This window comes from Pinus tabuliformis, chromosome J (genome assembly GCF_031772625.1).
Source record: "Pinus tabuliformis cultivar Carrire ecotype Pingquan chromosome J, CPIR1, whole genome shotgun sequence".
NCBI lineage: Eukaryota > Viridiplantae > Streptophyta > Pinopsida > Pinales > Pinaceae > Pinus > Pinus tabuliformis.
The window spans coordinates 1,107,139,780-1,107,211,868 of record NC_142295.1 but is presented as its reverse complement, the minus strand read 5'-3'; the positions used below and the strand labels follow the sequence as shown (position 1 = coordinate 1,107,211,868).

Below are 72,089 nucleotides of genomic sequence, written 5' to 3'. Positions count from 1 at the left end.
GCTAGAGAATGAGGAAGTCAGTAGGATACTCCCAAGAGTCAATGGAGACCATAACATCTTCAACAACTCCCTCAGGAGCTAGTATGGATATTTCTGCAAGCAACAACACCGTGGTCGTCTTTCTAAAATCTCCTTTGAGGTTTAGCTTTAGCATGGTTTCCTTAGTCATCACATTGATGGCAACTACAAGATCAATCAGTGCGTTAGGGACTATAAGGCCATCAATGTGCACATCTACTACATGGATTACAGGGTCTAGATATTTCGGGAACATCAACCTCTCAAAAATCAAATTAGATAATTTCCAAACAACATTTATGGTGGAGGTGTCTCTTTTTCTTCTCCTAGGATGTTTGAAACATTTATCCTTGATGAGATTCTTATAGATGGGAACATCTTTAATAGCTTGGAGAAGTGGTATTTTAACATAGAAATTCCTCAATTCTCCCAAAATTTAAACCTCTTAGGAGGTGTGCTGGCTAGGGTGGATCAACCTCTCAGGAAAAGGAGGTGAATTGACTTGAGGAACACTCTCTTAATTTTCTCCTTCAAGCTCTTCAAGTGGAGAAGGTGGGTGCTTATCTAGAAGTACTCTCCTAGACCAGAGGTTGATCTCCTAGATTTCCACTGCATAAGCAGGGTAAGATGTCTCTCCACTATAGACCTTCTTGGCTTGCTTGTTGTTCGGTTTCAGATTTGGTTGAGAAATAATATGAGGTTTCTTAGGTGGAGTAGGATGAGTGATTTGTGGCTGCGTTTGGGGTGGAGGGAGTAAAGCAAGAGGTTGGATAACTTGAGGTCTCCATCCTTATGATGGGTTACCCCACTAAGAAGATTGGCGTGTATATGGCTGAAAAGGATGGTTGAGAGGTTGACGAGGATATGGAGGAGCATAAGGAAAAGAAGGGGGTGTGGAACAATATGGGTGAGTGGAAGACTACCAAGGTTGAAAGGGTGTAGTATGCTTTGGATTATAAAAAGACTAGTGTGCACCTTCCATGCCTTGTTGATATGGCCTAGGTCCTTGAGGTCTTCTTTAATTGATAAAACAAATTTTCTCTGACCCTCCTTCTTCTCCCTGATATCCAACTCTTAGTCCTGGAAAAGAAGCACACTTTTCTGTTGCATGATTTTCTTCGTAGACTAGGTAGACATCTATGACATTTATGGGGCACTTGGATGGAAAATAGCTAGTGCCCTCTAGGCTTCCTCCTGTTTTCTCTTGATTTGCACGTATCCATTTACAGTGCAAAGGTATGCAACATTTCACTCTTGAAATACTCAAACATGTTTCCTATCTCATTCTTAGTGGAAATTGTGGAGGGAGAGGAACTGGCCAAGCCTTGACTAGCCCTACCTTTCTTTCTAGCAGCCCTAGAGTGATTCTTGAACACATTTTTAATGTCATCATAGCATAAATGATATATAAATCCCCCAGACAACCTGTTGAGGGTCTTGAACATGTCCTTCCTGATCCCTTGGAGAAGAACTAGTTTGAGTGATTTAGGATCAAGGCTGCAGCTGGCCCTCCTATATCTGAGTTGAAATCTCTCCTCATTTTCTTCTAAAGACTCATCAAGTCCAAGAGTCATCTAAAGATTTATTCCTTGGTTTCGTGGGACCTATAGTAGTCCCTGCACTTGTTATTAAAGTCTTGTTGCATTTGGGCCCAAGTAGTGATGCTACCCATAGGCAGACCCATAAACCAATGCAAGGTTGCATCCTTAAGGGTAGAGGGGAATAACTTTGGCTTCTTTTCATCAGAGGGATAGTCATAGGTCCTACAAACAACAAAAAATTCAAACATGAAGGTATCAGGATCCTCAAGGGTTAAGCCATGGAACGTGTGGAAGGGAAGTAGGGCTTATATTCTTCATTCTAGCCTCTCCATTGGTATATTTTATAGGGAAAGTCTCAATGTCCCTGTTTTCATCCATAGTTTGGGTAGGTGAATTAGGTTCTTCTTCTAGCCGAATAGGTTCTTCAATAAATTTAGGTTACTCACCTAGAGGATCTTCTAACTCCCCTGTAGTCAGAGAGGGAAGATGACAGTGACCAAAGAAGAGTGAAGGTTGACTACTTCAGGGTGTGGGGGATTTTGGTAAGAATTTTCTGTGAGTATCTCTACTCATACAAGGCATGAAAGAATTTTTTAATATTTTTCTTTTACGTTACTTCTACAAAACTATATGGAAAAAAAATAACAATGATTAAGCAAAAAGAACATCTACCTAGACACTTCCGCGACAATGGTTCAAAAAAGTGGCGAGCCCTAGTATTCAACCAAGAACATTGCAACTCCCAAGGGCTCCTCAACTCAAATTATCAACCCAAGGTTCGTACAAACTTCAAGGTGACAGTGCTATATGCAGAACAAATAGGGTTCCTCTCATGACACCCTTAGTTATGACATTAGATCAAAAAGTGCTCAAAGACCCTTCCTTCTACTGAATTAGAATGAAATCTTGATAAATGACAAATTGGAAATTTCTTCTAAGTATGACAATATAAATTCCATTGACTCAACTTGTAAAACCCTAATTACTCAAATCATGAAAAGATAAAGGCTAACCTACCTGCAAAATTGAAGCTATGTTATCTTGCAGAATTCATCACACTACCTCATATACTTGCATAAAAGAAACTAATTTATCTTTCATAATTCATTGAACTACCAATCGAAATCACAAGTACTATCTACCTAATTAATACTTTCTCATAAATCACAAACCTATTTTCATGATAAAGAAACTGACACTACTCTATTTTTGTAGAGAAGGAAAGGAAGGTTACGAGTGGCCTAGGAGCTTTTACTAATCATATTATCATATTGGGATGTCATTATACATCTATGATAGGTCAAATTTAGTGTGGGTTGAAACTCATGAAGAAAAAGGCTGTGACAGGTTATCTATAGGTGATTGCTACAAGCAGGCATGTAATGCTACAGGCAGACCTGTAATGCTACATGATGGCATCTGAGTGGTTTTTGAAGGTCAAAACATTGTCTTGAGGGTATATATAGGTGAATAGTAGTTGAAGCAAATGAAAGAAGGTTGATTTGAGCCCCTAGCCGGGCTCAGGATCTCTCATAGGCATGTCTTGCATTAGCATGAGTGCTCTTGGTGAAGGAGAAGAATTTATTCCCTGCAAAGCCATCTAGGACTTCATCAATGAAGGGTAAGGGAAAATATTCCTTCTTTGTGGCCTTGTGGATCTCCCTGTAATCCACACAGATCCTCCACTTCCCATTCTTCTTGGGAACTAACATAAGAGGTAATACCCACTCACTATCTAAAATAGGGTATACAAACCCTACATCTAGTACATTTTGTAGTTCTTCCTTCATAATATCCTTAAGAGCTGGGTCCATCCTCCTCTTGGTTTTGTGCATAGGCTTTCATCCCTCCTTGATGTAAATATGGTGGGTACATATCGAGGGATGCACACCTTTCAATTCATTATAGTCCCAAGAAAACACATCCAGGTGTTGCCTCAGTACTTTGCACAATTGCTCTTCCTATTTGGTCGAGAGAGAAGGGTTGATATTTAAGGTTTTGGATTGGCCAAACTATATGGTATTGACATGGTCTAGACATGATTCAATAGGGCATAATTTAGCCCAAGGATTCCTCTCAGATCCTTCCATCAACTCATCAATGGGTATGGGATTGGGAGGTTCTTTCTAAAGGATGTGATCAATGAGATAATCTTCATCAGGTTTCCCCCCTCCTGTAATGATGTCCAAAATACATATTGGGTAGGGGGTGGTGTGATATAGTTCATATTATTCCTCCTCTTCTAGCCACAAGGGTAAGTCATGCTCAATGGATGGCTGAGCACAAAGATACAATACCAATTGTATAGAAAAATCTCCATTCTTAATGGTCATGTTCTGAGCCCTACAACTAATGTAAGCATCAACAGTGGCTAACCATGGCCTTCCAAAGATCAGAGGATATCCATTGAACTTGGTTTTGGGTTGGAGAACCAGGAAGTCAATAGGATACTCCCAAGAGTCAATGGAGACCATAACATCTTCAACAACTCCCTTAGGAGCTAGTATGGATCTTTTTGCAAGCACCAACACTGTGGTCGTCTTTCTCAAAGCTCCTTTGAGGTTTAGCTTTAGCATGGTTTCCTTAGTCATCACATTGATGGGAGCCACAAGATAGATTAGTGCATTAGGGACTATAAGTCCATTGATGTGCACATCTACTACATGGATTACAGGGTCTAGATATTTCAGGAACATCAACCTCCCAAGAATCAAATTAGATAATTTCCAAACAACATTTATGGTGGGGGTGTCTCTTTTTCTTCTCCTAGGATGTTTGAAACATTTATCCTTGATGAGCTTATTATATATGGAAACATCTTTAATAGCTTGGAGAAGGGGTATTTTAACATAGAAATTCTTCAATTCTCCCAAAATTTAAACCTCTTAGGGGTGTGCTGGCTAGGGTGGATCAACCTCTCAGGAAAAGGAGGTGGATTGACTTGAGGAACAATCTATTAATTCTCACCTTCAAGCTCTTCAGGCGGAGAAGGTGGGTGCTTATCTAGAAGCACTCTCCTAGACCAGAGGTTGATCTCCTAGATTTCCATTACATAAGCAGGGTAAGATGTCTCTCCACTATAGACCTTCTTGGCTTTCTTGTTGTTTGTGTTCGGATTTGGTTGAGCAAGAATTTGAGGTTGCTTAGGTGGAGTAGGATGAGTGATTTTTCACTGAGGTTGGGGTGGAAGGAGTAAAGTAAGAGGTTGGATAACTTGAGGCCTCCATCCTTATGATGGGTTACCCCATTAAGAAGATTGGGGTGGATATGGCTGAAAAGGATGGTTGAGATGTTGACGAGGATATGGAGGAGCATAAGGAAAATAAGGGGGTGTGGACCAATATGGGTGAGTGGAAGAGTACCATGGTTGCAAGGGTGTAGTAAGATTTGGATTATAAAAAGAGTAGTGTGCACCTTGCATGCCTTGTTGATATGGCCTAGGTCCTTGAGGTCTTCTTGAATTGATGAAACAAATTTTCTCTAACCCTCCTTCTTCTCCATGATATACAACTTTTAGTCCTGGAAAAGAAGGGCACTTTTCTATTGCATTATTTTCTTCATAGACTAGGCAGACCTCTATGACATTTGTGGGGCACTCATTCCTAGGATGTCTTTTGGTGCATCTTGGATGGAAAATAGCTAGTTCCCTTTAGGCTTCCATTTGTTTTCTCTTGATTTGCACGTATTCATTTGTAGTGCAAAAGTATGCAACATTTCACTCTTGGAATCCTCAAACATGTTTCCTATCTCATTCTTAGTGGAAATTGTGGAGGGAGAGGAACTGGCCAAGCCTTTACTAGCCCTACCTTTCTTTCTAGCAGCCCTAGAGTGATTCTTGAACACATTTTTAATGTCATCATAGGATAAATGATATATATATATCCCCCAGAAAACATGTTAAGGGTCTCAAACATGTCCTTCCTGATCCCTTGGAGAAGAACTAGTTTGAGTGATTCAGGATCAAGGGTGCAGCTGGCTCTCCTATATCTAAGTTGAAATCTCTCCTCATATTCTTCTAGGGATTAATTAAGTCCAAGAGTCATCCTAAAGATTTATGGTTTATTTGGACCTACAATAGTCCCTACACTTCTTATTAAAGGCTTGTTGCATTTGGTCCCAAGTAGTGATGCTACCCACAGGTAGACCCATAAACTAGTGCAAGGTTGCATCCTTAAGGTTAGAGGGGAATAACTTCGGCTTCTTTTCATCAGAGGCATAGTCATAGGTCCTACAGACAACAAAAAATTCAAACATGAAGGTATTAGGATCCTCAAGGGTTAAGCCATGGAACATGTGGAAGGGAAGTAGGGCTTATATTCTTCATTCTAGCCTCTCCATTGTTATCTTTAATAGGGAAAGCCTCAATGTCATTGTTTTCATCCATAGTTTGGGTAGGTGAACTAGGTTCTTCTTCTTCCCGAATAGGTTCTTCAAAAAATTTAGGTTACTCACCTAGAGGATCTTCTAACTCCCCTGTAGTTAGAGAGGGAAGATGACAGTCACTGAAGAAGAGTGAAGGTTGACTGCTTCAGGGTGTGGGGGATTTTAGTAAGAATTTTCCTTGAGTATGTCTACTCGTACAAGGCATGAAAGAGTTTTTTTATCTTTTTCTTTTATGTTACTTCTACAAAACTATAAGGAAAACATATAACAATGATTAAGTAGAAAGAACATCTACCTAGACACTTCCCCGAAAATGGCACCAAAAAGTGGCGTGCCCTAGTATTCAACCAAGAATGTTGTAATTCCCAAGGGCTCCTCAACTCAAATTATCAACGCAGGGTTCGTACAAACTTCAAGGTGGCAGTGCTATATGCACAACAAATAGGGTTCCTCTCATGATGCCCTTAGTTATGACATTAGATCAAAAAGTTCTCAAAGACCCTTCCTTCTACTGAATTAGAATGAAATATTGATAAAAGGACAAATTGAAAATTGCTTCTAAGTATGAAAATATAAATTCCATTGACTCAACTTGTAAAACCCTAATTACTCAAATCATGAAAAGATAAAGGCTATGTTATCTTGCAAAATTCATCACACTACCTCATATACTTGCATAAAAGAAACCAATTTATCGTGCATAATTCATTAAACTACCAATCAAAATCACAGGTACTATCTACCTAATTAATACTTTCTCATAAATCACTAACCTATTTTCATGATAAAGAAACTAACTCTACTATATTTTTGCAGTGAAGGCAAGGAAGGTTGGGAGTGGCCTAGGAGTTTTTACTGATCATATTATCATATTTGGATGTCATTATACATCTATGTTAGGTCAAATTTAGTGTGGGTCGAAACTCATGAATAAAAAGGCTGCGACAGGTTTTCTACAGGTGATTTCTACAGGCAGGCATGTAATGCTACAGGCAAACCTGTAATGCTACATGATGGCATCTGAGTGGTTTTTAAAGGTCAAAACATTGTCTTGAGGGTATATATAGGCGAATAGTAGTTGAAGCAAATGAAAGAAGGTTGGTTTGAGCCCTTAGCCATGCTCAGGATCTCTCAGAGGCATGTCTTGCACTAGGATGAGTGCTCTCAGTGACCTAGACAAAATAGCTTATAAAACAAGGTTTTTGGGACAAAGCTTGGAAGTGGAAGGAGAAGGTGAAAGAGCTCAACATGGAGGTGCCCTTCCCTGCAAATTAATCGGCTATGCAATCAATCACATGCATTCATCCATTTATCATTTCCAAAATGAGATAACTTGTGATGGAAAATATTAATTTAATTTAAATGACATATAATTCATGCAAACCACTAATCTAATTACTGAACTAACTTCTAAACTACAAAAAGAAAATGTAAAATAGGACAACCAATACTAATCTATTTCTAAGAAATCATAAGAACAATCTTTTTAGGTTGTGGTTGTGAATCCTTCCACTCATTCTCCCACAAGAAAGGTGATATAGACGCTGCAACCACATGATTTTATAGGTTAACTTCTACTAAAATGTAGGAAAATATGAACTACATTGAATCAATAAGAAACGTAAGTACAAGAATAGGGACCAAAGGCTATGGGTTGCACCCAAACCCAAGGGTCTCAGCTCTCTAAAAATAACTCATATGCAGCTTAAAATGCAACTTCTCATTATTAGAAAGAGGAGGTCTAATACATCACATAAAAGTTGAAAATGACAATTTCAATGCTTGGAGCTCAATAGCTACACCTAGCTGAACAAAAGCTTTGAATCCTAATGATCTCTTGCTCTAGTTTATTTATACAAAAGGGCAGTTGAAGTAGCTCCCTTGAATATAGGAATGGTTCCCTCCTTGATCTTGAAAATGGTGGATCTTGTCCTCCCCGATCTTCACTTGGACTAGGAGTCACTCAGTTGCAAATGAACTCGAATTGATGAGAGAGGATATGGTGATCCCAATCCAAGTTTAGGGATTTAAGGAGGTGGAAAAAATCCCTAAATTATCTCCTAGTTGTCTCCATTGAGCCCCTACATAATAATAGCCTAAAAAATTCCTCATTTTCCTGCAATTTAACCACAATAGGCCACATACTATGACAGACACATTCTACTCCTCTTACTAAGCATAATATAACAAAAAATGTGAATTAATACAAGAGAATGGTAGTTTTAAGGCTGGAGGATGGCATATTAATCTTAAAAATGTACCTATTGATGGGACTCATCACACTGTGCAACCTCAGTAACCATCTAGGGTTTGCCACGTGTACGGCCCATTTATGACCAACCACCACCCTCTGCCCACTCACTAACCAATCAGTGATCACCACATCTATGGTTTACCTCTCCGAGTACTGTAAGTTATACCCAATCCACACTATAAATTTATACCACTCCTATCTCTGCCACATCGAACTAGATCTCTATCCTTACCATGAATCGAGTAAGGGATCGCTTCATTCCTATCTCCAATGCATTAGAGCTATCCCTTCATGGATACCATGGAAACATGTCTTAGCTCTACATTGATCATGTCAAGATTCTCTCATCGACCATGGCTCTGCCTGAGAGGTTTCGCAGACCCCCCAAATCAACATCGTTGCTTCGCACCAACAACTTTAGCTATTTGAGACATTCTCCAGTATTACCCCTCTTGATCTTGGGTGCTAGATTCCTCTATGTGTTCAAACCACTCTTTCTTTCCCTAAACTTGGACTATGACTCCCAAGTATGGCGGCTTCAATGCTCCAACGACCATTATTCCCTAAGAGTTTTGCATGAACTCCTAAAGGGGTTACACTTCTCCTAGAACACATCGTTAATGTTTGGACCCTTCTAAAGTCTGAGAGAAACTCCATGCTACTCTGCAGAACCTTCCACTGGCCCACTGCCAAGGCAAGCACACTGGCGATAGGTACCCAGTCTACTTAAAATCCAAGGATAGTTAAGCCTTCCTACAAGGGCCTCAAGCTACCCTCACACTTTGAAGAAAAAATAACTTCATCAACATTGACACACCATTCTTTGTACACTAACACAGCTTAGAAGTGGAGACATCAAGAGTTGACAAGAACACTCACACCCTTCCCATACAAGTGGTCTACATGTAACCTTTTACATTAATAAATGGGTCTCTGAGACCTTTCTTTTCTTTTAAGGCCTCATTCACACTCTTGCGACCTTCACTATGGCCCATAAGGTGACCTAATACTTTTTTATATTTAATTATGTGTTTCTTTTCACTCTTGGTCTACATGTAACCTTTTACATTAATAAATGGGTCTCTAAGACCTCTATTTTCTTTTAAGGTTTCATCCACACTCTTGTGGCCTTCACTACGACCCATAAGGTGACCTGCTACTTCTCTGTATTTAATTATGTGTTACTTTTCACTCTTGCGATCTACATGTAAACTTTTACATTAATAAATGGGTCTTTGAGACCTCTGTTTTATTTTAAGGTTGGCCTTTACTGCAGCCCATAAGCCCACTTACTACTTCTTTGTATTTAATTATTTGTTACTTTTCACTAAATTTAAGCACGCCATTCAGAATGACATTAATCTCAAAGTTAATGCTTTGCCTTTATTATCCTATGCTTCATTATATCTTGTGTGCATAAATACTTTTCCATAAACACCATAAAATCATTGAGAGATCACTCTGCTTCCAACTCAGAAGCTCGTGCTGACTTGCTTACTCGTCACTTTAATGAAAAATTAACACCTTCCATTCAGATTTATTGTTGGTCATCCCCAGGGTTTAAACAAAATTCTTCGACTTTCATTCTTTCCGATTTTTATATTGCAATTTGTTTTTCACACCCTCTTTACATTGCTTGTCTGAAATTTCAATTTTCAATCTTGCATCTCTTGTTACATCTTCAACAACTTGTACTCTTTATGCTCGCTGACTCACTCTATTGTAATACAAGTGAAAATGTAGTTGACATATTTACCAAGCCTCTTGCAAAGATGAACTTTGAAGTATGTAGAAAAGTAGCTAGGCATTGTAGAAAAACCATTTTCCTATTGGGGGGGATGTTATAATAATGTAGAAATGTACAATTCTATAATTGGGAGCTACCTACTTAATGAGTTGTCCTATGATGAGTTGTACATGTACATTGTTAAGCTAGTTTCACATTCTTCCACCAGGTAACAAAGTTCATATACATAGTAATTGAAACATAAAGTTTGGTAAATTCATTAGTGATATTTATTAGCTTATATTTTGGAGTTTTTTTGGTATATTTTCTAGTCAAATTTACTTAGAATTCTATAAACATTTGTTGGAATCAGAAATTTGACTTATGAATTCTCCATAATCTAAATACTTCACAAATAAAATATTGAATATATATAATAAAAATATATTTTATATAACAAAATACTCTATACAATCCACAGATACATAACAAAAATTCACATTTAATTGCATTGTTTGACCTACAAAATAACAAATCAATACAAATCATCTCCAACAAAAAAATGAAATTTTGACATCGCTATCTTTTCATTAATCAGTCCAAATTAATATGACATTCATCTCCAAAATTAAACAAACATGACATCTTCAATAATGTCCATCAAAAAACTTCTTCAACCCTCAAAGCCTAAATTGGGTTATCCACAGGTAGTAGTGGTACATCGCCAATAGAATCTGTATTTGGAGAAAGTGAGAAAAAATTTCCATTTTCAATAACATAATTGAAGCCTTCAACCAACTACACATGGAACCTATATCTTTCTAAGAGGGAGACACCATCGTCAATTATCGTTGTGCATAATCCAGTCACCATATCATATACCTTTACTTGGACTTCCATAATAGCTAACATAAGTACTTTTCCTTCAACTACACGAAAATGTACGTAACATGGGAATTTACTATTATATCCATTGAGATAGTATCAAGAAATCTCCAACTGAACCCCCACTCATCTTCAAACTATTATAACCTTCGTCCAATTGAGACTTGGCCAAACTCAAAATTTTCTACCTCTTCAAGTGACCAAACAAACATTGAACTATTGTTTACAATACAAACCTGCTGGTCTTCGTACAATCCTAATTTCATACATAGTATTTCATGGATATGAACAAATGAAAAACCAAATTAGTTTTTCATAACATCCAACCAATATATAGTGTAACCATAGGAAAGATAATCATCATAATCTTTGTCTAAATATAACTAGAAAAATGTTTCTTTGTGAAAGAAAACCTCCGTTAGGGGCGTTACACCACCAAAACGAGGTTTCATCCTTATCTAAACCATGTCTACACTCGTCCAAATAAAAAAATGTGATTCCCTGTTTTTGCACACATGTTTTACCATAACCCAATCATATTTCTACAAACTAAATTTCTCCAACAAAGAGAAGAATCCCTAGTATCCAAGAATAACACTACTAAGATTTCTAAATTTATTTGTAAAATGGTTTACCATGAAATAATTCTTTGAATGCAAAGAGCTTCAAGGCGTAGTGAACAGAATCATCAATCCAACCATACGTTAATTATGTATCCAGAGTCCATAAAAGGAAAAACAAATTGAGAGATTTGTCCTTTGTCAGTAAGGTAAGATCCAACAAAGCAACTTTCCTCAATAACAGCTGACAAAGAAACAAATCCAAATTCTTTGTCAGTACATTGATCGCAAGAAGTAAGAAAATTCAGGTATTCCAACAAAATACGCAATTCTTTACAAACCAACCGAAATTTTATCAGAACCGATAAAGGAAGCCAATAAAATATAAGCTCGGGAATCTCAAATGGAAAAAAAATTTCCAAATTCTTGGATCCATCGGAAAATGAACTTTCTTGAAACCAAACCAAATATTACACGTTACATTGTAAAGGATAAAATCCTTAAAAAAAACTCATCCTATTCAACATGAAAATTATCATATTTAAAATACGAAAAAATTAATATTTTTTCTAAATGCAAAACAAAAGTATGGTTTATTCATTTAGTTCACTTTATTTTGAAACCTTTGTATAAAAAAACAGGAAAATAAGAGATTATGTAAACAAATTTATAGCTGCTTATTTTTTTGTGACTTTATAAATTATAAAATAAATTTGAAAACATATATTAAAAAATAAATAAATAAAATTGAAAATAACATTATTTGAAGAGAATTTCAAAAACATTTGCATTCTTGAAAAAAATATCATTTTTCTTTTAAAACATCATTTCAACTAACAATCCTTGGAAAGTAACATTATTGAAAAAAATAAAAAAATAAAAAAATAAGATTTTATGAGTACGCTCAGTATGTTGTACATTGGGGTCGGCCTCCCCTCCAATACACTTCAACGCAACACCATCCTCGATTCTGACTACTCGACTCTTTTAAGCTTCGACCACCAATAAAATAATGTTTTTATTGAATTTCATGCCAGCAGTCACTTTCTCTTGCTTTCATCTTATTCAACATGCAAATTATCATATTAAACATGCTAAAAAATATCCTTTGCAAAAATTTGTTAAAAAAAAACACAATTAAAAAAAACATTATATTAAGACATTTTCAAAAGAATTTGCATTTTTGAAAAAAAAATCTCATTTTTCTTTTAAAACATATTTTCAACTAACAACACTTGGAAAATAACATTACTGATTATATATATATATATATGAGAGTACACCGACTACGTTGTACATCGAGGTCGACGTCCCCCTCTAACTAAATTTTATGAAATAGCTTCCCGCCTTCCGACTTCCCAACTAACTTCACCTCTGACAACCAATACAATTCCGCTTTTATGAATTTTCATGCCACTAATCACTTTCTATTACTTTCCTTTTATTCGACCTTCCCACTCTAGACATTCTCCCTATGCGCAAGACCTTCTATGTCGAAGTCGAGTTCACCACTGCAACTAAATCATATGCTTTTCCATCCCACCTTCCGACTACCTAACTAACGTTATCTATATATATATATATATATATATATATATATATATAGAGAGAGAGAGAGAGAGAGAGATATGTGAGTACACCGACTACATTGTACGTCGGGGTCAACGTCCCCCTAACTAAATTTTATGAAATATCTTCCTACCTTCTAACTTCCCAACTGACTTCACCTCCAACCACCAATACAATTCTGCTTTTATGAATTTTCGTGCCGCTAATCACTTTATATTACTTTCCTTTTACTCGACCTTCCCACTCTAGACATTCTCCCTATGTGTGGGACCTTCTATGTCGGGGTCGAGTTCACGACTGCAACTAACTCATATGCTTTTCCATCCCACCTTCTGACTACCTGACTAACTTTAGCTCTGATTGCAGTTAAAATATTGTTTATGTGTTATTTGTGTCTCAATAATCATTTTCTTCTACTTTCCTTCTATTTCTTCAGATAATAAATCGCTTCTTGCAATCGTGTATATTTTAGTTAAGCCCTCCCCAAAGTCACTTCATCTAACCTCACCTCCATGTGCATATATTGTTTCTCATCTGCATCCTTTCAACAAAATTTTCTTGCTTTCCTCCTTTCCCATTTATGTTTCGTAATCTCTCCTTCGTGCCCTCTTTACACTGCTTCTCTCAAAGTTCCATCCAATTACAAAGAAATAAATTTCATTTCATGTTGCAACTCGTAGTTTCTGCTTAACATGCATCTCCTAAAAAATAGACTTACCCAACTTCATATTTGTTTAACAAACCTAAATTATTTTTATTTCTTTTTACAAGACATTACATGTGAAACAAAGCTAAATCTTCTAAAAAATTCATAACAAATTTTATATCAAAACATATAGACAATGCATTCTCTTACTTGGTACCTGACAGACGACCCCAAATTTCGATGAGAAGATTCACTACAAATTTCACAAGATCGTCAATGTGTTTTTACATCCAATCACTGCAACAAAAAAATGGGAATGATTAGCAATAGAATTAATGACTTTACCGATTTCAAGAACAATTTTATGCTATCAATATAATAAGTTGAGACAACCAGAAAGTAATTTATTTTTAAATAAAACTAGAATCATAAGTTGCATACAGATATCGAACAACCAAAAATATCTTACCACTCACTTCTTTGTATGTTTGCACGCAGTCGCCTCCTCTTTCTACATACATCTCACCATGATATCTGATCCAAACACATAGATCATTCTGGAAAAAATATGTCCCCCCACTTCAATCACAAATCCAAAAAATCGTAGTCGAACAATACTGATCCAGTCCAACAACACACAATGGAACAAAGCTATGAAACACCACAAACTGTTGTTCTCTTTGATCTTTAAAATGCCATTCTTGTATTCGGTGTTGAAATGTTTCATTTCGTAACATGGCATTCGCTCTCGACACGTCATGATCACCACCTTTCCCACCCTTCGGTTTCAGACGACGCTTCAATCCTTCAGTGCCACATTTCCACGACTTTTTTCTCTCCCTATCACCACAGTCATCCATCAGGATCTTAGATGAAGAATATTCGAGAAATAATCGATCATGGCCTTTGATAAATCTAAAAAATGAAAGTTCCATCAATATACTTCCACCAGAGGTTGAAACATATATGCCTATCAACGAAATATATTCCCCCCAAGGAAAAATCACAATTTTATTCATGAAAAAAGAACAAAATTACATGTAGCAGATCTTGTCAACCATATGCATAATGGCGAATCATGTTGATCAAGATCAATAATAAATCATGAAAGACTTACCCTATACTATTCTTTCCTACCTTTCTTTTTTTCCACTTTCTGCCAACCACTAGAGTTGGGGGTGGATGATACAATGGTCCTTTGAGACTCATTTATATTTGGCGGGATTTCTTTGTCAGAATTCAAGTCATTCGAAACGTTATTTCGTTTGATGTTAATTGCTTCTTTGGTGGAGGAAATCATCTCATTCTACTATTGTTGTGCAATAGACATTGGAACTAAAGCTTATTTGGGTATTGTTTCGTCCTGATGCATAGTAGCCTGAGGATCATTGTTATTTGTGGTAGTATTTGTGGTTTCTTCATCTTCTGTTGCAGTTGTCTTTGATGCAGAAAACTTCCAACCTTTTGGCTTTTGTGTCTGTTTCTTTTTTTTTTATTTTGAGGACAAGTACTTTGAAGATGGCTAGTTTGTAGACATGTACGACATCTGAAGGTTGTATTCTCATAGTCTAGGGGCTAGGACCACTATTGATTGTTGTGGTACATCAAAATGTGATCTGCTAAACCATTGTTGAGGTCTACCTCCACACAAATTCTGGCAAAGGTGAAGATTCCCTTTGAGACACGATCTGCATCTATTTTTAAGAATTTCCCCAAGGTATTTCCAATTCCTGTTAATACTTTAGGATGCCAAAAATGTAAGGGTAGATTATGTAACCTTACCCACACTTGAATTTTAGAAAGCACCATAGTATTTGCATCAAATTCTCAAAGCCATGGTATCATGAATAGATTGAAATTTCCCAAAAACCATGGTCCCTCATGCAAAGCATATTCCTTATCTGAAGTTGTGTCAAATTTGACAATGAAGAAACCTTTAGAACATAAATGAATGTCACAGTTTGTTGTCCATGTGGAAAAAATCCATTGATGAAGTGCCTCAGATTTGGGCCAGAACCCATTAAACCTACAAATCACTGCTTTAGAAAAGAATTCATCATGCATCTCATTTACCTCAGGTACATTAATTGTCAATGTTGGGACCTAGGTCATCTACTCCACGATGTAGGGACCAAGTGAAGTGGGAGTCAAATTTGGTGGTTGCTGCGATTCAATCTTTATTTTGACTGCGTCTTTGAAGGAAGCTAGCTTTTTTAGCTTGATCCAGGGCTTCCTCCTAGGAGTCTTGTGTTGAAAAAAATGGTTGAATCATGTCCAATAGTATAATCCTGTAGATTGTAATCGTCCTGTAAAACATTCCCTTCATAGATTAGGGTTTTTATTTTGGCTAGTATACCCATGTTTTCTTGTACCATTTGTTTGATGGATTTTATCCACTCCCAAACCCCTATCTTCAAACAAACTGATTTCCCTTCCAATGATCTAATAAAGAGATGAATCATGGGTCCTTTTGGTAGATCTAGTGCTTGATCTTCAAGATCCATCCTTGGAGTTCTCTCTATTGGACTGCTCTCTTGGTCGGCCTATGTTGGTGGCTGCAAGTTCTGAACTGATCTCCTTGGTTGGAAGATCTGTAAGCACAAACCTTGATTTATGTCATGAGATAAAGCTGAGATGTTTATCAGGGATTGCAGTGACATGGGTGTTAGGTGGGTCGAGACTTTCCTCTGATCTACTATTATAGAGTATCGATGCATCAAAATAATGTTCGAACAACTTAGGTCCATGTTCGATCCGCTATCTTAACAAAATATTTTCCTCAGCGAGGGTATAGGTACCCAATCCACCATATTCAACCATGATTTGACTGCTGAAACCTTGTTGTAGGAGTAGATCTTAGTGGCAGTCATGAATGGGTTGTCCGATCTGTACCATACCTCTCCTGCGGCAGATGGCAGAATTTGTAATATCATCATATCTAAATCCGTTCCAGATCCATGCATTTCCCAGTACTGCATATCCCTAGCCTCTATCAATGATTCTGGCTTCTCCCCAGAGGGATAGCTCCAAACTGTCGCCACTAACCAACTCCTCGATCTGAGCAAACCAACTCCAGCATCGTTGCGGAGACATGGAAATGATCTCAAATTAGAAAAAAATTTCGATCTTGACATAGCCCGACCCAGCCCAAAGTATCAATGCCCTAGATCTCTGATCGTTTCGTCCAGGGCCAACGAATTTAGAATCTCTGTAATTTCGCACACCAAAACCCTTGTTCCTTCCATCGTCTCTCTCCTCAAAAACTCCCCATATAACCTTTTCAACTACTTAGTTAATATCAACGAAATATATTATATACCCTATAATTTATAAATCCTTGGATTATAAATCCTGAAATTAATCTTAAATCCCAAATTTAATATTATAAACTTTAAGATTAATATCTTATTATAAAATATTGCGTATGGAACTAATATATTGGTGAATATTTTATCATTTTTATTATTTACGTAAATATTATAAAAAATCAATTTATTATTCTAATTAATAATTTAAATTATTAAGATAACAAGATATTGTTCTAACTAATAAGTTAAATACATTTGGTATGATATTTCTATTGTCTAAACCTCCTAGTATCATGAAAACCATGATATAATGTAATTTCTTTACTATATGTACGTACTTGTCAATCTATTCTTTATTCAAGTATACATATTGCTCTGTTTTTGCACTAATGCTATATACTAATCCTCTAATGTTCCAAAATTTGTGAATAAAACAAACATGGTAAATGCTCTCATCTCCCATACTAAGAAGCCCTTATATATAAAGTATGTTAGAAAACTGGAAAGAAAATAAATGAATTGAATTAATAAGCAACTCACAGGTGAGCAAGCAACACCTAGAGACTGCACAAACTGGAGTGTACACTCTTATTCAATTAATCAAAAATGATTCAATAAATACATCACAACAGAATAGGGAGGTGAGAACAAACTCCTACAACCTAGGAACTAATCCTAACATAAGGAGTTATGTTACAACCACGTAACCATTTCTCCATTAACACAATAGAATATTAATTATTTTCAACTCTCCCCATCAATGGAGAAAGGATTATCCTGAAGTCATAACATCCCCCTAAATAGTTCAAACTTCACTTTCCCAAGAGGCTTTGTAAAAATATCAGCCATATTGTCACATGTTTTATAGTATTCAATAAAAATTTCTTTTGATTGGACCTTTTCTCTAACAAAGTGAAACTAAGTATCTATGTGTTTCGTGTTCTTATGAAACACTAGGTTGTTCGCCAGCTTAATGGAACTCTAGTTGTCACATTTGATGACGGTCGCTTCTTTCTGCTCTTCTCTTGGATCATGGAGAAGCCTCCTCAACCGGATAGCTTCACATGTCGCTACGCATACTGCTTGATACTCGGCTTCAGCTGAAGATAAAGACACAGTGATCTTCTTTCTACTACCCCATGCTATGACCCCAGATCCAACACTAAATGCATAACTCGTGATAGATCGTCGATCATCCAGCTTACTTGCCCAATCAGAGTCTGAAAAACCTAACATCAGATGTATCAGTGCATAAAATACCATAATCACAAGTACGATGAAGATACCTCAGTACACCTTTTGCTGCTACCCAATGACTTTCAATAGTTTTAGACATAAACTGGCTAAACACACTAACAGATTATGCTAACTCTGGTCTAACTATAGTCAGATATATCAGACTACCAACTAGTTGCCTGTACAAATTTGCATCCACCTCCTTAGAGCCATCGTCTCTGCACAATTTCAAGTTTTGTTGCAAAGGTATTGATGTTGTCTTACATTGTTCCATTCTAACCTTTTTAAGAAGCCCTCTGACATACTTCCCTTGAGTAAGGAAATTCTGCCCAGAATCTCTCCACACTTCTAGACCTATACAGTAATGTAACCTTTTGAGGTCTTTCATTTCAAAAACCTATGACATCTGCAATTTGATTTCTTTGATTAATGTATCTACATTACCTATTATAATCATGTCATCCACATAATAGGAAATCAAAATAATCTTCCTCTGTTCATCATACATGGTATATAGATTTGGATCATTCTTACTCCTATGAAAACCATGTTGTAAGAAAAATGAATCAATCTTCTCGTACCAAGACCTGGCTGCCTGTTTTAAACCATAAAGGGAATTTTGCAATATACAAACTAAATGCTCCTTCCCTTGTTTAACAAACACTTCAGTCTGCATTAAATTAACCTCTTCCTTTAAATCACCATTTAAAAATGCAGACTTAACATCTAACTGGTGTAGCTTCTACTGCAATTAACATTCTCATAGTATTCAGTTTGGCTACAGGAGAAAAGGTTTCTTCATAGTCAATTCCCTCTTTCTATGAATAACACTTTGCTACCAGTCTAGCTTTAAACTTTTCTATACTCCAATCTACATTAAATTTAGGTTTGTAAAGCCACTTGCAACCTATGGGTATTTTTCCTTCAGGAAATTCAACTAGTTCCCAAGTATTATTTCTAATAATAAATTCAAATTCTTCATTCATTGCAGCCCTCCACTTATGAGATTGACTAGATTATTTATAATTTGTGGGCTCTATAGCATTTAAAATGTTTGACATTAAAGCATAGTCTTTCAATCTGGCTGGTAGTTGAGTATGCCTACCTAACCTTCTTGGTAAGGGATTGTCCTCAAATCTTTCTACTTCAGACCTTGGTGGGCTTGACTTACTGATTACATCGCCTGCCTCTTCCTCTTTCTGATGTTGTTGTTTTTGTTGTTGTTGTTGATTGTCCTCACTGTTTTCTTCCATCAACAATGGAATGTGCCACTCTTCAAGTTTGTTCTCCTTATTTCCTTCCTCAACCTGATCATGAAATAGCACATCTCGACTCACAACAACTTTATGATTCAAAGGATTAAACAACTTATAATCTTTAAACTTAGTGCAGTATCCTACACATATGCATTTCATGGCCTTAGGGTCTAACTTATTCCTATCATCCTTGGGAATATAGGCAAAGGCTTTTGACCCAAAAACCCTTAAATGATTCACTGCAGGGTTATATCCATAAAATACTTCAAAAGGAGTTTTAAAGTTAAGACGTCTAGTTGGACTCTTATTTTTCAAGTAGTTTTGATGGCTTCAACCCAAAAACCATTGGATAGACCGTTACCTTGAAGCATACTTCATGTGCACTCCACAACGGTTATGTTCTTTTGTTCGACAACTCCATTCTGCTGTGGAGTGTGAGGTACTGTGAACTGTTGAATAATCCCATGATTCCTAAAAAATTTCATGAACTCTCCCAACTTGTATTCTCCCCCTTGATCATAGCGGAGAATCTTAACGAATTTCTCTGTCTGTTTCTCCACCATATTCTTAAATTTTTTAAAGCATTTAAATGTATGGATATGTTTTCTGATAAAGTATACCCAGGAGAATATAGTGCAATCATTAGTAAAGAGTAGAAAATAATATGCACCACCTAGAAACTTAGTCTGCATAGGTCCACATATATATGTATTCACAAGCTCCAGAATATCTCTTTTCTTCCTATCAGCATTCAAAGGAAACTCTTCCCTATGCATTTTCCTTAATGCACATCCATCCCAATCTAAATGAAAATTCTGAAAAGCAGGAAGTCCATCAACCATACCTTTCTTTGTAGCAGCATGAGATCTTGTAGGTTAAGATGATCAAATATTTGATGCCAAAGATTCTCGGTTGTCAATCGTATTGAAGCTAGAGCTTGGTGTCACATGCTCTTGACGTTCAACTTTTACAGGACTCCCACATGCACTAATGATGCAACTGGTTCCTTCTTGTTGTCCTTTATGACACAGTGCGTTCTGAAGAATTTGACTTGCAAGTCCTGATATGCCATCATTGAAACAGAGATCAAGTTCTTCTTGATCCCAGGTACATACATCACATTTTTAATATATTTGATATTATCATCAGGCAACATCACCAGAATATCATCATACCCATTAATCTGATAACCTCTTTCATCACCTAGATATATGCTAGCTCCACAAGTAGTTTCTTCAAATTTTACAACCAATGCTTATTACATGTCATATGTGATGACGTGCCTGAGTCTAAAAACCATGTTTTGGCCTAATCTTCCTTAAGATATGAAAGATCATAATCAGCTATAGATAATCGAAGATCATGACTGTGACCTTCGTTAGCAAAGTGCCCTAGGTGTTTTCTCTGTTTATTTCTAGCCTCATTTGTCTATCTCTTAAAACACAACTTAGCTAAATGACATGTTTTCCCACAATAAAAACATTTAATGTTAGATTTTCTACCATTGTTACATGGGGACATACCTCTAAATGGTCTCTTCTGAAAAACACCACCGCCTTTCTGTCCCTATGGTTGTTTCCTTTTGTATGGATTTTTCTTTGCCATCAGAGTAAGATCGACACTCTGTTGTCTCAAATTTTGTCGCCGCTCTTCTTCCTATATTAGGATTCATGTTAGCTCTTCAAATGAAGGGCTTTGTCCCTTTGCTGACAAGCCTATGATGAACATCTGGTATTCATCCTTCATCCTATTCAATGTAATTATGACAAGATCGGAATTAGACACTTTCTCCTCGATGTCACCCAATCTGTCCTTCAGGTCCTTGACCTGTGTAATGAATCTAGCAACAGATTCATTCTCCTCCATCCTCATGGAAAACAACTTTCCTTTGAGCGACAAGATGTGATTGGTGTTCTGCATCTGGTAAAGGTTCTTGAGTGTAGTCCATATCTCACTGGACGATTTATAGTCTCTGATATGTGGGATAATGTTGTCTTTAACAAACATATTCAATAAGACTTTCGCCTTATTCTCCCTTTTATCCCAATGTTGTGTTAGTGCTACCGTACCACCTGCCAAAACGGTCGGCTTCTTCTCATCGCCGCTAACAATAGACCATGCGCTCGATCCCTCAAGAAACATATGTAGCTTTAATTTCCAATTGGTATAATTGGTCCCATCGAGTTTGTTAGTCTCGTTGAGATAAACTTCTATGAAGTTGTTAATTTTCGACTGATTAGATTCTAGATCCCCCGATCTTCAGTCAATTCTGACCAAGTGAACAATTACAAGCTACAGTAAAAAAGACAATCTCAACACCTACCAGATCCTTTGAATCGATCACAGATCTTCCACCATTCTACCATGATCTCTATGTCTGCAACTTAGATCCACCACCAATCTGTCAAGATCTCATGTACAAAACCATAAAAAATGCAATAGCACTATTTTCACACTGAAAAACCGTGATTTTTGGGCGCGATGATCAAAATCACTCTAAGGAAAACCCGATCATCGCACTTTCAACCTTGAAATCCGCGATGATCATCGTTTCCGTTACGCCAAAAAACACGATGATTTCCTTGTTCTCAGCTGGAGATACACTGAGACCTATGAGAAATCAACTTCCTCGTATGAGTAAGGTATGTCACTCCCGACCACCTAGACTCTGAAACCTTGAACATTGAAGCTCCTATGTTTCCACTAGGGCACTGTAACCACGAAGGCTCTGTAGCCACTAGGGCTCTAATGTAGCCAATAAGGCTCTATAGGTAAATCAGGCTCACCAGATCTGAGCTCTGATACCATGTTAGAAAACTGGAAAGAAAATAAATGAATTGAATTAACCAGCAGCTCACAGGTGAGCAAGCTGCACCTGGAGGCTGCACAAACTGGAGTGTACACTCTGATTCAATTAATCAAAGATGATTCAATAAATACATCACAACAGAATAGGGAGGTGAGAACAAACTCCTACAACCTAGGAACTAATCCCAACTTAAGAAGTTACGTTACAACCATATAACCATTTCTCCATTAATACAATAGAATATTAATTATTTTCAACTAAGTATAATTTTATAATTTAATTATTACGGCCGAAGAAAGTAGTCAATTTCTGAATTGGTAATCTAATGAACCTGTAATGATATATATAATAGTTACGAGCATAAATAGAAAATTCATGTTTTTACATTACAAACAACCAGTCGTTACCATCTTAAGAAATATCTCCTCTCAATGGCCAACGGGTTAACAATCCCTACAACAATGAATCTTAATTTACTGGGATTAAATTGAGTAGATGATGATATTATTATATACTTTGTATTAACATGTGAGGTCACCGATAGTGATGAAAATACCTCAAATTCCTTCTCAATGTTTTGAAAGAAATATATATATTTCTTGTACTATTAAAAAAATTTAATGTTATATTTTTCCTTATGTGGTATGAGGCAATTCTATCTCCTGTACACTGCTTAGCTAATGTATACTACCTTGCTGATGTATTAGATTCAGTACTGTTTAAAATTTCAAAATATCCATAAGACTCTGTATATTTAGTTGGTGGTAAGGTTAAACAGAAATGATATCTGGTTTGACATATGGAAATGAGTGAGTGCAGTTGGCCAAGGATATATATATATATATATATATTTTCAGGAAATTCCCTGAGTTTTAAAAACATTGGTCTTAATACAACATAAACTAAACAATCTTGTGAACTTGATTATTGAATCAATCCATTAATGGAAAGATGGTATTAACATAGGACTCAAAGTGATTCCCTATTGCCACATAACTAGTGTATAATCAAACTAATAAATTCTACTGCAACGAATATAAGCATTAACAGAATTACATATTGCTATTTCTAGCAATAAAATTGAATTCAAGTGGAAGTAAACTTAGGTTTCACATCTGATAATACCGTGATCAATATTAAACATAATGTGTCGGTAGCAAGTCACTGTTGTGTGCAATCTATGGAAACCATATTATCAGATCTTGTGTTGATAGGGCTATACTTAATCTAGTTATTTAATCCACATTTTCTTAGTTGGTTAAACATGGAAGAACAATAGAATATACGTCAATTCTCCACCAATTATTTTAGCTAAAGAATATTTTTCCTTCACCATCACTTAGTAATTACCAGATGGTGGATCTTATTGCCCTTGAAGCTATTGAGTATATTGATATCAAAACATACAGTACTGACTATAAACATAATAGTATATAGCATGACAAGATCATTAAATAAAGGAACGTAGCTTTGACGGTTTAATATTACGGATCAAGAGGTATAGTTTAGGGTCCTTATATATCTATTGAACTTATATACCTTGAGAAAGTCTTTATGATAAAAAGTGTTTGAGTCTTTAGAGAACACCAAATAAATCATGGTTTCTCAATGATCTCCAAGTTTAGGCTATTCTCTTCTTAAACATCACACATACGTTGTACTCTAGTGGCCATAACAACATGTTAGTATTACAAACACTACTAATAGCTAAATATGTCAATAGTGAAAAATGTTATAGACCCTCATGTTTACAATATTAGAAAATCAAACATGGGTACACTAACTCGACAAGAAATGAAATTGAATGCAAAACTATCGAGCTTCCAAATTCGTGAGGATCAATTGATTTATACGAACTGATTTATATTTCAAATCAATTGCTATGGCATCTAAGGAATTTATGTGAAAAAAATGTAAAAAGAAAGTCGAGAGACTTATAGGGCACCTTCAATGTGCCCTCTGTTTGTCAAAATCCATTTCTTAAAGTAGAAATTCTGATAAGCTTCAAAATATTCAGCCAAGGAATCTGTTAAAGTCCACATGTTGTATGATCAAGCATCGAAAATCAAAAGCCTGTGTTCCAAAAAGTGGCAATTTGCCACGAACTGAGTACTTGTGATGTAAACGGGTCTATAAACTGTAGAGGTCGTAGGAACAAAAAATGCAAATTACAAGCACACTCTCCATAAAGTGGCGAGTTGTAACGTAGTTGTGACCTAACATATGAACAACAACACAAAGGTCAACCATAAGTACATACAATCACAATCTCATTCTAGAATTCAATGAAGCTGTAGAACAAACCATTAATGCAAAGTATAATTACAGTGTATAGGAATTTTATTTCAAATAATCTCTAAAGCCATGGACGATATGTGTTGCATCGGTGATCCTTGTCATCCATTAAGGGACTTAGCGCAGGAATCAAATATGGCACTAGATATTGGAGCTTGAAGCACTAAGGGGTTTAGCGCAGGAATTAAATATTGTACTAGCTATTGGAGCTTTAAGCATGAAGCAAATCTAAGTTAAGCTTTTCAACTGTAAACTGGATGTTCCATAGGCAACAAGAGCTTCTAGATTTAATGTTGAAGGCTTCTAGACTTGGTGTCGAAGGCGTTGGATATCAATTCTTTTAAACACGTTTGATTGAAATGATCTCGCAATCGAGAGAGAGTGAATTGTTACACACAAATCACATTTCATTAGTTTATTGGTCATAATAGTTTCATATATAGGATATAGCTCACTTACTTTGACAAATCTAGATCCTAAGAAAGTGGATCTATGACTTGGACATAACACAACTACAAATCATACATATAAGAAAGAACAACTTGTAGAATAACGCCTCTAAACCCTCCATGACAACCTTTAATATACATGACACACATTGAACCATTACTTCCAACACCCTTCCTTAATGGTTACATGTAACAAATATTGAAAACACACATTACAACAACTATATTGATCTCTGTCTGGATTTAACATTTACACCCACTTTGAAATCTTGTAGACAATGTTCTTTCTTCACCACCACATCTTCGAGCTATCACTTTACCTCCATTTAAAATATAACTTCTTCTAACCATCATTGACAAACTTATAGAATTGATGCTTCTTGACCTCCCGAAAGATAATATCAATACCAAATTATTTTATGGAATTACTAACATATGTTGAATATATGGCCTTCCACTATATTACCCACTTATCTAGGATGAAAATCTAGACATTGAATGTCTTTAGCAGTCAATTATAAAACTTGTCCTTTAAAAAACAAAACCTGTGGTAATACTCTGGAAGCACGACGAGTCACATCACTTAAACTTGTTAAGAACAACCCGTAATTGCCACTCCCAGAGCATGAGAATCACATTAGTCTGTGCAATAAATGGTTTGTTCTTTGTGATTCCGCATCATAGTTTTGTGAATTAAAATATAATAACTTTGCACTCCTCTAAATATCAAACCAACATAAATATTAAGAGTTGAATAAAATATGAGAATAGAATAAAATCAATATCTAAACACCATGATCATCTCCTCCATGGATCTGTCTAGAAAAGTAGGCCCATTGTGATTGGTCTCATTTAACAATCGAGGTAGTGGAAGTGATGGAGGAATGGCTACTCCTCTGATAATTCCAAGTCGAATGAATCTGCGATAGACATAATTTTCTTCCCATAATACCATTCAATGACAAATCTATAGGTCTACACACAAGAAAATATAAATATCACACACTTAACTAATTTATATATAGAGGATTAAAATTACTAAAATTGCATGATCATAGCCTCTCTCTTGAGAGAGTCAAGGTTGAACTTGCTCTCATACCAAGTTAGAAATTGAGATAGAATATTGTTACACACGAATCACACATTAAACAATAGAGGGATTCTATGGGGCGGTGAATTTTGACTGGCCTTTGCATCATTTCGATGTAAAGAATGCATTTTTGCATGGAGATCTCCAAGAAGAAGTATATATGGAGTTGCCCCCTGGCTGTAAGCTAAAGACTAAAGGCAATAAACAGGTCTGTAGATTGAAAAATCTTTATATGGCTTGAAGTAGTCTCCTAGAGCATGGTTTGGAAGGTTCGCTAGCTTTATGAGGTCTATTGGTTACAAGAAAAGTAACTCAGATCACACTCTCTTCTTAAAACATAATGGAGAACGAATCACAACCCTCATTATGTACATTGATGATATGATAGTAACTGGAGATGATCCTGAAGAAAGGAAAGCACTGCAAGAACAGCTTTCCCGTGAGTTTGAAATGAAGGATCTTGGGAAATTGAAGTATTTCCTTGGAATTGAAGTGTCAAGATCAAAGAAAGGTATTTTTCTGTCACAACGGAAATATGTCTTAAACTTATTGAAGGAAACTGGTATGACAGGATGTAGTCTAGCTAGTACTCCTATGGAAGAAAATCTGAAGCTAGGTGTGCACCCAAACCAAGTTCATGCTAACAAGGAGCACTATCAGAGATTGGTTGGAAGATTAATGTATCTTGCACATACTTGGTTGGATTTAGCCTATGCACTAAGTGTTGTCAGTCAATTCATGCACTCCCCAAGTGAAGAACATATGAACGCTATCATCTGAATCTTACGCTATTTGAAGTCATCTCCAGGAAAGGGAATTTTATTCACAAAAGGTGATAGCTTGGATGTTAAAGGTTATACAGATGCTGATTGGGCTAGGTCAATTGAGGATAGACGTTCTACATTAGGCTACTTCACTTTTGTAGGAGGAAATTTGGTTACTCAGTGAAGTAAAAAACAAGAGGTAGGTGCTAGATTCAATGCTGAGGCCGAATACAGAGGAATGGCTAAGGCAATATGTGAATTGTTGTGGATCAAAAATCTGTTGCAGGATTTACATATGAAGCAAGTCGGTCCTATGAAGTTATACTATGATAACAAGGCAACATGTGATATTGCTCATAATCCAATTCAACATGATCGAACTAAGCATGTTGAGGTTGATAGGCATTTTATCAAGAAGAAACTAGAAGCAAAGTTGATTGAAGTTCCTCATGTTCGATCTGATGTGCTGACCAAAGCAGTGTCAAACCAAGCTTTTAATGGTTGTGTCAACAAACTTGGCATGAGTGACATCTACTTACAAACTTGAGGGGGAGTGTTGACAATTGGGAGCAATTATCTCCAAGTTGGTTCTCCGTAATTCAAGTTCCTAATTTGTCTCTGCCACTGGCTGTATAGATAGACGAGAATCACCCTTGAAAATTGGCTGTACAAACGCCTGTGATTGTATCAGTTTTCCTTATTCTAGTCCTAAACTATAGGATCTAAATTGTATACAACGACTATTTATGCCGAACAAGCATGAGTAAAAATTATTGAAGCCTTTCATAAAAACTTCCTTGTTTTTCACTGTTACAATGTTACAATATAGGGACACCTATCGGCCAGTCAGAAATCTCAAATGGAAACATAAATCTCAGCATAATTAATAAAACTGGAATTAAGAACAATCTAAGATGATAATCTGGAAACCTTGCATCACAGAGTGAAGGGAGGATGGTGAAAAAACATCACAAAGCTGCTTTTTTTCAGCAAGAAAAAAACACTGTAAATCAGTACATCTGTCATATAAACATCACAAAGCTGCCCTTATGCACTGTGCATGAGACAATCATATCGGGTTTCATAACAAAATTTTGTTGTCACAAAATCTAATGGAATTGAAATCGATGGAATGCTAAATCCAAAATCACAACATGATCGACTTAGTGACTACATCGTTTTGTTTCACGAATTGGAAAAGAGAGGGAGGGGATTATTCAAATGCCGAGCTTAACCCGATGGTAGATTCAAATGATAGGAGGGCTTAGCTGCAAAGTCAACTATAAAGTGGGTGTTCTAGCTGATGTCCATACGCAGACTATTCAGGATCTTATTCACTTGTATCAATTGCTCAAATTGACATCTACAAGCCACGAATATATATACCATCCCCAGGCGGCCGAATATAGATTCCAAAATAGGTAATTGTCTTTTCAAGTTCATTTATTATATTTGCGGTTTAAGTTATATTGTTTTTATTTTTAAGTAAAAAAAAACTTTATTATACTCGTTGTTTAGGTCATATTGTTTTGGATTTTATTTTTAAGGGAAAAAAATTGAATTTTAATTACTTTTGAAATTTCTAAATAAATTTTATTAAAGTTTTGAAAAAAATTAAATATTAAACTAAATATTTTGAAAATTAAAAATAATTTTTGATTGTTTTTTAAATTTGAATTGGCTCATTTACATGAAATCACTAATTTCATACTGTTTAAAATTGAATTGTTTAGAAAAACATTATTTAAAAAACAAAAAATCAAAAAATCTTGTATACAACCCAGTTTCATAACAAAAAGTAAACTATCTAATCTATTTTAATATTTATTTTTACTATATAATTTTAATAATAAAAATATACAAAACAATATTCATATATTATACTAAATTATTTTAATTTCATAGTTTTTAATTAATAATTAGATAATGAATTTACTCTAAAAGAAATAACAACATATTTTTTGGTTACAGTATTCATTTATATTTATTTATTTATTTTTTATATTTTTTATATGATAAATGTTGATATTACATTTCAAAATTTATATATTTATAATTTTTTAATTCAATTTTTTACAAAATAATAATAAAAATAATCTAATTTAGAATATATAAATAAAATATTCTAGGTAAAACAACCTTTAATTAAAATTTATGATTACTATGATTATATATAATTTTCGAAAATTTTAACTCTATAAATATTTAAATTAATATAAAATAATTATCAATTATTTTTTTACCTAAAAAGTAAAGTAAACTTTCATATTAAAATTACACTGGTTTAAATTTCATCTCACTTCAACCATATTGCGTTTAAATTTCAATTTCATCTCACTTCAACCATATTGCATATTACACTTGTTTAAATTTCAACTCACGTCAGCCATGTCGTTGTGTATCCTATCCTATTTTAGCGACTGCGGTCCTATTATTTGTTTGGTTTCCTGCCCTTGTTTCCGGTGGATAACGAATTTGTTGACTATAAGTTTTTCGCTTCCCAATGAATCGGAGCACATCACGATCTTTCCAATGAATATACTAGGGTAGGGTTCAACCATGGCAGGGTGGTTTAAGAAACGTGGGAAACAGATTTAACGTTATTTTAGTTAAGTGCGTTCCGGGGTGTTAAGAATTGTATCGAAACCCCAAATCAAGTGAAAAAGGATCCGTGCCTTGTCAAACATTGTTATTAAATTTTTGTGAGGAAATTCTCAACGTGCTAAGAGAGGCCACCTATCTTGTTGGCTTTGTGATGAGCACACTACAGAATTATTGAATTCCAATCTTCGAAATGTGTATTTGACTTTTTGGCACTATGCATCATTATTATTTTATTTTTATGTAACATTTTTTAATGTCATTATTTTTTAAACTCTCTCAAAAGATAACATGGAATTAGGAAGAACATTTGTTTTATTCAGAGAACCTCAAAAAGAAGAAACACAAAGAAAATAATTTTGATATAGAAAATCTATTTCATAGCGCATCATCTTTAATGATTAACTCTACAAAAGTAGAGTTAATAGAAAGTCAGCCATCAGCCCAATGGACTCTCCCTTCCATAAGCCCATTAGAAGTTTATGCTGATGTATATGTGTTTCATTTGAAAGCTATAACTAGAGTCACTATTTAAGAATGTTTCTCTCAGATCCAAGAAAATGTCGAATGCATTCAAACCTTTTCTCTTTTAGATCCTAAAAAGCTTGAGGAAGAAGCTCGAAGACATGGTACTCCTTACCTACATCTTGGTTGTATCGAGATGGGCATAGATTCTTTAACCCACAGAGGGGCTTAATATATATGTGTTGGCTACTATCATAGATCTCACACGTAATAGATATACTAATTCATTAATTGGTGATATCGTGGCTCCTTTATCAAATGGTCCTGTGTGGTTTGATTGCCACCTAAATTTCTCAGTATATGTGTATGATGAACACATTAAATACATTCTCCAATTGAAAATCAAAACTAGTGGTTTTGATATGAAAAGAAAAAGGAAAAACATTGCAGTTCATACTAGAGGGTGTTTTAGGCACACCAACACATTATATCCAGCCATCCTGCATACACCCATTCAAGAGTCAGAATCCAGCACCTTGGTAATCACTGATGCTCACAATAAACAAATTGAGCATCAAACCATCAAATGGGAAGATCTCAACTTTCCTGAAAAATGGGTAGTAGATGTACCTCAGTCGCCTAAAGTTCAAAGTATCACGATTGCTGAGATACAAGGACCAGCTAAAGCTACTTTGTTCTTCCCTAGAAGATCTACTTTGGATTGCAAAATAATACAAGAAGCTTGTCAAGCGACAAATTACCATATAAACTCATATCATATTTCATGTCAGTCATCTACTTCCACATTTGTAAATACTCCATCTGTAAGCTGCTCACATGTTGATTTATTTGAACTTGCTTAGTTATTACATTTTTCCACTCTTGAAGTAAAATGTCTTGTTTGCCAAATAGTAATTTGCTTACAATCTCTCGCAGATTTTGTTCTCCACAAAAATCATAATCCCAAGATTGGAGAAGCCCCTTCTACTGATACTACAAATTCATGTCCAAACCCAAAATGCTTTGATATTCCATTTCCTCATGACATTGTCCTAATGATTCATGAATTACCCACTCTGGAGAATGAAGACCCCCGTCTCACTGAAATGTTTAGCGAGATGAGACCACCTGGGATGCCAAAATATGGCTTGGGATATCTTGAAAGACTAGACAGTCTCATTACATCTTCGATTTCAAAATCCTATTCCACCAGATTGCAAAGAGCCATCAATCCCAGAAATGTACAAATTCTTCTCCCTCATGGATGGGTATCCCAAACATAAGATTAATAGAGACTAGATGAAGAACATGCTAAATTGAGATCTCTATACACATCCTGAATCCAAAGAATTTAGTCTTAGCACATCTGTTGTCTCTGGAATGGAAAAATTACATGGAAGAAACAAACTCATGGATTATTTTTATGTCTGGAAGAAATTAAAGGAAAAACCAAAATTACATATGGCAGATGCAAAAACTTCATCTGCACGAAAACATTTGTGGATAGCTTGTGATGGAAGCAAGTTAGAAACAATTGCCACATTCTAATCCGGATTTAAACAGGAACGCAACAAATTACAGAGATAACCATAAACATAGAGATGTAGCAGAAATAATACTTCATTTCATTAATGTAAAATACTGAAATATGCTTACAAACAGAAATGGAAATAAACCAACTAGGGCGATGGTAGCTTATCTCTGAGAAGAGATGTGGCGGCTACATGCCTATCAACTGCCTTACAATGAGGCTCAAGGGCCTTTTTTATTATTGAACAATAAGAGCGAACCCTAAACAACCAAAACCTTAACCCGAGGAGATGTAACACCAAGAGTTTATGGGCCCCGTTGGGGTAAGTTGGACAGCCAACTTCCCGGGGTCACGACTTGGTCATATTATCTCCGTTTGACACGCATGATAACCCGTTGGAAAGATCCCTCTGAGGAGTTGGCCTACTTTGACAACTCGATACAGTTGGATATTCTGCTGGCAAGTGTGCTTGATCTATGTGTCCATGATCCGATCAGTTGCAGCTTGTTCCATGCAATCTAGATTTAACTCTATGGGTGTGAGTTGTTCTGCAATGTCGAATGTGTCTAGTAATGGTGGAAAGTATGGCTGAAGGCAGTCCACATTGAACACTGGGTGCAGGCCAAGGAATGGGGGAATTCTGAGCTCAAATGCATTATCTCCCACAACCTTGGTAATGGTGTAAGGACCATATCAGTGTGGTCTGAGTTTCCGATAGGCTCCAGTAAGGCGTTCCTTTTGCAAATGCAACCAGACTTTGTCTCCCACCTGAAACTTGTGTGGCACTCAATGTTATACTTGGCATTTGATTTCTCTAGAATGTCATGGACCTACTGGCGAATATGTTGGATTTGCTCAATGAAGTTGTTTTCCTTTTCTGTTTCAGACTGGACATGAGCTGAATCTACGTGAGTAGCTGCAAATGGCATGGCCACATCAATGGGACATAATGGCTGGAATCCCAAGCCCACTTGAAAAGGGTTGTGGCCAGTTAAGTTATGGAGAGCCTGGTTGTAGTTGTGTTGAACATAGGGGAGGCTCTCGTCCCATATGTGTGGATGCTTTGAGTTGTACATGCGCAGAATGTGTATGATCATCTTGTTGACAACCTCTATATGGCCATCAGTTTGAGGATGGAAGGTTGTGGACTTAGTGAGTTTGGTGTCCATCATCGACCAGAGACTGGACCAAAATGTACTGAGGAACCTGCTCTCCCAATCTGAGATGAAAGATTATGGGATCCCAATGTGTGCCCACACTCGTTCAAAGAAGAGTTTAGCAATGGCTTCTGCTGTGATATTCTTCTTGCAGGCCGCCATAATGGCCATCTTCGAGAACATGTCGATGACCACAAAAACACAGCCATTTCCATGCTCAGTGAAAGGAAGGCCTGACATGTAATCCATCGAGATGGATTCCCAAGGTCGACTAGGGGTAGGCAACGTGGTATAGAGGACTTTCTTCTTGATGATCAGTTTGGCAATGGCGCAGGCAGTGCATGATCTGATGTAATTCTTGACATCCTGTCGAATATTCGGCCAATAGAAATACTTCTGTAGTACTGCCACCATTTTCTCGACCCCGAAATGCCTAGCAGCTCGACTGTAGTGTGCTTCCCAAATCGTCTTGGCAAGCTCGCTTGAAGGAACACAAAGGTGATCCAGATGGCATAACAAGGAATCCTGGAGGTGAAAATCTGGAACATGCTGACCCTCCAAGAGTGTCTGGCATGTGTGGCCGAATTTTGGGTTTCTTTTGTAGAGAAGTGGCCAATCAGAAGTCTCGTGCCCACAAGAGTTGAGCACAGTGTTTAACGCCATGATCGGTGGTCAAATGAGGCAATCTGAAACATTATTGGTGCTGCCCTTCTTATACTTGATATTCAAATGGAACTGTTGCAGGTATGTGGACCATTTCTGATGGCGATCATTCTGCAATTTCCCTTGGGTTTGTATGAACTGCAGGGGTTGGTGGTCTGTGTGGATGACTGTTTCCTTCCCTAAAATGTAATGTTTCCATTGTCAGTAGGCCTACACAATGGAATACATGTCTTTGTCATAAGTGGGATACTTCCGGACTGTGTCTGAAAGTGTCTCACTGTGATATGCCACTAGATGCCCGTGTTGAGTAAGGACTACCCCAATAGCACAGTCAGAGGCATCTGTCTCGACTTCAATTAGTTGTTGCAAGTCTGGTAATGTGAGCACTGGTTGCGAGCAGAGGCAATATTTCAACTCTGTGAATACCTTCTGTTGAGATTCAAACCAAAAGAATTTTGCTTTCGCTCTTCCCTTAGTGACTTGACTCAAGGGTCAAGTGATATGAGAAAATCCTAACGCGAACCTGCGGTAGAAGTTTGCAAGACCTAGAAAGTTGCGAAGCTCTGTCAGAGTGGTTGGAGATGGCCAATTCCGAATGACTTGGACCTTGGCTGGATCCACATGCACCCCCTATTCATCAATAATGTATCCCAGATACTGAACCTGGGTCATGCCAAAAGTGCATTTCTCCAAATTGGCACATAACTTGTGTTGTCACAGTGTTTGGAGAACCTATCTGATGTGGTGGAGGTGCTCTTCCCAACTCTGGCTGAAGATCAGGATGTCATCCAAGTATACCACTACAAATGAGTTGGTGAATGGTCGCAAGATGCCATCCATTAGCCTCATGAAGGTTGTAGGAGCATTCATCAATCCGAAAGGCATAACCAACCATTAAAAAAGGCCCTCCTTGGATTTGAAGGCAGTCTTCCACACATCGGAGGGTTTGATTGGTACCTGGTGATATCTTGACTTCAAATCGATCTTGCTGAAATATTTTTCCCCTTTCAGTTGGTCCAGGAGATCATCAATCCGTGGGATCGGGTACCTATTACGGACAATGATCTTATTCACCGCCTGATAGTCAATACAGAGTCTCCAAGTCCCATCCTTCTTCTGTACCAACATGATTAGGCTCCCACAGGGCGATGAACTCAGACGGATGTGACCTTTCTGCATCAGCTCCTGAATCTGCCTCTTGATTTCATCGTTCTCCAGAACGGAACACCAATAGATTGGTCCATTAGGCAACGACACACTTAGGGTCAGATCGATGGAGTGCTTGAACTGACAGTGCAGAGGAACCCCTGCGGGGGAGGTGAAGATGTCCTCGTAATCCTCCACGACCTTGTCCATCTGTAGTTTTCGTGCGGAGGGGCCCAGTTTGGAGGTCATGGCCACCGTCTTCTTCTTTCCTTGAGGGTGTATCATCAGGAAAACAAATTTCCTGGTTTTGAAAATGAGCTTACTGCATTGCTTTGCAGTAACCAAAGAGATGGCAGTAGGTGGTGCTACCTCTGGTATCATGCACAACTTATTTCCCAAAGTAACAATAGCAGCACTGGGCCTTGATTCATACACAGCATGTCACTTCCAAAAGTATGATTGTGCTAATAATACATCACAAACTTCAAGGGGAGCAATGTCATACAATACCTCATCCGTGAAGGGCTTGATGTTGTATGGAAGGCGACACTGCTGGCTCACACGAATATCTCATCCTTGGTGAAGCCACCCGATGGTGTATGGTTGTGGATGTACTGTGGTCGATAAGCCTAGCTGCTTCATGACCTCTGTTGAAATGAGATTCCTTTGGCTACCGCTGTCGACAATGAACTGCAGCGGGGAGCCCTTTACCCACATCTGGGAGTGGAACAGACGCTGCTTCTCCTCTGGATCTTCGAGTTCCTCCTTTTGGATCTTCGGGGTAACAATGGTGGCGTTGGGCTTCGCATCGATAATCTGCTTCCCTTTGTCATTCCCCTTGTCAGGTTCTAGCTCAGAGTTGGAACATGCATCTGATTTTGAAACCTTTAGCTCGGCCACCAATGACTGCTTGGCCCGACACTCACTTATGTTGTGAGTGGAGCTCTTATGGAACTCACACCACTTTCCCGTGTCCTTTTTCAGCTTTGCGGAATTGTTCTTTGCTTGCAGCTTTGGCGGGTTGTCTTGGGCTGCCCCGCCTTGGATTTTTCCTTTATTCTATAGTTTGGGGGCACCTTTCCCTTGCTTTGGATTCGTAGATCCAAAGTCTCACTTCTTCTGTTTAAACTTTTTCTCGACCTTGACATCATATCGGTATGCCATGCCGAGTGAGGAGATGTTCAGGAATTCTATTTCTTCCTGGATGTACTTGTGCAGGAAGCCACGATATTTGAGTAACAAATGCTGCTCCATATCCTTGATACCCAACTTTATGGGAAGGGTATGGAAAATATTGGTAAACTCTGACACGTCTTGGTCCCTTCCTTGCTGCAGCATGGTCCACTTTATGTATTGATCCTCATAGCTTCCGATAGGGTAGCTCCTTGATGGCATCTCGGAATGAATTCCAAGTGGGTGTGGCTAAAAATAATGAGCCTATACTTTCATCCTTCTGCTCGTAGTAGGTTTCCCACTAGTCCTTGACATGGGGGACTGCTTTGAGAAGAGTGAAAATAATCTTTTCCTGACTAGAAAAATCATGAACAGAAAAATAACCCTCTAGCATATTTACCATTTATCGATGGCATTTGCGTCTATTTTACCCTTGAATATGGGGATTTCAAAATTAACTTGAACCTTAAATGGTGTGGCGTTTCCAGAGTAACTGTTGGAAGCCGATGCGTCGCCCCTAGGTAGACGCTAAAGGATCTGGGCAAAGTTGTCCATCATCGCATTCCTTTGTCGCTTGAGGGCTTCTTCGAGCAAGATTTTGATAGGATCTCCTGCCCCCTCATCTTTATTTTCATTCGCCATGGGAGGTTGTCGAGATTTGTGAGGCTTGTCTAGCAAAGGTTTGACCAGTTCAAGCCCTAACTCCTTATATCTCGACCTCGTTGGGGACATGCAAAGAAAAATAGAGAAAAAATAAAAGCATACCACTCTAATACCACTGATCTGGATTTAAACAGGAATGCAAAAAATTACAGAGATAACCATAAACACAGAGATGCAGCGAAAATAATACTTCATTTCATTAATGTAAAATACTGAAATATGCTTACAAACAGAAATGGAAATAAACCAGCTAGGGCAATGGTAGCTTATCTCTGATAAGAGATGTGGCGGCTACATGCCTCTCAACTGCCTTACAATGAGGCTCAAGGACCCTTTTTATTATTGAACAATAAGAGTAAACCCTAAACAACCAAAACCCTAACCCGAGGAGATGTAACACCAAGAGTTTATGGGCCCCGTTGGGGTGAGTTGCACAACCAACTTCCCGGAGTCACGACTTGGTCATATTATCTTTGTTTGACGTGCATGATAACCCGTTGGAAAGATCTCTCCGAGGACTACGACAAAACAAAAAAAAAATTAGGCAGTAAATCACTGGTGGTAGATTTCCAAAAAAAAATCGTTCAAGGCCTCAAAACAACTTCAAAAGTTTAGGACCCGAAAAACTTCTAAAAATAGTAAATTGTGCTACAATTAAGGAAACTGAAAAACATAAAGAAGTAATGGTGGGGGTCCAAGTGGAATTCGCGGGTGGACACCAGTATCCACGTAGATCACATTCCCTCCATACAAGGGAATCATGCTAGGAGAAGCTAGAAACTTAGCCAAGGCCATTCCATTAGTATTAAAAGATGATTAAGCCCTAGGAATATATGGAAGGATCCAGAAGGCCAGTGAACAAATAAACTAGACAAATACATCAATTAAAGGGATAGAGATGAATATGGTAAAAACTTCTGAACAAAAGGAATGTTTTGACTCACTATCAGTCATTGTACATAGTGTGAATAAAACTTTGAATGATGTCAACTTTTGAGTGTCTGTATTAAAAGGTTTTGTCAGGGAATCAACAGCACAAATTGAAATCATGGATAGAAATATAGATTATGAGTTCGAATTTACTCAAACTCTTATGGGTAAACTATCTAAAAAAATTGAGCAACTTGCAATATCTCCCAAAGATAAGGATATCCCTACCTCCATGTTGTTTAGCCACCATGTACCCATTCATCATGCCACAAAACCTGTAGAAAGGTTTCCATTTCTACTTCCTCAAGAAAAACCAAAGCAACACACTCACACCAAATAATCTTTAAGTGAATCCTATTCTCTTTTCACAGGGACCATGAGCAAAGAAGAAGAGTCAAGATCCTCAAGACAACATCTTTGATTCTTTTGCCTATATATGAACCTTTGTCTAGCCAATTCACTAGATATCCAGCTCCTGACCTCAATGGCAAGGGAAAGATGCCAGAAAATCATACCTTTCAGTCTAGATCTTATAAAGAATGGAATATTGATGGCTTGAGTGTTGGTCAAATCAGGCAAATGATTGACTAGATGTACACTGAATATAAGCTTATGTGTATGAGAGGAAAATCTGAAATTGAATCCTACAAAACTCTCATCCAGTGCTTTATAGGTACCCTACAGAGATGGTGGGAAGTAGAATCTTCCCCTAAATTACTTGCAAAAATGGAAGCAGAATTTGTTAAGGATGAAGCTGGAGATGTTATCCACAATGAAAATGGTGACCCACAAAATAATATGATTGGAGCATTAACCTCCTTCATCCTAGAACATTGGTGTGGAGCAACAATAGAAATTGCAAATAAACATGAGATGATCCTGATGAATCTCAAATGTAAGAAAATGTCCCAATATGAAGATTTCCACAAAGATTGGACACAAAGAATTTACGAAGTAAAAGAAAGTCAGAATGACTTGTGGAAAAAAGTATATTTAGCAGCATTACCCTCCAAATTTGTTGAATACATCCAACAACAAGAAGTGTTCCAAACTTCTTTTGAAAATTATACATGGGGAGAGATATATTGCAACATAACAAAAGCCTTGGTAGGACTTTGCACCAGCATGAAAGTCAATAAGTCCTTACAAAAGATGTCCAGACTACCTGACAAAAAATCCATCTGTAGTAAATATGGATTGATTATTGATGATCCAATTGTGAAAAGAAGAAAACACAGAAAAGCCCAGAAGAAGTTTTTGTGAACTCAAGTCTCTTGAATTTTTTGCTTTCATTCGTTTACACATGCACTTCATTTGATATGCATGTCAATTTTCCAATGACATTTAAAGGATGATGTCAAAGTCTATTATTCACAAAATAAATTAGTGAATTAATTAGGGCTTTACATACATACATACATACATATATATGTCCACTCTTCAATTTAAAAATACATAATCTAACTCCTAAATTTAAACAAGAACATAATCTAGCAGTGGACATAATTTAATGATTCATTTAATGCCATTGTCAAAGTCAACCATGAACATTATTTTTTTTCTTTTTCTCTTTTATTTGGCTTCACACTTAACGAAGAGTTATTTTGTACATGACAATGATGGATTGCATGAATCATCTTGTGTAAAGAAACATAAACACAATCTATAGCTGCCTGTAAATTCAGTAGTTTCCACCATGAATACTTTAAATTTAAACATCACAAGAATCAAAGAAAAAGTTGGAAAGACAAAAAAAAAAAAAAAAAAACTAGTTATAAGGGAGGCAACCATCTTATATGCAGCCACTACTGAGAGATAACAAGCATTGGAAATAGCCTGTAGATTGCCTGTATGTTTGTTTCTAGCATAATCGATGCCCACGTCTAGCATAATCCTGTGGACATTAGCAAGTGTATGCCCCAATTGATTGGAAATGAAAAAACTATAATCAACCTATTGTTTTCTATAGGGAAACATGACATTAAAAACAAGCTACATAGTAGCGAGTACATGCAACTGAATTTAAATAAAAGAGAAATATAATTAATATATTAATAATTTTGTTATAATATTGTTTAAAATAATTATAACAATAGTGTGAATAAAATTTTAAAAAAATAATGATGAATAGAAATGTAAAGCCTAAAAAAAATTAAAATAACTTTCGTGAGTTCTTTAAATAATTTTGATTATTCTTATTTTAAAAAATCAAAACAATAATAATGTTAATTGAAAAATATAATACACTTAATGCTTTAATTTATTATTTTATATTGAAAACTTATAATAAATATATTAAATCAAGATTATAAATAAATTATTCTAATAATCTTTTAATTATATAAAAATTTAAAGACTTATTAATTATAAAATTGCATTGTAAATTAATTACAAATGTTATATTTAAAGTGATGCTTTTCCATAGAAATTTATTTTTTAAGTCATTTCATGTTATAGACATGAGATATCTATTTTTATGAAACCGAGATACCAAATTAAGAAAAATATCATATGATCCATGGGAAAGACAAATCTTAGACGGCTAGATAACATGAATTTACTCACATAAATATATACTCTCTAGTAAAATAAAAATATAGATCAATTTTATATAGTTATCATAAATATGGAAATGAATCTATTAACAAATACTCCCAAATTTTATAATATATTACTTTAAAATGTTATAAAGATTGTTATAAAGAAATATTAACCACAACAACAACAAAAATAATGAAAATAATGAACATAAATTCACTCAAACCCCCCACTACCAACCAAACAATTTTAGGGCATGAAGAAAATCATATTCCAAAAGTAAACGAACTAAATGCTACAAGCACAATAATAATTTTCATCTTACAAGAACAAATCATAAGAAAAGATATCTTAATCAATCAGTGTAGCAATATCACCAAGGACAAAAGCAACTAACTTATCTTCCAAAAAATATTGATGCCCAATGCAAAGAATTCCCTAACAACTCATTAGGGAAGTGCAATATTCTCTAAATTATTGAATTATGATGGTTCTCTTTCTCGAGAAATTATTGAATTATGATGGTTCTCTTTCTATTCGACATTTTTGCTGAATACTTCAAGGTTCGTATCCTAGTGTTACCCACTGTGATAAAGTCAAGAATAGAAAATGATGCAAGGAAATTACAAGCCATGGATGTCTTTTCATAAATATGGTTTGAGTACAAAGCATTTTTTGAAGAGAAATGCAATGTAATAAATAATAATTGTTAATAAGTATAATTCATAAGAATGAAATGATATATCAAAGGATATGATTGTTAATGAAAGGATACTCTAGTTTAATCTTCATAATCATATCAAATCATTTCTACTCGTACTTCTATATATTAATTATTTATGTTAATGGATATCTTTATATATCAAGATTTTAAATACCTTATTGTGAACCAAATTTGGTTATTATAAAGTTAATTATTAAAAATATGCCGTTGAAAAAAAAGACTCTTCTACTTGTTTCAAATGATGAAATGTTTAACCAAAAAATGAAATTTACTTACTTAACAAGTTAGCATTAAACTAAGTATTTGACTTTCACATATTAATACATATAAGTTACATAATAAATTTAAAAAAATGAAATTTACTTACTTAACAAATTAGCATTAAACTAAGCATGTGACTTTCACATATTAATACATATAAGTTACATAATAGATATAAAAAAATCACAATATATATGAAACCACACTTATTTAAAAAAATAAAAAAATTATTCCAAACTTACCAGCATTATATTTTTTAAAATTATTTGATTACCATTATAATAATTAATGTTATATTTCAAAAATATTTATATTATAAAATATTTAAGTTTTTTAACTATAATTATAATAATTAATATTATATTTCAACCATATTTATATTATAAAATATTTTTTTTAATTAAAATATAAAATTATTATAATTAATTTTATATTTTAATTATATTTATATTATAAAATATTATTTTAATTAAATTACGATATTTAAATAATCAAATTTAAATTTAAAAACATTTTCCATATATTAATATTCCATTATAATAAAATAAAATATATAATAAAATCCAAACTATCATAATTTTCGTGGAGGGCAATTTTTAATTAATTTTTTTGCTAAAATAAAATGTATAATAAAATCCAAACTTTTGAATTTGTTAGGTACGTTTCTTGAGTACAAAGTCATGATTGCACACAATTCCTCGCCAAACTATCATAATTGCATAATCTTTAAATAAATTTATATCTTATTTCTCGAAAATATTGAAAAATACTTATAAAATAGTATATTGTTAGGGCAAATCGTAAGGATGAATTTGCATTTAAATAAAATAGTAAATAAATTTATATGCTACTTATATATTAAAAATAAACTAGAAAATAACAACCTGTAATTACGTATGGTAAAGATTTGTGAATGGAATAGTAAGTAAATTTACATATTAAATTTCATATATAATTTTTTTTTAATATTAAGTAGGTGAGATATTTCTTTTCAAATTTTTCTCATATTAAATTTTAGAGACGAATATTTTCAACATCTGATTCAAACTTGAATTTGAATTTGAATTTAAATTTAATAACTATGCTAGATAATATTGGATATATTATTTTGTTATCATTTTTTGTAATGTACTAGAGATATTATTTTGTTGTCACCACTTAATATATTTTCTTGTTACTACTTCATATATTATTTTGTTTTGAGGTTAGTCATTATTTTGTTTTGAGCTTAGTCTCTGAGTATCTACCATATTTCTGTCAATGTTTCAAATCCCAACAGGGATCCATTATCAACACCAATCTGAATGATGATAGAAGAGCTTTATGAAATGATAAATAGTTAAATAAATATTTTTATTGAAAGTCGGCTAATAATTTTATTTTAATTTTTAATTTTAATTATTAATAATTAATATTCTAAATAGTAAATAAATTATTATTATTATTATTATTATTATTATTATTATTATTTATAATTTATGATTATCATAATTAAATTATTTTTATTAATTTTGATTTTTTAATTTTTTACAATTAATAATAATAATTATTAATTTATTAAGAATAATATCTATTTAATTTTTTAATTTTTTAAGAATTAAATTTAAAAGATGATAATTTTTATTATAATTATATTATTCTTATTTATATATTTAATTTTTAAATAATACTAGTTTAAAACTTTTATTTAGTTTTTAATTATAAAAATAATTTATAATTATTATTATTAATTTATTAAGAATAATAATTATTTTATTCTATTTTATTTTATTTTAATTTTATTATATTTTTATATTATAATAAAATAACATAAGTAGATTTTATTCTTAGTTAGAAACTGATTATTATTATGATTGATTTGTTAATATTATTATTACTATTATTATAAGTATAAATAAAATAACCCTAAATTTTAATGATAATAATTATTATAAAACCTAATCCTAATATCTATTTTAATTCATATGAATATCTACAAAAAAAAAAAAAAAACCTACCTCATTACTTGGGAAGTTTTTGGAGGTTCTAACCTTTTGATTAAGGGGAGCCAACTACCACTGATCTCGATACCATTGTCCCGATTGAGATTCTGGGGGTGTTTTATAATCTCAAGAGCCTCCCTGATCTTCCTTCTTTGATGCTGCTCTTCCCTTGCGATGATTGAGGCGTTTTCCAAACAAACCTGATGTTTTGTTTTTGAGGAATGCTCTGCAAGTGCTGAAGTACGAGATCTTCCATTCTTGATATCAGCTCCATGCTCTTTCAGTCTTTTCTGCAAAGAATGACCTGTTTCACCAATGTAACTTTTGCCACATGAATAGTCAATTTTGTAAACTCCCTTGAGTTGTTGTCTATCAATATCATCTTTGACAGACCTCATACCCTGCTTAATTGTTCCAGGTGCTGAGAACTGAGTGACTATGTCTTTCCTTCTTAGGATTTTGGCAATCTTATCTGTTACTCCTTGAATATATGGTAGGAAAACTCTACCACATTAATTAAAGTCTTGGGCCTTGGGAATTTCAGATAACACCCTCCTTTCTCTCTAAAGCTATCTTAATTTCTTTATCTTTATAATGTATACTCTTAAACACGGAAGATAAATATTCTTTCTCTTCCTTAATATTATTTTATTGTCACCACTTAATATATTTTATTGGTACCACTTAATATATGGTTCTATAGTCCAATTTTGGTGTTCAACTGAGAGTTAATGCGTTCGTACAAGTTTTTTCTTAATTACGTAATACCCAACACCAGCACCATGGATACGGCAAGAGCTATATAGAAGCACCAGGGATACGGCAAGAGCTATATAGAAGCACCAGGGATACGGCAAGAGCTATTGGCACCAGTGATACGACAAGAGCTATTTCCACCTTTATAGCTACATTAATGCACCTTCTAAGTACATCGGTACATGGGAACTCTGATATCTATTTACCCGTCAATCGATATACTTAATTTTCAGGCGAACACTTTCTGGTTAATAGGTATGGAGATGTTCATGATATGATCATCCATCCATCTGGTTGTCTGTGTAACATCCATCGTGAAAAGTTAATGTTGGTAAATAGTAAAGTAACTATGAACAAAGACTTTATTTGAAAAGTATATAACTTTGTTGTTAGTATTATGAAAATTAAAGAATGTGTTAGTACTGTTTGATTTGAGTATATGATTAATCATGGTTAGTAACTGTGGAGGCAGTTAAAAATAGAACCCTAACTACCTTCAGGAGGTAGTTGAGCCCCAGAGGAAAAAGGGGAAAGATTGCCAAGTCTGGTTAGGATCAGATGGCAGAGAAAAGAGAAAAAAGAAAGAAACTATGCTATGTCTGGTAGTGATCAGATGGCATAGGAAAAAGGGAAGAAATTTTCCTGTATGCGCTATGTCTGGTTAGGACCAGATAGCGAGGTCTGGCAAAGCCAGTGAAATTGCAGTCAAGAGGGTCTGCAAGTGCTTGGGGGTGGAAGATCGAGAAGAATTCTTCCTACGGACGAGTGGATTGACAAGCATTCCATACAGGTTTGCGGCTAAACAGGTATGGCCTATTAAGTTAATTAACTGAGAAAAGACTTTATTAATCTGTGGTGAGTAAATAGAACAGAGAAAGACACTCTGCTTATTTTATTAAAAACATTCTTTCTGTGCTCGGTAAAGACCGTGTCTTAAATTCAATTAAAGAAAGCAAGTGTCGTATTTATATATGCAAAGCAAAGAACTTGTATCTCAGTCGGTCAAACCAGTATTAAACAGATAGGATTGGTTATTCCTAAGTTGTAATTTCTAGAGCAAGTGGTATTTAAAGTAACTGGAAAAGAACGAACAGTAACAGCAAAGATATGTCTTCTATTCCGGATTTAAGTAGCAATAAACAGAGGAAAACTAAACTAATACACCATCATGAGCAGCCGAATAACTCGAAAGCCGTTAGAAGAAAACTCTGGTGTGATAATAGTATCACTGCCAATGCGCAAGTAAAACACCTGTCTGAAGCTATATACAGCACATATATACAAATAAAACAAGTAAATCATCTGTCTGAAGCTATATACCGCATATATGTAAATACAACAAGTTAAACATCTGCCGAGGCTATATTCATGCATTAACCAAATATAATTTACAGGTTAAAAGATTCATGTTCGTATAATAAAGGAAAGAACAACATATTAAACATGTGTGGAGATATTTGCAAAGATTCAAGCCTTGGGATATCACCGCTGCAGGGCGTAGGCGTATGCTTAGCCAGCAGGGCACCATGGCCGGAGACAAAACCAAGAACTAACCTCTGCAAATAATCAAAATAACTGACAAGAATTTGAGTGCGACTCGTATGGAAAACGAGTTCAATAAAGCCTGTGGAGATAGCGGTGAATACTGAGCATAATTTTAATACAGAAGTCTTAGCTGTATCAAAACGTCGTAACACAAAACAAGTTTGCAGCCGAAGCAATAAAAGATTAACATTATGAAACCATAACAGTATTTGACAAAAAGAAATGTCCTTAAACCGGCGAGTACAAGATTAAGAATTGTACATATATACAGTCAACCAGCAAACTATGCCTGTGCGGAGAACCACTTGAATCTGAACTTAAAAAAAAGAACAAAAGAACTAGATACAATAACCATTAGACTAATAACATTGGATCGTGCTATTTCTCAGTAAGAAAACCCTGGACGCATGGCGGAGGAATGTATTATGAGAACAAAGCCTCAGCATCCCTGTTCAGTGGAACAGAGGTTTAGCCATTGCCCTGAGAAAAGAATCGAAAGCAGAACTTATGGGAAATCACCCACTCTTACCTGAGGCAGGGCGGCTGAAGACGATAGAGCCAGACCTTGTTCCAACGCTGGCTGGTCGCCGAAGCGCTCCCTAAAACATTAAGACAGTTAACGGTGAACCTTATTGAAATGACTGAGAACAATTGAAAAAAAAACAAATAACAGAGGAAATAGTTAGGCTGGAAATCATGAGGACTAAACTTGAAAACTTCTTTATCTGAACTGAAAGGAGTGGCCGCCATAGGTCATCATGCTCTGGCTGAGGTTGTAACCCTGATATGGCAAAGAGCTATCCAAGACTTTAGCAGAACGCAGCCGTGCCAAGGACCTTGGCAGCATACAGTCGCTCCGGGATGGAAACAATAACAAGTCGATAATGAACTGGGCCTTAAAATACTTAGAGCAAAACCCGGCCTCGTGGCATAGTCTCGACCATCGATCTGACTGAGTTTTCCTTCCACCGTTGGATCGGTAAGAAGGACCCGGAAGCAATATGAGCGTGAAATGGGAATACGGAGGTACTCGGCCTCATAACCTTTGAAGTCTGGAGTCACGCCACCGCACATGGCAGTGCAAAGGCTGGCCATAGATCTCGCCAGGTGGACGGCATTCAACAAGTAAGCGCTGTAAGCGGCAGGATACCACCACACCCGCGTTTCAAAAGGCAACTTGGCGCATCCCAAGGTAAAGGCCATAAAGGTCGCATTTAAGAAGATGGCAGATCATAGTACTCGGGGCTTACCGAGGCTTCAAAACCCTTGACCGCTTCACTTTAAAACTAATATAAGTGTATACCTTTTAATAAACGGGTATGGGGTATCGATTAACAATGTATGCATGTAACCTAAATATGACCATTACAATATGTTGAATGAAGTTGTATTCGTGCTGGTTAGGATGTGTGTGCTGGGATACACATATATGTTGGAAGCACATAGAAAATTAATATGAGGCATTATATGCATGTTATTATGTTATTAAGTGCACATATATGTCAAATATACGGAGAATATCAATACAAGGGATATATGCATGTTTTAATGTAAGTTGGTGAATAAATATATATGCAAAAAAATTACCATTGTGATAGAGTGTGACAAATTGGTATCAGAGCCCAGGTTCACAACTTTGTGACCTTTGGGAAAATTTTCAAACTACACAGTAATGTAAATATACATAGTGTCATGACAAAAGTTACGAGTAAGCTAAAACAAATTATATCTGTATAATGAGTTATTCTTAAACAGGTAGCAGCAAAATGAGGAGAGCAAATAGCGCTCCTCATGGAAATTTGGATCAACCCGATAACATGAGGCAATCTCAGGGAAATCTTGAGCTTTGGGTGCAACTGGGAGCAGAAGGCCGCAATAATGATTCGATGCTAATGAGGACAGTTCAGGAACTAAAGGACGAAATGGCCCGGTTGCGCGCAGATAATGCAAGATTAAATGTGGAACAGGAGAGGATTCTGAAAAGTTTATCTGATAAGCAACATCAACAGCAGTCACATCCGAGACCTGAACAGACACGAGGAACAGATGAACCGAGCTATCACACTAAACAGGAGGAAGCAGAGGACAGAGGGGAGACGCGGGAAGAGAAGTCAGTCATTGCTTCTGAATATCCAACTCCAAAAAGACCATGGATGGAACTACAAGGGGAGTTTCGGAAGATTAAACCACCTCATTTCGATGGGGAGTCAGAAGAAGCTGCAGAGGCATGGCTAATCAATATGAATAAGTATTTTCAAGTATACGAGTATGACTACCATCTTAAAGCCAGGCTGGCTATATTCCAACTGCAGGTTAAAGCCACACTATGGTGGGAGGAGGTCAAGATGGTGAAGGGAGTGAGTGAGCAGGACGTGACTTGGGAAGTTTTTCAGAGGTATTTCAAGGAGAAGTATCTGACAGAACGCTTTTACGATGAAAAAGCGCGAGAATTTCATGATCTGCGACTTGGACAGCAGACCATTGACGAGTTCGTAACTAAATTCACGTCCCTGCTTCGTTATGTGCCATATATTCGTGAGGAGAAGGCTAAGGTACAAAGGTTTGTTAGTAGCCTACCTTTGGCAATGCGAGAAAGGATAGAGTTTGATAATCCGAAAACGATGGATGAAGCAATTCGAAAGGCAAGATTATGTTATCAGCAAAACAAGCAAAAAGGAGAAAATTCTGGGAAGCGTTGGACAGATAAGAGGGGCAGCAGAATGCCTGTGGGAACTAAGGGAACTCACAACAACTTTCAAAAAGGATTATCGAAAGGAGGCAATGCCAGAAATCCAACCAAAAATCAGAACAGATTCAAGCCTCCTGCTGAATCTAAATACAGTGAACAGCAAGTTAAATTGGACAATGAAGGCTCAGCTAGACCACCTGTTCAGTGCTGGGGTTGTGGTGGACCCCATTATATTAAAAATTGCCCTCATCGGAAGGATAGCGATCAGTTGTCCCAGATTTATGAAGCTTCTACAGTAGGAGATGTGGCCCGATCTATGCCCAGAATAAATGCAGCACTGGAAGATCGACAAGCTGATTACCAACCAACAATGATAAAGTTTGAAGGTAAGATCTTTAATCGAACTGTTTCTATTTTAGTAGACCCAGGAGCTACTTTAAGCTAAGTAAGTCCCAAAGTTGTGGAGAACTGTAGTTTGCAAACTGTTAAATTTAAAAGTCCTTGGTTAGTACAGCTGGCCACTGGGGCCAAAAGACGAGTACTGACTAAGGTCAGCAACTGTCCGTTAAGGATAGCTGGTCAAACAATAACAACGGAATTAAACGTACTCCCTCTTGGATCCTATGATGTGCTGATAGGAATGGATTGGTTGGAGCAGAGGTGGTCTGTAGTTAATTGTAAAACAAAAACAGTATCTTACCGAGATGAACTGGGGGTGGGAAAAGAGATTCAAGGCATCCAGAAACCAGTGCAGATCCGGCCAATCACGGCCTCACAGCTGGTTAAAAGCGTCCGGAAGAAATGCCAGATTTATGCAGTGCAAGTGGGGTACGCAGGTTCTGTGGATAAAGTTGCAACTGTTGAAAATATACCGGTAGTGCAAGATTTTGCGGACGTATTTCCTGAAGAGATTCCAGGCCTGCCGCCCAAAAGAGATTTGGACTTCACCATCGAGTTGGTACCCGGAGCAGCCCCAGTGTCCCGAGCACCCTATCGGATGAGTGTGCCGGAGTTAACTGAGTTAAAAATGCAACTGCAAGAGCTGTTGGACAAGAAGTATATCCGTCCCAGTGTATCTCCTTGGGGAGCTCCTGTGCTATTTGTGAGGAAAAAGGATGGAACTCTGCGTATGTGCATAGATTATAGACAGCTGAACAAACTGACAGTTAAAAACAAATATCCACTACCCCGCATTGATGAGCTGTTTGATCAGGTAAAGGGGGCGTCAATTTTCTCAAAGATCGATTTAAGATCCGGTTACCATCAAATCAGAATTAAAGATGAGGACATAGCCAAAACAGTTTTTCGTACTCGTTATGGACATTACGAGTTCGTGGTACTGCCTTTTGGGTTAACTAATGCACCAGCTACATTTATGTGTTTGATGAACAGTGTATTTCATCAATATCTAGACAAATTTGTATTGATCTTTATTCATGACATACTTATATACTCCCGAAATATCAAAGAGCATGAGGAGCATCTAAGGATAGTGTTACAGACACTACGGGAGCATCAGTTATATGGTAAATTCAGCAAATGTGATTTTTATAAAGAACAGATCCAGTATTTGGGCCACATTATTACCAAGGAGGGTATAGCTGTAGACCCCGAAAAGATCAAGACTATAATGGAATGGCCAATACCCAAGGACGTAGCAGATATTCGATCGTTCATGGGGCTGGCTGGATATTATCGGTGGTTTGTAGAAGGTTTTTCCAAAGTTGCCTACCCTATCACCTCTTTGCAGAAGAAGGGAAAAATATTTAAGTGGACAGCAGACTGTCAACGAAGCTTTGAACAGCTCAAACATCTACTTACCACCGCACCTGTGTTGAGTGTGGCAGATCCCGAAAAGGAATATGTAGTTTGCACGGATGCAAGTAAAGAGGGCGTGGGTGGAGTGCTAATGCAGGAAGGTAAGGTGATTGCATATGAATCCAGAAATTTAAAAGAACATGAGCAGAAATATTCTGCCTATGATCTGGAATTAACCGCGGTGATTCATGCATTAAAGATGTGGCGTCATTATTTAGTAGGAAGAAAATTTTTGCTGATGACGGATCACCATAGTTTGACTAGTTACTTTAGTCAACCGACTTTAAACGCAAGACAAGCAAGATGGGTGGACTTTTTGGGAAATTTCGATTTTGAAATTAAACACTTAAAGGGAAAAGAGAACAGAGTAGCTGATGCACTGAGCCGAAAAGTGCATTGCATTTATGAAATTGGTATTAGTCGAGGATGGTCCACCCTTGACAAAGAGATTGACGAGGCTGTTGCACAAGATCAAATTTACTTGCAAAAGAAGCAATTGGTACAGAATTCAAATACCCACTTAATACAACAAGGGTACACCTTGAATGCAGCCGGAATTTTGTGCTACCAGAAGAAGATTTATGTACCCAATTAAAGCAGCATTAAAGAGAAGATTCTAGATGAATATCATAAAAGTCCTTATGCAGGACACCCCGATTACCAGAAATTAATCACCTCGCTAAGGAAGGAGTATTACTGGCCTGGTATGAAAAGGGATGTAATAGAGTACCTGGCGCGCTGCTTAGAGTGCCAACAGGTGAAGGCTGAACATCAGCACCCTGCGGGATTACTACAACCATTACCCATACCAGAATGGAAGTGGGAGAGCATAACCATGGACTTTGTTACAGGTTTGCCAAAATCCAAAAAGAACAATGATTCTATAATGGTAGTGGTAGATAAACTCAGCAAATCAGCTCATTTCATACCGGTTCAATCCACTTACCGTGCAACTCAAATCGCAAATATTTTTATGCAAAATATATTTAAACTTCATGGACTGCCAAAAACAATAATATCTGATCGTGATGTTAAATTTACCTCGGCTTTTTGGAGGACCTTATTTGAAGGTCTGGGAACTCAGTTGAACTTCAGCACTGCATATCATCCGCAGACTGATGGGCAGACTGAGCGAGTGAATCAAGTAGTGGAGGACATGCTGAGATCTTATGTGATGCAGCAACCCACGCGTTGGGAAGAGTATTTACACCTAGTAGAATTCGCTTATAACAATGGTTATCATGCATCCTTGAGGATGAGCCCATTCGAAGTGCTTTACGGTCAGAGATGCCGCACACCCTCCAGTTGGAGTGGACCGGAGGACAAATTCTTGCTGGGCCCTAAGATGTTGGAGGAGATGGAAGTCATGGTGAAAAAGGTTCGAGCTAATCTAAAGATGGCCCAGGACAGGCAGAAAAATTTTGCAGATCGGAAAAGAACATTTAAAGAATACCAAGTGGGTGAGCATGTGTACATTAGAATTCGAGCTAGGAAAAGTACTCTCCAATGGAGTACTTGTGCCAAGTTGGCACCGCGTTTTTGTGGACCATTCCAAATTTTGGCACGAGTGGGGCCGGTAGCTTATCAGCTCGCCCTGCCCAGCCATATTCGGGTCCATAATTTCTTCCATGTACCAGTTTTAAAGAAATATGTTTATGATCCTAGTCATATAATAAGTTGGCAGGACATTCAGGTAAGGAAAGACTGTTAATTAATGTAAACTGAAATGGAGTACTAGTAAGCAGCTAATCTGATTATTATGTGTTTCAGATGGGACCGGAAGGAGAGTTCCTGGTCGAACCAGTGAACATACTAGATCGGAAAAGAGTCGAGCTGCGGAAAAAGGTTATCAACCAGGTTAAAGTGCAGTGGCAGCACTTTGGGCCTGATGAGGCCACCTGGGAAAATGAACAGATTATGAGGGATACTTATCCCAGATTGTTTTTGAATGAGCAGCAACATCGGGATGATGTAGACTTTCAGGAGGGGGAGATGTAACATCCCTCGTGAAAAGTTAATGTTGGTAAATAGTAAAGCAACTATGAACAAAGACTTTATTTGAAAAGTATATAACTTTGTTGTTAGTATTATGATAATTAAAAATTGTGTTAGTACTGTTTGATTTGAGTATATGATTAATCATGGTTAGTAACTGTGGAGGCAGTTAAAAATAGAACTCTAACTACCTTCAGGAGGTAGTTGAGCCCCAGAGGAAAAAGGGGAAAGATTGCCAAGTCTGGTTAGGATCAGATGGCAGAGAAAAGAGAAAAAAGAAAGAAACTATGCTATGTCTGGTAGTGATCAAATGGCATAGGAAAAAGGGAAGAAATTTTCCTGTATGCGCTATGTCTGGTTAGGACCAGATAGCGAGGTCTGGCAAAGCCAGTGAAATTGCAGTCAAGAGGGTCTGCAAGTGCTTGGGGGTGGAAGATCGAGAAGAATTCTTCCTACGGACGGGTGGATTGACAAGCATTCCATACAGGTTTGCGGCTAAACAGGTATGGCCTATTAAGTTAATTAACTGAGAAAAGACTTTATTAATATGTGGTGAGTAAATAGAACAGAGAAAGACACTCTGCTTATTTTATTAAAAACATTCTTTCTGTGCTCGGTAAAGACCGTGTCTTAAATTCAATTCAAGAAAGCAAGTGTCGTATTTATATATGCAAAGCAAAGAACTTGTATCTCAGTCGGTCAAACCAGTAGTAAAACAGATAGGATTGGTTATTCCTAAGTTGTAATTTCTAGAGCAGGTGGTATTTAAAGTAACTGGAAAAGAACGAACAGTAACAGCAAAGATATGTCTTCTATTCCTGATTTAAGTAGCAATAAACAGAGGAAAACTAAACTAATACACCATCATGAGCGACCGAATAACTCGAAAGCCATTAGAAGAAAACTCTGGTGTGATAACAGTATCACTGCCAATGCGCAAGTAAAACACCTGTCTGAAGCTATATACAGCACATATATACAAATATAACAAGTAAATCATCTGTCTGAAGCTATATACCGCATATATGTAAATACAACAAGTTAAACATCTGCCGAGGCTATATTCATGCATTAACCAAATATAATTTACAGGTTAAAAGATTCCTGTTCGTATAATAAAGGAAAGAACAACATATTAAACATGTGTGGAGATATTTGCAAAGATTCAAGCCTTGGGATATCACCGCTGCAAGGCGTAGGCGTATGCTTAGCCAGCAGGGCACCAAGGCTGGAGACAAAACCAAGAACTAACCTCTGCAAATAATCAAAATAACTGACAAGAATTCGAGTGCGACTCGTATGGAAAACGAGTTCAATAAAGCCTGTGGAGACAGCGGTGCATACTGAGCATAATTTTAATACAGAAGTCTTAGCTGTATCAAAATGTCGTAACACAAAACAAGTTTGCAGCCGAAGCAATAAAAGATTAACATTATGAAACCATAACAGTATTTGACAAAAAGAAATGTCCGTAAACCGGCGAGTACCAGATTAAGAATTGTACATATATACAGTTAACCGGCAAACTGTGCCTGTGCGGAGAACCGCTTGAATCTGAACTTAAAAAAAAGAACAAAAGAACTAGATATAATAACCATTAAACTAATAACATTGGATCGTGCAATTTCTCAGTAAGAAAACCCTGGACGCATGGCGGAGGAATGTATTATGAGAACAAGAGCCTCAGCATCCCTGTTCAGTGGAACAGAGGTTTAGCCATTGCCCTGAGAAAAGAATCGAAAGCAGAACTTATGGGAAATCACCCACTCTTACCTGAGGCAGGGCGGCTGAAGACGATAGAGCCAGACCTTGTTCCAACGCCGGCTGGTCGCCGAAGCGCTCCCTAAAAAATTAAGTCAGTTAACGGTGAACCTTATTGAAATGACTGAGAACAATTGCAAAAAAAAACAAATAACAATGGAAATAGTTAGGCTGGAAATCATGAGGACTAACTTGAAACTACTTTACCTGAACCGAAAGGAGTGGCCGCCGTAGGTCATCATGCTCTGACTGAGGTTGTAACCCTGATATGGCAAAGAGCTATCCAAGACTTTAGCAGAACGCAGTCGTGCCAAGGACCTCGGCAGCATACAGTCGCTCCGGGATGGAAACAATAACAAGTCGATAATGAACTGGGCCTTAAATACTTAGAGCAAAACCCTGCCTCGTGGCATAGTCTCGACCATCGATCTGACTGAGTTTTCCTTCCACCGTCTGATCGGTAAGAAGGACCCGGAAGCAATATGAGCGCGAAATGGGAATACGGAGGTACTCGGCCTCATAACCTTTGAAGTCTGGAGTCACGCCACCTCACATGGCAGTGCAAAGGCTGGCCATAGATCTCGCCAGGTGGACGGCATTCAACAAGTAAGCGCTGTAAGCGGCAAGATACCACCGCACCCGCGTTTCAAAAGGCAACTTGGCGCATCCCAAGGTAAAGGCCATAAAGGTCGCATTTAAGAAGATGACAAATCATAGTACTCGGGGCTTACCGAGGCTTCAAAACCCTTAACCGCTTCACTTTAAAACTAATATAAGTGTATACCTTTTAATAAACGGGTATGGGGTATCGATTAACAATGTATGCATGTAACCTGAATATGACCATTACAATATGTTGAATGAAGTTGTATTCGTGCTGGTTAGGATGTGTGTGCTGGGATACACATATATGTTGGAAGCACATAGAAAATTAATATGAGGCATTATATGCATGTTATTATGTTATTAAGTGCACATATATGTCAAATATACGGAGAATATCAATACAAGGGATATATGCATGTTTTAATGTAAGTTGGTGAATAAATATATATGCAAAAAAATTACCATTGTGATAGAGTGTTACAGTCTCGCTGTTTGTATTGATGGTCATGAAACACGGAAGCATGCATAAGATAGGCCCATCCGTTCCTCTGATATTGATAGCCATGAAATGGCTTCCTCTGATATTGATAGCCATGAAATGGCTTCATGCGAAACACAAGACCTGCCCCGCCCAAATTCGAAATTTGAAATGGCCTCATACCAAACACAAGACCCTCCCCGCCCAAATTCGAAATTTGAACTTGTACCGATGTATTAATGGGGTCGGAAATATTGGTTGCCCTCTACTAGTGTTCTTCTGAAACTGAAACCTGTGTTTGTAGCCATAAATCAATCATGGGTGAATGCTTAATTATAGCCAGACCTCTCTCTGTTCTGCCAGCTGAATCTAGTTCTCTCTGTTCTGCCAGCTGAATCTAGTTCCGAGAGTGACGATGATAGATCGATGTCGCGGCAATCGCTACCGAGAATGGATCAGTGAGGAAGAATGGACTATCACTATTCAACAGAATTGCGATGTTGATTGCCTGCGATCGACAGTCCCGGCGTTTTAATTATGTAACCATTACCATATGAACCTTCATAATCCCAAAGGTACGCAAAAAGTTATTACACTCGAATGATACGTATAATCACTGGTTTATTATCTTGCCATGAACCTTATGAATCGGTGAAAATTTAATAATAGTAGTTAAAGTGGTGTTTTAAAGTATAATTTTTTTTACTGAGCGTAGATAGGTGTCGAGAGATGTGACAGAAAGCCTTGAACTCTTTTTAGTGCACTCAATTTTACACATCAATTGATACCCTCTCTAAAGAAGCTCCAAAACTTCAAGTGAACACTATGTCCATTATTTAAATTTAATTAGGGATAAAGTAAAACTCCATAGAATTATTTCAATATCACATAAATTTTTTATATAATAATTATATTTATAATATTAATATTTTAAAATAAATTAATCAATAAATATTCCAATCAACAAATTTGATCTATAACATTGGTCATTTAGTACAATGAAAAAAAGGATAAACCCCACTTGTGAGAAAAGGAAAACTGAAAATTAAAAATGAATTAGGCAAAGTAGCTCTAAAATCCGCGTTCACATTTAAAAGAACTATAAAAGTATTTGCATATATATGTTTTAAAATGTAATAGTAAGTTATTATTATAAATAATTAAAAAAATATTATAATAAATGAATAAATAAGAGAAAAATATCTGATTTAAAGTGTTAAATTAAAATTAAATATATAATTTTACTAAAGACAATTTGAATTATAAATAATATTTTTTTATATCTAAATTGAAAAGAAACGATTTTTTGAATTGATTATTTCAGATAAAAATAGAAATGATACAAGTTTTGTTAAATAATAATTATTTGAATAGTAATCATTTTTATTATATATAGTTATAATTAAAAAAATAAAAGTAAACAAATATATAATCATGGTAAAATAAAGCCCGGAAAAAAAATACATATTCCAAAGAAGTATGGAAAGAAAGTTTGCATTTTCCGAAGAAGTAAGAAAAAAGGTTTACTGAAAGTAAAATAATTTGCATGTGTAGAAAAGTCAAAAGTAAAATAATTTTCTTATCTTAAAAAGTTAAAGAAAGTAATACAATGGAAACAAAAGAGAATTCTATGTTTGAAAATTTCCAAATGGAAAAGAAATATATGTTCAAAGTAAAAGAAAATGTTATAGGATATTTTCATATTCCAAACGTTAAAAAAAATAGATATGGTCAAACTAAAATAGATTCTGATATGATGGAAAAGCATCAAATAAAACATTATATGGAAAAAAATTGCACGGTGGAGAGTAGAATATGGTCGAGGACAGCAAGGTGTTTGGAACAAAGATAAGGAACATACAAGATGGAAAAAACCAACTTCTATCACAACACATTTGACAAGTTTATCACAACTTAAAAAATTACAACCACAAAATAATGGGGAATTATTAGGGATGGTATACTGAGAAAGATGACACCAATGAACTCCTCCACATTGTCACTCAAAAGATGGAAATTCTACCCAACAACTTAAGAAAGATGTGAAAATCGAGAAGGCTAGTATTATTAGAATGCATTCGAGAAGACTAGTATTATTAGAATGCTTTCTCTTAGTTAAAATAAATTATAACTTTTATGAATTTCAAATATTTGGTCTATTTTAAATTCATTGGTTGTTATTTTTTTTTGAAGAATTTCCATATTTACCTAAACTCAAGAGTTTGAAGTAATTAAAGATTATTTACTATTCTAAAGTAAGTTTCTAATAAAATTTAGTTACAAAAGAGTATTTTCAAATTTAGTTACAAAAGAGTATTTTCTTTCTTGGAAACATTTTCTCTTGTTTAGCTACCTACATCAGATGAGTTGCCTATGATCTAAGAAGGTGTAATGGCTTCACTTAGAATATTTACTATAATAGCATGTACAATATTAAATAATTACTAAAAGAGTTATGGGTGTGAGGACACTTCAAAAATTAAGTGTTTATGGTTGTCCAATAACAAAATATAGAAAGTAGAGAAAACGTTGTTGTTAAAATGGTGACAATGTTTATTGTAGGAAGAAATTACAAAGAAATATTCTCAATTGTGGAATAAAAAGGAAAATTGGCTTTATCGTGAATTTTTGAGTAAATAGCTCTTTCTTTTCTTAAGAAAATTTAATACCATTATATAATTTATGTTTGGCAATTACCATTATTTATTATTGTAACATCCCTATAGTAATTCTTTTAAAAGATTACGAATTAGTTATAAAACTAATTCTTGGTACTTACTCTTTTTTCTCCGATAATTTATGTTTCAAACGTGCCACTCTGGGGTGATATTTTTTCCCACATCTCATAACTATGGATCGGCGAGCACCCTAACAGAAATACGGGAGAAGAGGATGGAATCTATACAGGTTCCGAAAACAAAGTTGGTTACCAATTATTTTGGGACGAAGTGGCAGACAATTCATGAATTCTTGCGCTGAAGAAATTTTAGGTTTTTTTAATCAAGTAATATATCTTCCATGTTGTACCCAAAAGAAAAACGGTTTCTGGATTCCGATTTACTTGGTTTTACTTAATAAAAATCAATGGAATAAGCCAAGGCGGTAGCTTATTCGATATCTGGGGAAGCACGTTTGCTTCGGGGTGGAGAGAAAGAGACACTGTTATGAAAAAGCTCTCTGGTCACGGAGTCTATCGGAGGCTTAATATTCAGATAGAGAACGACCTTGTGTTGTTACTGTCCTGAAAAACTATTTTGAGCGTGCAGCGAACTCGGAGAAGGTGCAGTGAACCACTGATCTCATTGGCAGTGGTTGGGTGGAGCTCTGCATTCATGATGGCCGACGGTCCAATGGAGTCTTGCAAAACAGATGAGTATTATTTTAGCAAGAAATAGTTGTTCAAATTATAATTGTCAAGTCTGTGGTTACTTATTAGTATTGCATCTTAAAAAGCGCTGGATATGATAGACACGCAGTCTGTGTGTTGTTACCAGAACAAAAGAAAAACCGAATGTGAATGCGAGATGATTGTTAAATTAGTAAGTGAGTTTTTGAACCAGAAGGAATGGTAAACCACGCTACAGGGTACTGGGTTAGATTCTAGGCCTTGACGGGATCTACGACTATGAATCAATCCAAATCCCTTACCATTAGAGGGTTTGTATCATTTATCCGTGATACATAGGTTGATTTGAAAGTAACCAGGGATGATTAATCAATAGTTTTCTGCGTTAATTAATAGTTATCATGCAGAAAAGCATAGACCTCTCGAATATCATTATTAGAATACTCATATTAATCTGGGTTAACTGTTGGTGAAGGGAGAAACTTAGCGTTAGTCTCTCAGACCAAGTTGATAGAACAGTTAGATTGTGCCTTTGTGTTTAATGGTTTGAATTTCATACCTTTGAGGTAGAATAAATTTGCAACTTTGGTGAATTGATAGCAATTACGAATCTGAATTTAATTGGGGAATTAAACTCTGAATTTTAAACCCTAAAACGAGTAACAGGCATCTTGAAATATTACAAAGATTGGTGAAATTGCAAATAATTTCGTTTCATGGTACACATTTTCACTACTTGAAAACCAACTGCCATTTTCGAATGCTCATTTGTTGGATTCTAAACAAGCTGTAACAGCGCACAACATATGAGGAATCGTATGCATATGAAATCCTAAATCGAATTTTCATTTGGAATTATTTTGTTAAGCAATTATTTGGGCAAATGAAGTCGATAGTGCAATGGTCATGTTCTTTGGAATGTTTTTGATACTCAGAAAATTGGTTCCTTAAATATTTTCATCATCTCATGAGAGTTTGGCATTGAGCCCTGTTAAGAAACTACATCCGCTGAACGAAATAACAAGACCCATAAACGAGGTTGTTGTAAATGTAACCATACGATAACGAACAACAGAAAACAAAGAAACAAATGATGCTCTCTGCATCCTATAAGATGTATGCCGATTTATATGCATTTAAGCTAATGGTTAGATCTCGTAAAGAGAAATATGCATTAGTGTGAATAAGCATTGTGAAAAGTGGAACAAGAATTTACTTGAATATATGTACCAGTTAATTAGTATGTTATGCTTGCTCATGCAGATGAGTAGATGTTCAAAGATCTCTTTTAGAGGTTGTTTATTGATTGATTAATATGATATCTAATCATGTTGCCAAGTTTGTTGACAACTTCATTGACAGGAAGCGATGGCGGATGGTGCCAAAGGAAAGTGATGTTTGACCTTGTGGCAGGAAAATGATTAATGGACCATGCAGATGAGTTTGAGTAGTAGGATCGTACATTGCTAGAACGATCATGCCACAAGGGATGTTGTATGTGGCGGTATGTAAGTAAAAGATTACATGAAAACTGTATTAGCTTTTAGCTAGTTATATGATAACTTAATGATAATTCATTGTAATGATTTTAATAACAATGGTTAAGGGATGGAATCCCTTATAAGCCATTAAGTGAGGGGTGAAAACCCTCACGAGCGTTTAATAATAAGATTAAACGTTTGCTGGTTTTCACCCTACGGGGTTTTCAGGGTATATCAGTGTTCCATGGTGTGATTGCCTTTTGTGTCAGTTGGATGACGATGAATCCTTGATGTTGATGGTTCTTTATTTGATGGCATGATCATAATGTCCAAGTATGAGATTAGTTAATATGGTTATGGAAATCATGAAATAGATGCAAGGATTCATGAGATAGTTTATATTATTACACTACCACAGTGGTGGTTAATGGTTATGTAACTTACTGTCCTTGATGGCAATTTACTTGATGCACTAATGAATATTATATTTAATGGTTAATGATGAATTGTGGAGTTGTGAATTGGTTAATTACTTGTGGTAATTTGTATGAAAAATTCTAACTCGCTACCTTTTACATGCGAGGTTACCGGGGTATGTGACAAGTGGTATCAGAGCTAAAGGTTGCAGCACAGGCGCCTTTGGGAATTGGTAAGGAGAATGGATATTGAGGTATGCCATCAGTAGGCATTAACTCAGGTATGAGTTTAATCATTCACATATTCATTTATGTAGTCCACTACTTTTGGCATGATAGGTGTGATTCATGTTTATAACTACTTTGAGTAGTAAGTAATAAAGTTGTTGCATAACTACGTTCACAACATTGGATTCCTGATGAGGATAAAAGACAATGAAACTTTTGTCGCACTTACGAACAGTATTGAACACTCATTACACTTAAGAACAATATTGAACATTCATTGAGGGAAGTGACAATCAACTACCAACTTTTACTTTGCAAATATGGCAATAACAATGATTCATTTATTAAACAAAATTGAAGTTACAATGAACGAAACTTAATGAGTCAATGCATGAATATAAATTATGGGGAACATCCTTGAATAGGATGACAAATTGTTTTAAAAGGACATTAGAAGAACCCCTTAAAAAATGAAAACATGCATTGAGTCAAGCAGCGAGACTTGGTTGTCATAACTAACTTTTGATTCAGTCTTGTCATGAATGCATGAAGACGATTGGTAGTTGAGATTGGTTAGTGTTGTATGACTAACCCATAGAACTTATATGCATTAAATCAATTGGACTTAAGATTATTACAATTCGAAAATAAGTGAAGGATGATTGATGTCACATGCATGGAATGTGTGTATGAAGATTTTTACTCTCTCTATGCTATAGTCCAGTTGTTCATGAGAAGAGTTCTTAATTTTATTCACCATGAGAATGCATGATGAATAGTATATGCTTAAGTCTTAATAGATTTAATGATGATCACCCTTTAATTAAGTGAAATCCATTAGCATGGTATGTGTTTATCATTACTTGTTGAGAGATAAAAACCATTGGAGCCTCGATTTAATGATGGTTGAATTTATCTCTACTATGGGAATGATGGATTTCTTATGCACGTTGCATTCCAGTGTGAACTTAATTGGAGAGGCATGTTCAGTGGGTAACATTTCCTGGACCCATTCATGGTATAATTACATGCGATAATTATTCATAAATAGACTACCTATGTTAATACAGTTGTCAGTAAACTCTAATTACCTTCTCCAACTATAGATGCTTCCAAAGGAAAAGAAGCAAGGAGAAGGAAGAAGACCGTGTTGTAAGGACAGACGGAGATGGGAAAAAGAATCGCTAAGTCTGGTGATGACCAGATAACGCAAGCTTCGAGTGCCAGAATCTTGCAGAAGATGCTAAATCTGGTGATGACCAGATAGCGCTCGACGTGCATGTGAGTATTCCCTTGACCATGCTTAAGGAGTTGGAAAATGATAACTATAGTGTGCTGATGATAATGATTTTCGTAATGTCTCCTTGAAGTCATTATTCTGGAATGGTCACATAGTAGTGTAATGATAGTTGTTGCATTTAGCACCAAGTGGTAACTTTGGTGCATGTGTGACACTTGGGAGATTATGCTTCTAATTGCATAAGCAGAGTAATTTCTTCCGGTAAGGGTGGTTTAATATGTTAGTTATGCATGTTGAAACAAGGATAAGATAAGTATCTTGTTCACTTTCTTGAAGAACACGTATGAATGTTTTATATGATTTCTTAGTAGAGAAAGTATTTGAATGCATGCAATAAAAGAATGGTTCTTTTATAGATTTTCTTGGTAAAGAAAATGTGTTAAGGCATGCAGTTAAAGATTGATTATTTTGTATGTTTTCTTGGTAAAGAAAATAGGTAGTTCCTATTAGAAAGACTCCACATGAGTCTTGTGTGTGAAATGCGTGTCTCTTGTCTATAAAATCCTTGCTAAATATAGCCAAAGTATCTTCTTGAGAAAGAGGATGAGGCATATAAATGTCCTGAGGACATAGCATGGAAGGTGGCCAAGTTTTCTTGAATTAAAATATGTATCTTTATTTGATAAAAGCTTCTTGGAATATATATATATATATATATATATATATATATATATATATATATATGCTAATTGCATTATGATTCTGGTTAGTTTCTAAGTTCTAGTGAAATGATTATGCATTGCATGCATGATAAAAGATAGCTAAGAATGTGCTTCTAGGCACATAGATATTCATTTCTAACTTCTTGAAGGAAGAGTATATTACATATATACATAAATATAGTCTCATCCTAAGAGTATGCATACTTCATGTATGAAGATGAAGGATTTTATGAGAATTTTCTTGAAAATAAAAATAGAGGTTCTTTCCTTAAAGACACATTAGAATAGTGTTCATACAAGAACCAAATCCTTACTTGTTTCATGAAAATAACTATGTGCATTGAAGTAAAGTAATTGTGTTAGGAGAACACATGTTGCATAATGGTAGCTATTGTGACTTTGGAACTATGACTCTGTGTGTACATAGAGAAAGTGATCATGTTAACTTTCTTGAAGACAATAATCTTTTGAAGAGATTGTCTTGCTAGATGAGTTGTGTTGATTTCTTGATTTTGGATGGATAAGTAAATCTTGTTCTGTATCTTGATTTTTATACATAAAGATGGATATCTTTGATAATTCCCTGAAAGGGAAGATAGAAGAATGAGGTTAAAATGACTTCCTTTAAGAAAGAGGTATGTGGTTTGTTGTATGAAATGATGGTAGCCTTCTAGTGAAGGGAATGGGTGTTGCATACATTAAAGAAGGGCTTATACGATAAGCAATGGTATGCACAAAGAGTAGTCATTGTGATATGGAGTTATGTTCTTTGTATTATGCATGACCAAAGCTATCCATAGTAAACGTAAGATAATACTCCATTAATGACGAATTGAATTAGGACAACAGACTATGGCAAAATTGGGAATGCTGAGAGTATTAACTCAACTGTTGTTGACATTTATACATTAATGAGTATTTGCATATGATTTTATACATGACAATATTGTATGCATGCACATTCTTAGAAATTGAATACATGTTAACTGATGCATATTTATAACTAACGTTGCTGATGGGATTAAGCAGTGGTAGCTTAATGGAAACAAGAAAACTCATCACATAAATTGCTGCAATGTGAATTGCAATCATAAATGAGAAAGAATGATGTTATATGATATGCATGAATTATGTTATTTGGGAAATTTGCATGCATACAACATGTATGATGGATATGTTTCCCATCAATCTAGATGTTGTGGACCCATGATGAGGGATAAGTGTAAATGCATGGTGTACATGCATGTTTATTTTGTTAATGATAATGATTATATGGTTCATTATGTAAATTACTTTGGGAAGGATTGGTAACAGAGAAATTTAACATGCTAGACAGTTGCAGATAGATGTGAAAGGCTAGAATGCCTTGGGTTGATGGCAGTTACCTGCCCGGAGGGGCTGATGGTACTTGTCTGCCCGGATTGTGAAAGGCTGGAATGCCTTGGGTTGATGGCAATTACCTGCCCAGAGGGGTTGATGGTACTTGTCTGCCCGGAGTTGGGTTGATGGCAGCTACCTACCCGGAGGGGTTGATGGTACTTGTCTGCCCGGAGTTGGGTTGATGGCAGCTACCTGCCCGGAAGGGTTGATGGTACTTGTCTGCCCATATTTCCTCTCCCTGGAATTCTTGAGCTGGTTGGCCAGTGGAATTCCATGTTAGACCTGGTAAGGTCTCTATCAAAGAAACTGTCTGGATGTGAAAATGACTCGATTTGGTTGTGGAAACCAGTTCCCATGGGTTGGGAATTCTTTAGCCTATTATGGTGCTCATAGCTAAAGAAATGAACGAATCAGCTATATGATATGTTGAAAATAAATCCTATATATAGTTGTGTGAAATGTGTTATGCACTTTTAACAGGAAATGAGTTTAATGTTCAATAAGGAGTTATTGGAAATTTTAATTCCTGTATCATTTTATTAATCATGTGAAAGTCTCAGTAAGGGCTAAGACCATTTCCAAATGATGCAGTGATTGACAGTTTTGATGATTAGAGAGCTAGGTGCTCTTTTGGTACATCTAGAAGCACTTGCGGATGTTTTTAGTGAGAATTCATTCAGTGTGCACGTGAGCAGTGATTCATCATTTGATGATTAGTGTTAGTGCTCTTTAAGTACTTGTAAAAGCACTGTGATTTAGAAATCATCTAGCATTGCACAATTGGTTGATAGTCAAACGTATTTCATTTGACTCAAAATATAGTGACTAATGTGATTGAATTTGTTAGTCATATATTACAGGAATTACTTACCATGGAGGGTGGAAGAGTTGTCCAACCACTATTAAAATTCTTACATGAAAGTATTCATGATTTCCAAGAATAGATGGTAAGTAATGGTAAGTTGACATAGAGAATTGTTTATTATGAATGAATAAGGGCCAAGTGGTGGCGATTAGAAGTTGCATATTTTTGCAATTACGAATGCTTATGACTATTGATGCTTATAACTAATGATATTTCTTATGACTATATCATTACTATTTTGTTTGTCGTCTTTTCTTGGAATGAAATCATTGATTTCAAAGAGAAAGGATCACATTTTGTGTGGTTTAGATGGTAATACCATGAGTAAAGTCTAAAGCTCCAATGAAAGATGAACACCGAGGACGGTGTTCCTGTTAGGGGGGGAGTATGTAACATCCCTATGGTAATAACTTAGCGTAAATTATTCAGTTGAGTAAATAGTAATTCTTTTAAAAGATTACGAATTAGTTATAAAACTAATTCTTGGTACTTCCTCTTTTTTCTCCGATAATTTATGTTTCAAACGTGCCACTCTGGGGTGATATTTTTTCCACATCTCATAACTATGGATCGGCGAGCACCCTAACAGAAATACGGGAGAAGAGGATGGAATCTATACAGGTTTCGAAAACAAAGTTGGTTACCAATTATTTTGGGACGAAGTGGCAGACAATTCATGAATTCTTGCGCTAAAGAAATTTTAGGTTTTTTTTTAATTAAGTAATAAATCTTCCATGTTGTACCCAAAAGAAAAACGGTTTCTAGATTCTGATTTACTTGGTTTTACTTAATAAAAATCAATGGAATAAGCCAGGGCGGTAGCTTATTCGATATCTGGGGAAGCACGTTTGCTTCGGGGTGGAGAGAAAGAGACACTGTTATGAAAAAGCTCTCTGGTCACGGAGTCTATCGGAGGCTTAATATTCAGATAGAGAACGACCTTGTGTTGTTACTGTCCTGAAAAACTATTTTGAGTGTGCATCGAACTCTGAGAAGGTGCAGTGAACCACTGATCTCATTGGCAGTGGTTGGATGGAGCTCTGCATTCATAATGGCCGGCAGTCCAATGGAGTCTTGCAAAACAGATGAGTATTATTTTAGCAAGAAATAGTTGTTCAAATTATAATTGTCAAGTCTGTGGTTACTTATTAGTATTGCATCTTAAAAAGCGCTGGATATGATAGACATGCAGTCTGTGTGTTGTTACCAGAACAAAAGAAAAACCGAATGTGAATGCGAGATGATTGTTAAATTAGTAAGTGAGTTTTTGAACAAGAAGGAATGGTAAACCATGCTACAGGGTACTAGGTTAGATTCTAGGCCTTGACGGGATCTACGACTATGAATCAATCCAAATCCCTTACCATTAGAGGGTTTGTATCATTTATCCGTGATACATAGGCTGATTTGAAAGTAACCAGGGATAATTAATCAATAGTTTTCTGCGTTAATTAATAGTTATCATGCAGAAAAGCATAGACCTCTCGAATAGCATTATTAGAATACTCATATTAATCTGGGTTAACTGTTGGTGAAGGGAGAAACTTAGCGTTAGTCTCTCAGACCAAGTTGATAGAACAGTTAGATTGCGCCTTTGTGTTTAATGGTTTGAATTTCATACCTTTGAGGTAGAATAAATTTGCAACTTTGGTGAATTGATAGCAATTACGAATCTGAATTTAATTGGGGAATTAAACTCTGAATTTTAAACCCTAAAACGAGTAACAGGCATCTTGAAATATTACAAAGATTGGTGCAATTGCAAATAATTTCGTTTCATGGTACACATTTTCACTACTTGAAAACCGAATGCCATTTTCGAATGCTCATTTGTTGGATTCTAAACAAGCTGTAACAGCGCACAACATATGAGGAATCGTATGCATATGAAATCCTAAATCGAATTTTCATTTGGAATTATTTTTTTAAACAGTTATTTGGGCAAATGAAGTCGATAGTGCAATGGTCATGTTCTTTGGAATGTTTTTGATACTCAGAAAATTGGTTCCTTAAATATTTTCATCATCTCATGAGAGTTTGGCATTGAGCCCTGTTAAGAAACTACATCCGCTGAACGAAATAACAAGACCCATAAACGAGGTTGCTGTAAATGTAACCATACGATAACGAACAACAGAAAACAAAGAAACAAATGATGCTCTCTGCATCCTATAAGATGTATGCCGATTTATATGCATTTAAGCTAATGGTTAGATCTCGTAAAGAGAAATATGCATTAGTGTGAATAGGCATTGTGAAAAGTGGAACAAGAATTTACTTGAATATATGTACCCGTTAATTAGTATGTTATGCTTGCTCATACAAATGAGTAGATGTTCAAAGATCTCTTTTAGAGGTTGTTTATTGATTGATTAATATGATATCTAATCATGTTGCCAAGTTTGTTGACAACTTCATTGACAGGAAGCGATGGCGGATGGTGCCAAAGGAAAGTGATGTTTGACCTTGTGGCAGGAAAATGATTAATGGACCATGCAGATGAGTTTGAGTAGTAGGATCGTACATTGCTAGAACGATCATGCCACAAGGGATGTTGTATGTGGCGGTATGTAAGTAAAAGATTACATGAAAACTGTATTAGCTTTTAGCTAGTTATGTGATAACTTAATGATAATTCATTGTAATGATTTTAATAACAATGGTTAAGGGATGGAATCCCTTATAAGCCATTGAGTGAGGGGTGAAAACCCTCACGAGCGTTTAATAATAAGATTAAACGTTTGCTGGTTTTCACCCTACGGGGTTTCCAGGGTATATCAGTGTTCCATGGTGTGATTGATGTGATTGCCTTTTGTGTTAGTTGGATGACGATGAATCTTTGATGTTGATGGTTCTTTATTTGATGGCATGATGATAATGTCCAAGTATGAGATTAGTTAATATGGTTATGGAAATCATGAAATAGATGCAAGGATTCATGAGATAGTTTATATTATTACACTACCACAGTGGTGGTTAATGGTTATGTAACTTACTGTCCTTGATGGCAATTTACTTGATGCACTAATGAATATTATATTTAATGGTTAATGATTGTATGAAAAATTCTAACTCCCTACCTTTTACATGCGAGGTTACGGTATGTGACAATTATCAAATTTTTGAAAAAAAAATTGACATCATTGAGATAATGTTAATAATTATTTCACAATTTTTTAGATTTTTATGACAACTTCAGTTTCTTTATCTCTAATCTTAAAAGAAAATTATGAAAAAAAAAGTTCAGTTATATATTTTGGATCGTCCCAAATTACTTTCATGAAATATGTGAATAATAAATTGTTATAATGATTTGAGTTGTATATTAACTTACCATGAAATATATTAAGTGTTCTAAAACAAATAAATATATATACAACCTTAATATATATGGATCAAGTAATGATATTATATAAATTTTGGTGAAACACGTTTTCTTTTTCAAGAAAATTTACTAAGTTTACATATAATTTAATGTTTTTTATGCTTATATATTTTGAGATTTATAAAAGTAATTTAAATATTACTAATATTTGATAAAAGTTAATAAGAAATTTTAATTAATTTATAGTTTAGTAAATATTTTTAAATTAGTTTTTTTATTATAATTTTGTTTTCATTAATAAATTATAAATAATATTTTAGATCAAATAAATTATACGATACATGTTACATTTAAATATATAGCATATAACTAGTAATCAAATATTTACATTCATTTTACCATATGACTTAAAATACATATTCCATAACATAATTTTAATTAATAAGCATATAAAAAATTAATATTTACAATATAACAAAATTCTTAAGCTTAAATATACATTCTCATTTTACTTTATTTTACCATGGACATTATTAACTTCTAAATAAACTTTCTTACAATATAACTAGTAATCATACATTTACATCCATTTTACCATATGACTTAAAACACAGATTCCATATCATAATTTTAATTAATAAGCACATAAAAAAATTAATATTTACAATCTAACAAAATTCTTAACCTTGAATATTCACCCTCATTTGACCTTATTTTACCATGAACATTATTAACTTCTAAATAGGCTTTCTTACAATAGCATGGGCCAATACCATGGCTTATCATTACCACATACCCAAAAACCATAACTCATTTAAAAAAAACTATAATATTTTATTTTTATTTTATTTTAAATTAAATCTTAGTACTTTTAATAAACATACAATATGACAAGATTCTTAACCATGCATATTCACTGCATTTTACTATGAATATTATTAACTTGTAAATAGGATTTGTTACAATACTATGGACCAATACCATGATTTATCAATACCACTTTCCCAAAAACCATAACGCACTTCAAAATCAAAATATTTGTAAATAATTTATTTTATGACATTTTTTAAATTATTGTAGTGGTGTAAATGTTTTTAAACATTTACATGGTGGGCTCAATTAAAAAATAATAAGAGGTTCAAACTTAATTGACGAGAAAGTCACCCTCCAACCAAATATGTAGTGATGTTGTAATGTCTTGTAATCATTTTGATTTGGTCAAAATAAAATAAAAAATAAATTAAATTAAAAAATAAAATAAGCCTAGATCCCTTTTAACACCGAATATGCTAAGCGCTAATATGTTGAGATGAAAACCTCTTTTTAAAGTGAAAAGAGATTTGATGGATCAAATATGTTGCTTTTTAAAATGAAAAGAAATTTAATCTGAAATTAAAATAAATCTAGACGGTTTATATGATTTCCCTAATCTAACAAAATTTTGTAAAATGCTAAAATTATACTTCTTAAAAATATTATGTAAAACTAAAAAATATCTTAAACATTATAAATACAAATTATGAATTTTTTTACAATAAGAAAATATTATTACGACGTAATACCTATTAAAATAAAATAAAAAATAAAGATATACTTATAATTAACCTATCTTTTTAAGTATGACATTAAAAAAATAAAATGTATTTAATAAAAATGTTAGTTTTGTTTCCCATTGCGAATAGACGTGGTTTCACTGCAGGTTGAATCTAAATGTATTATTTGTTTGAAAATTTTGTAAAATTATATCGTTATTATTTTAATATTTAAAAAAAATATTAAATATAAAATTGTTTTCTAAATTTTAATAAAAAATTAAAAATGTGTTTAATAAAAATATCTTTTATCCATATCAATATTTCAAAAAATTAACATGATATTATTAGGAAATGTTCTCGTTTTTATTCTATATTATCACATATTTCTCTTTATATATACTTTTAAAAAATATTGAAAAAATTTCTCAAATTTTTGAGTTTTTTTACTACTAAATTTAAAGATGGGTAGTCTAAAGAGGTTACAATTTTGCCTTGAAAATAATGGAAATTTTTGAAGGATTTTGAAAAAATTAGCAAAAGTTGTAAGAAATCCTTGTTACACCTGTCAAACTAGATTTTCTGATGTCCTAGGGGTTTTTGATGGTGCTAAATTCATTTTCACCATAAAAAACAATTCAAACACTCTCATAATTGAATTTCTTGAAAAAAAAAATCACTAGATTCCGATGAAAATTTAGCGGTCCAGGAAAAATTGTAGCCTTTGTAGACAAGGCCTTTAAAAACACATCAAATTGCTTTTTCCACTTATTTCTATAACCCTATATGAAATCTCTATATGAAATTATTGTGAGGTTTTAAGGGAAAAAGGTCGAATACAAGAACCAAATGGAGAAGCAATTTGTCCCATTGTGAAGTTTTACAGGAAAAAGGTAATTGAGAAGCAATTTGTCCCATAGGCTATCCTTAGCCTCGTGGATGTTAGAGTAATTTCTTCTTCTTCTTCTTTAAAAATGGAGAAGAAATTTGTCCCATAGGCTATCTTTAGCCTAGTGGATGTTAAATTAATTTCTTCTTCTTTTTTAAATATGTGTCGTCATTCAAGTAATTTCTTCTTCTTCTTCTTTAAATATGTGTCATCATTAAGAAGGTGTTAGCCAAACATTTCTTAAAAATATTCTTAGATATAAGTCTTCAAGTAATTTCTTCTTATTATTAAAAAATGGAGAAGCAATTTGTCTCATAGGCTATCTTTATCCTGGTGGATGTTAAAGTAATTTCTTCTTCTTCTTCTTTAAACATGTGTCATCATTAAGGTGTTAGCCAAACATTTCTTAAAAATATTCTTAGATATAAGTCTTTGAGTGGTTTTATTTTGCGTTGAAACCGTAGGTGAATAATCCTATCCCATGCCATAAGTAGGCTTTCAGAGAAATCGTGAATCCTTTTAGAGAAATTGTGAATTGATATATGAAATAGAAAAAATAATTTTTTATTATGGGACAAGGACTTGCATTAAATTTGGTGGTTAGTAACCATTAGTAATTGGAGTGGTTTTATTTTACGTTGAAATAGTGGGCGAATAAGGGTATTAGGTGCCATAAGTAGGCTTTTAGAGAAATTGTGAAGTGATTGTAACACCTTCCAGATAGCAGTCAAAACTATTTTATTTTGTTGGTAAATGAGACTCTGAAAGTCTAATGACATTTTGGATGGATAATTAAAATGGTAATAATATTGTTTTTCTTTATATATATATTATGAAATTTCAGAATTCAAGAAGGGAGACCGGAAACGAATTCCAACCTCCATGCATTTGGGAATAATTAAAATAGTTATACCTTTCTTTCCTTGAGATAAAAGGATATCTCGCTGGAAAGAAAGGGGTCCGGTCTATTTTGGAAAAGAAGTGGAAGTGAAGTAGCAAAAGGAGAGTCCAGAGCTCGACTTGATCCAGTTGATCACCTCGTTACGAAAAGGAATCAAAGGCTGGAGGAATGGATTGTAGTCTTGAGGTCTGTAGCTTGATTCAAGAATAACTAGAACTGTTGCCTACTATTCTGGAGTGGAAGCTCGAGGGTAGAAGAGGACGTTATTTCCCTTCTTACAGTTGGGTGGAGAAGGTCTCACCTTGTTCAATTCGACGAAATTTCAAAGAATAGATAAGTATCTAGGATTGGTCTTTAACCTATACTTTTGCATGGATGAGTACTTACTAAAGTTAAGGTTGAAACTGTGTCAATAAATTCTAAAATTTATATCTTGCTAGTGTTTATAAGCTGAAAGTGATTGGTAAAGGTTTTAAGTTTTTTTTTTTACATTCTGCAGTTGCAGACTGGTAGGAAAATGGAGTAATATTTAGTGTTGGTGTAAACTTCCTTAGGAAGTAAAGCAAATAAATGAAGGAATGAAAATTAATTGATTTGAATCTCTTCAACTACTTGAATTATCCAGGATCTTTAAATTTTGTGATGTTGTTAGAATTACATTTAAAAGGGCATAAAAGAACCACATGTGCATGCTTAAACAAGAGGAAACATGACGAAAATCAACAATTCAAAACACGAGACATTTGATAACGGAGTTCACCCAGTGTGGGCTATGTCTCCGAGCTCGGTGTCAAGATGGTGGAGGTCACTTCATATAATGATGGAAATGATGATGATGTACATGGAAGACTCTTTGTCACAACAAGGTCATATGCCCTCAAACAAGAGTGGCTTGTCTCTCCATGAGACGTTCCGCTTCCAGGAATTCTCACTCAAGAAGGCTTCCTCTTAGCATGACAAACTAACAAGATCTCACAAAATGTGGCAATGAGTATCCCTTCAACATAGTTACACAGGGACCTTAACAACAATGCATAGCATGAAAATCTAATGACATCTCACATAATGTGGCAATAATGATCCCTTTACATAGTATCATATAGGGATCTCAAGAATAATACATCATCTCAACAATAATGAAAGGAAACATAACATGACTGCTTCATGTACCTTCACTTCTAAAGATGGCCAAAAAATTTGAAAATGTTCAGTTACAAAAACTGACTGCACCACTAAATTTATGGCGTTCAGTAGTGTAAAACTGATTACCAATCCGTCCAATTCTAACACTGTCAAATTCTGGGCCTTTGGGAATCTTTTAGATTCCCCATGATTCTCCAAAGATTCTACTGTATGGGATGACTGGAGATCTGCTACTCAGATCACAAATCTGATCATGTCATCATGATCCTTGTTAAATTCTAAGACTTTTGAGTATACAGTTGGCTGCATTCTGACTATGGCGAATTCCAGCCTCAAGGGAATCTAAAGAT

General features: G+C 35.4%; 1 long non-coding RNA gene across 1 annotated transcript; it reads right to left on the bottom strand.

Annotated features, from left to right (window-relative positions):
- Positions 1-45,277: 45,277 nt before the first annotated feature.
- On the bottom strand, positions 45,278-53,524 carry LOC149230926 (uncharacterized). The gene is made up of 3 exons (XR_016247404.1): positions 53,395-53,524; positions 53,200-53,269; positions 45,278-45,372 (listed from the first exon to the last, which is right to left on the bottom strand). It is a non-coding gene; the product is annotated as an uncharacterized LOC149230926 (long non-coding RNA).
- Between the last annotated feature and the right edge of the window lie 18,565 nt (positions 53,525-72,089).